This window comes from Saccopteryx bilineata, chromosome 6 (genome assembly GCF_036850765.1).
Source record: "Saccopteryx bilineata isolate mSacBil1 chromosome 6, mSacBil1_pri_phased_curated, whole genome shotgun sequence".
NCBI lineage: Eukaryota > Metazoa > Chordata > Mammalia > Chiroptera > Emballonuridae > Saccopteryx > Saccopteryx bilineata.
The window spans coordinates 18,038,270-18,110,358 of NC_089495.1; the positions used below are offsets into that span (position 1 = coordinate 18,038,270).

At 37.9% G+C, this 72,089-nt stretch overlaps 1 non-coding gene across 1 annotated transcript; it reads left to right on the plus strand.

Annotated features, from left to right (window-relative positions):
- The first annotated feature begins 22,004 nt into the window (after nucleotides 1-22,004).
- LOC136309628 (U1 spliceosomal RNA) lies at nucleotides 22,005-22,168 on the plus strand. The gene has a single exon (XR_010726321.1). It is a non-coding gene; the product is annotated as a U1 spliceosomal RNA (small nuclear RNA).
- Nucleotides 22,169-72,089: the final 49,921 nt, after the last annotated feature.

Here is a 72,089-nt window from a genome sequence, read left to right on the forward strand (position 1 = left end):
CTTATAGCCTAAGGCCTGGTTTTAAGACTAAGCCTTTTCTACCCTTTTAATAGTAAGATCTTCTTAAAACTGAGCTTTCCCCCACACCCTTGACTGTTGCATGATGTGGGGTGGTGCAGTCTCATGAGGAATCCCATTTATGCCTCAGAAGAGTGTCTTTGTATCAGAGACTTCCTTATTTGTATATTTGCTTAAAGGCTTTAATTTCTACACTATAAAGTGAGGCAGACTGGGGGCACTCTCACACAGATCCTGCCATTAGTATTGCAGTGGAGAGGCAGCCAAGATGGCGGAGTGCTGAAGGAGAAGCCAGTTTGTGCAGAAAGAAGGAGATGGGGAACAGAGGTGAATAACACTGGTGGAGCCTTTGATTCTAGGAATACTCGAATGAGTCAGTGGCTTTGGGAGCTGTAAAGCCAGTATCCACGGCCATCATCACAGTTGCCTGGCCCATGTAGGTTTGCATTGGATTCGGACAGTAGGTAAAGAAATGGCAGAGTCGGAAGATGGTGGGCCATCATCTATAATCCTAGCTTGCACCCGGCGGGCAAGTAAAAACATACACTGGGCTCCAAAACCCACTCATTCAGTGCTCACAAAGCTACTGACTTTATCCAAGTTTCCTAGAATCAAAGGTTTCTAGCTCACCAGACTTATTCACCTCTGTTCCCCATCTCCTTCCTTCTCCCTGCACAAACTCTGCACAAACTGGCTTCTCACTCAGCACTCCACCATCTTGGCTGCTTTTCCTGACCTCCTCCACGTGGCCTCTCTCTGCTCTTCTCTCTGTTCTCTCCTCTAATGCTAATTTCAGGAACTGAGAGTGCAATCTCCTAGTCTGCCCCACTTTATAGTGTAGAAACCAAAACCTTTAATCCAATATACAAAATAGGGAAGTCTCTAATACAAAGTCACTTATCTGAGGCATGATGAGATTATACCATCCCACATCAAAAAGGATGGGAAAGGCTTAGTCCTAAAACCAAGCCCCAGGTTACAAGGATCCTGCCTGCCCACAGCCCGCCCCCAACACACATTAATATCAGCTGGGCAAAAAAAAAAAAAAAAAAAAAAAATTATCAGCTGGGCGATGGGCTTCCACGTGGGCAATGCTATCTTTTATAAAGTGAGCATAAAATATTTTTTTCTGCCCAACAGGAGCCCTGAATGGAAAGGGAAGTGATTTTCCACTGTATATATTTCTTTACCGCCGGGTGCAAGCTAGGATTAAAGCTAATGGTCCACCAGTTCTTGGCTCCATTCTTTCATTACCGTCTGTCCGAATCAAATGAAACCTGCACTGGCCAGGCGGCTGTGATGGTGGCCGCAACTACTGGCTTTACAGGTACCCAATTAAAGGCAGGGGCCTCAGGGAGAGATTTTGACTAGGACCCAAAAATAATTTGGTAATGTAGCATTTATTCTCTAATCAATAGTCATACTAGTTATTCATATAAAATTATTTTTATTAATGAGACAGTACATTTATGTAAGAGTCTGTGATTTCTTTCCACATGCTTAATGGGTACTTCATATTTTTAAGAGTTTAGAAGCATAGGTTCTCACATTTAAAAATATAGGTATAAAATATGTGTAATACATATACAAAAACTGCTCACAACAATTAGGGGATTAGGGAACGTGCAGATACTTCAGCACTTTAAGCCTTTTGTATAGCACATTTTCACCAATAAAATAAAAGTTGATTTTGCATCTCATTTGTATAACCCAACAACTTTTTTTTTTTTTTTTGCGATGTGTAATTTTATGGTTTTCTTTTTTTTTTCTTAAATAATTTTATTTTTTTAATGGGGCAACATCAATAAATCAGGATACATATATTCAAAGATAACAAGTCCAGGTTATCTTGTTGTTCACTTATGTTGCATACCCATCACCCAAAGTTAGATTGTCCTCTGTTACCTTCTATCTAGTTTTCTTTGTGCCCCTCCCCCTCCCCCTTTCCCTCTCCCTTTTCCCTTCCTCTTGTAACCACCACACTCTTATCAATGTCTCTTAGTTTCACTTTTAAGTCCCACCTATGTATGGAATAATGCAGTTCCTGGTTTTTTCTGATTTACTTATTTCACTTCGTATAATGTTATCAAGATCCCACCATTTTGCTGTAAATGATCCGATGTCATCATTTCTTATGGCTGAGTAGTATTCCATAGTGTATATGTGCCACATCTTCTTTATCTAGTCATCTATTGACGGGCTTTTTGGTTGTTTCCATGTCCTGGCCACTGTGAACAATGCTGCAATGAACATGGGGCTGCATGTGTCTTTACGTATCAATGTTTCTGAGTTTTGGGGGTATATACCCAGTAGAGGGATTGCTGGGTCATAAAGTAGTTCTATTTTCAGTTTTTTGAGGAACCACCATACTTTCTTCCATAATGGTTGTACTACTTTACATTCCCACCAACAGTGTATGAGGGTTCCTTTTTCTCCATAGCCTCTCCAACATTTGCTATTACCTGTCTTGTTAATAATAGCTAATCTAACAGGTGTGAGGTGGTATCTCATTGCAGTTTTGATTTGCATTTCTCTAATAACTAAAGAAGATGAGCATCTTTTCATATATCTGTTGGCCATTTGTATTTCTTCCTGGGAGAAGTGTCTGTTCATGTCCTCTTCCCATTGTTTTTATTGGATTGTTTGTTTGTTTGTTGTTGAGTTTTATGAGTTCTTTGTATATTTTGGATATTAGGCCCTTATCTGAGCTGTTGTTTGAAAATATCATTTCCCATTTAGTTGGCTTTTTATTTTGTTATCAGTTTCTCTTGCTGAGCAAAAACTTCTTAGTCTGATGTAGTCTCATTCATTAATTTTTGCCTTCACTTCTCTTGCCTTTGGAGTCAAATTCATAAAATGCTCTTTAAAACCCAGGTCCATGAGTTGAGTACCTATGTCTTCTTCTATGTACTTAATCGTTTCAGGTCTTATGTTTAGATCTTTGATCCATTTTGAGTTAATTTTAGTACAGGGGGACAAACTGTAGTCCAGTTTCATTCTTTTGCACCCAACAACTTTTTTTGACTTGTCGTTTGCTTTTCTGATGTTCTTGCTTAATAATAAAAAAAAATCAAATGCTTCTTTTTTTTATTGCTTCATATTTATTTTGAAATATTCCCTAATTTTTGTGAGCACTATATTACATATGCATTTACAATGTATATATTATACAGAGTGGGTCAAAAAGAGGTTTACGGTTTTGTGAAACAGCTTATTCTTGTATTATTTATTACTGTATTTTTTCCATAAGAATAACTGTAAACCTAGTTTTGCCCCACCCTGAACATACATACATACATTATATATATAAATGTATAGATGCATGCATAATACATGCATATGTCTCTATATCTATACGTTTATATAGTATTTGCCATTAAGGAGTTAACTCTGTTGTGTCTATCATTTCCATAGCATTTCTCTAAGCAGCATGAAAGTAAAATTTATAAGCACTATTATCATCATTTTATGTGATAAGAACAGCACAACAAAGCAATGCTCTTCACATGAGACAAGCAGGGAACACTAATGCTTTCTGTTTTATCCAAATGCTCTTAGTTGTACAGATTCCTGAGCCCTGCTAAGTCAGCTCTTTGAGCAAACCAAGATCCTCTGAGTCCCCATCATGTCCAAAGGAAATTATGGGAGTTTCAACAAACAAAGAAATAAAAAGAAGATAAGGGGGATTTTGGTTCATTTGAAAAACAAATGAAGAAGAGATAAGAGGCTTTTAGGAGAGATAAGCTGCCCCAGTCGGGGGAGGGGACCCAAGTCAACAATGAGAGAGGGGGTGGGAATCGGTGGTCTTAATGCACAGAGGAAGCTTCTCCCTGAAAACAAATGCGAAAGATGTAAAAATCGATCATTTCAGTGGCCAGAGGGGCTCTAAGGTTAGGCTCTTTTCTGGAATCCCCGGGAAAGGCCAGAACTAACTGAGCTGATATTAGCAGGTAAGTGACAGAGTTGGAGGAGGAAGATGATTCCAGACTCCTATTTTAGGGCACATCATTATTTCAACGCTTTCGAGGTAAGCATTTAAATTATCACCAGAAATTACACACTTCAGACATTTCCGCACAATTATTTCTTCCCCATCACATAACTTAGTAAGTACTTTTTAAAAGGTGGGATATGTATTTGAGTGTGATTTTTAAAATATCAAGTTAAATCGAGTGGTAATGCTGATCACTACCACGAAAAAAATTGGTATAAAAGAATCCTCCAAGTCTTGACTGGACTTCATCCTTCCTTTTCCCAACTCAGTGTCTACTGACATTTGACTATGAAATATTGTACATACATAGATACAGAAACACTCATACTTCCCAGATCGGTTTGTTGAACGCGGACCCTTGCTCTGAGTCCTGCACTTTCATTTCCAATGGTCTGTGGGGCAGCTTGCATGAACTGTTCTGACTTCAGATTGCAGTATCCCTGAAACATCACCATCCTCCACAATCCAGTTTCCGTATCGACATCCCAAATTCTTTCAATATAAATAGCAGTGTCCTGTATCTCAGCATCATCTTTCCTTCCTACTGACCGCCGAATCATCCCAACCACAGATGCTGAGGAAATCTGTTCCTTTGTTTTCCTTTGTGACACTGTTCAAGATCATATCTCTCTTGTCACTCACACTACATCCCATCCACCTTTGTTCACAGTCACACTGCTCACCCCAGTAAGGTGACAACCTCCTGAGTTGCTTGCCTACAGACATTTCCTCTGTTTTAATCTCTTCTAGGTCATGTTAATTTTTAGAGTCTGGTAAATCTTTTAAAAATGTAAATCTTTTTAAAAAAAATTAACAATTTTGATGCTTCCTCTGTTCAGACAGCTTTAATGTCTCTCTGTTAAGTAGCAGAAGAAAGTTCAAGTTCTTAAGCCAACAATCAGAAAATTCTATGCTTGTAGTTTTCTCTCTACTTTCTGTTCTTATAATTCATACTTTTTAGATTAAAAAATACCACTTAATAATAATCTTTCCACCCTGGTTAGTTAGCTCAGTGGGTAGAGCATCAGCCCATCATGTGGATGTCCCAGGTTTACTCCCTGTTCAGGGCACACATGAGAAGTGACCATCTGACCATCTGCTTCTTTCCCCTCTCCCTTTCCCCTTTCCCCCCCCCCCCTCAGCCAGTGACTTGATTGGCTTGAGTATTGGCCCCAGGTGCTGAGGATAGCTCCATTGGTCTAAGCATTGGCCCCAGACAGGGGTTGCTGGGTGGATCCTGATCAGGACACATACAGGAGTCTGTTTCTCTATCTCCTTTCCTCTCACTTAAAAAAAAATCTTTGCTTCAGCCTTCCTTAAAAATGAGATATTTAATATTTTTTAATTTTTAAAACATTTTACTAAAATAAGATTTTATAAAAATAATTTGTATTTAAAAAATTTTAAATTCTTAAATAAGTCATACATTTTAGAGATTAAACTTTCAATAATATTTTAAATTTATCAAAGGTTGTAGAAATTTACATTACAGACTAATTTTGGTCAAAAGCATACACATGGCTATTACCATTCTGCTATTATTTTAAGTAAGTGATGTCCTTTTCATTGCCTGTCAAACACTGACCTTCAAAACGACCCAGACCACATCTGAGAATGTGCTAACCTAAGTCCTTCTTGATTCTTATTTGAAATAAAAGTCACATCTGTGTCAGAGTGTTCATTTATTACGTAATTTTACGACATTCCATAATTTGTATGATTTGACCTGTACTATTCTGTAACCTGCACCTCTCTGATCTAGGAAAGCCTCGTTGTCCTTGTGTGTACAATGGAGTAAGGGAATGAAGGCCTTGCGGAGGCTGATGAGCATGAAAAAAATAAAGCTTGATATAAAAATTATTTTATAAGAAAAAACTGACAAAATTTAATAACGCTTATGGATTGACTCTAAAAAAGGACATTTCAGATTGCTAATGAAAATTGTAGTGCCACCGCCTTGAATAATAGGGAATTATGTAGGTATTAGAGGCTGACTTAGGAAGCAAGATGAAGAATTTGGTTTCTGACTACACTGTTGACTTGATTCTTTAAAAAAGAATTTTAAAATTGATTTTAGAGAGAATGGGAGGGAAGGAGGGAGAGAGGCAGAGACAGACAGAAAGAGAGAGAGAGAGAAACATCAATCGGTTGCTCCACTCACCCATGCACTCCCAGGTTGTTTCTTGTACGTGGCGTGATAGGGCTGAACCTCGACCTTGGAGCACCTGGAGGTCGCTCTGACCAACAGAGCTAACGGCCCAGGGCTGACCTGATTCTTTGCATTTCATATTACTTTCCTGAGTTTAGTTTGTCATCGCTGTTCATGGATGATAGGAAAAATGAGTTAATAAAGCTGGAGAAGGTTACAGTTCAAACTTGGAATATTTAGTTTCACAACATAGATTCAAGGTTTAAATTTTTTTCTGTTTTATTACTTTTTTACATTATTTTAAATTATTTAAAGTTCAGTGTTGGATAAAACAAAACACCTTTAAATGAAATCTCTTAATTATTTACACCCTTGGTTATTTAAACCATTAATACTAAGAAGTGTTAGGACATAAAGTATAATTTATGCATACTTAAGTCAGTGTACAGAAAACAAAACTTTCGGAGTTTGACAACCAAGTGAAGTTTCTACAAGTATCATTTTTATTATTTTCCTTACACTAAAACACTTTTCTTTCAATAAGAAGTACCATCATTTACAAAAGTATGTCTTCCTTTTGCAAAATCTCTATTTTGAAAAAAATTTAGAAAAGTGTAATTGAAGAATAAAAGCATACATATTTAAAGTATTCAATGGAACATGTTTTGATATAAAAATGCTCATAGAATCCTCACTCACACCCAAGTTGATGAACACACCCATCACTGCCAGAGTTTCTTTGAGCCCCTTGGTAGTCTCCCCCTTTCACTTCTTTTCCTACTCTTCTATGTCCCCACTGTCTTTGAGGCAACCCTAGTATGATATATCAGTTTGCCTTTCAATTTACATACACTGAAGCAAACAATGTGTATTCTTTTTATCTGATTTCTTTCACTCAGCTTCATTATTTTGAGAGACGTTCATGTTGTAGTATGTATTGACAGTTCACTCCTTTTTATGGCTAAGTAGTATTCCATTGTATGGATATATCACTGTTGTTTATCCATTTATCTGTTGAAGGACATTTGGATTGTTTTTAGTTTTGGTTACCGTGACTAGAACTTCCATGAACATCTGTGTACAAGTTTTTGCATGAACATATGTTTTTTGTTGTTGTTGTTGTTTGTTTGTTTATTGTTTGTTTTTACAGAGACAGAGAGAGAGTCAGAGGGAGGGATAGATAGGGACAGACAGACAGGAATGGAGAGAGATGAGAAGCATCAATCATTAGTTTTTCGTTGCGACACCTTAGTTGTTCATTGATTGCTTTCTCATATGTGCTTTGACCCCCCATATAACCAAGGGGTTATAGCAGACCATATAACCAAGGGGTTATAGCAGACCGAGTAACCCCTTGCTAGAGCCAGCAACATTAGGATTAAGCTGGTGAGCTTTGCTCAAATCAGATGAGCCCGCACTCAAGCTGGTGACCTCGGGGTTTTGAACCTGGGTCCTTGGCATCCCAGTCTGACGCTCTATCCACTGAGCTACTGCCTGGTCAAGCGCATGAGCATATGTTTTTATCTCTCTTTAATAAATAATTAACTAGATGGTATGGGAGATTTATTTTTATAGAAACTCAACAGTTTCACAAAGTGCTCAATCATTTGCATTCTTACTAGCAGTGTATTAGAAGTCTTTAATTTGCTTCGATATTTTGATTTCCTATTTCAAGCCATAACCAGCCCTAGAACTTTTTAGTTTATCAAAGCTTGAAACCACTTTGCAACATTCAGTAAGGTTTGTTGAAGTAACCATTGCTCATTTTCTCAAGTATCTATAATTTGGAAAGTCTGGGAAATTTATACTAAGTTAGAATTCCATTACAATAAGTAAATTATGCACTTAGAAAATGTTAAGAAATCTTTGTTCAAAGAAAAACCAAAGAAGTACTCATCAATATCTAATGAATAGGAAAGATAATAACTAATTGGGTTTTGTACACAGATTTTTATCACATACTGTTAGCAAGTCAGGGGCTGTGCTGCTTTGGGGATCAGGATTGGAGTCTTCCTGTTCATTTACATTTTGTAAGTTTATCAGGCTTTGTTTGATCAGATAATTATAATTAGGACATTCTACTTCCAAAAGAATCTTCTCTCCTCTGCTTCAGACATTGTAAAATTATTTCAGATGAAAAATCCTTTCTTTTCCCCTCTAGTTCAGCCATGAGATACGTAAGAGTCCCATAGGCTTAGCGATAACCTCAAGTATAAATATTATATATTTGGAAGACTGTAGTTGTGGTTCTGAATTAGATAAGATTAGATTAAAGGTAGATGTACAGAGAACGTATCTAACATTCTTAGGTGTATGATCAGCATTTTGCAATTTTAATTAATTTCAAAAATTTATTCATATTTGATGACCGTCACCTCAGACTTTCAACTTCTTGGTGTTTTGCATCTAAGATAACATCCCCTCGGAATGTCAGAGTAATCCCTTTCTCCAGAACCCTCAGAGTATACCCACAGCACCAGAGCACGAGACCGGAGAGCAAGACCCCTCCTTGTTACCTTGTTCCTCGAATACCGTCACCATGTGCTGTGAATGTTGGCGACCCCGTGCCCGCCCATGTAAAGGCAGGGCCTGTCCCTCAGTTTCACTCTTGATTCAGTCTCAGCGATCTACCCACCTTGCTTTCCTCCATTTCCCTAATCTCCTGCCAATAAATTTCATGTAACCCCCCCCTTACATTTCTTCTTTCCTGTGTAATGTATAAATTAAGCTGCAAAACTGCCTTTCTTCAGAGCATTTTCTCAATCCTTTGAGATTTTGTTTCCTGGACATTGTTGTCAGTTTGGCTCAAATAAACTTATAAAAATTATCAATGTTTCTTTCGTCCACAGAAGGAAGCAGGCCTGAAGGCAAGCTTCTGGGCACTTATGTAGTGCTTTAATTCACTTTCTCCTGTTTATTTACAACGTTGGAGCCTAGATAACAGGCTTTTCTTCCATCTCAGTCTCTGCTATCACCCTGCCCGGCTTTGGTGCACGCATGGAAAGAACAGCCAGAGCAGGGGGCGGGAACCTTCTTGGCTGAGAGAGCCGTGAACGCCACGTATTTGAAAATGTAATTCCGTGAAAGCCATACAACAAACGACCCATGTACATTACACATTATCCAATAAAAATTTGGTGTTGTCCCAGAGGACAGCTGTGATTGGCTCCAGCCACCCGCAACCATGAACATGAGCGGTAGGAAATGAATGGATTGTAATACATGAGAATGTTTTATATTTTTAACGTTATTATTATTTTTATTAAAGATTTGTCTGCGAGCCAGATGCAGCCATCAAAAGAGCCACATCTGGCTCGCGAGCCACAGGTTCCCGACCCCTGAGTTACAGCATGGCTGCTCAGTTTGGGGCCCTCCTCACCTCCAGTCATAGTCTCTTCCACTGTACCTGAGCCCCCAGCTTTCGAGAACATCCCACTGACCTTAACTAGAAGGAGACATGGCTTCACCTACAAGCTCATTACTTCAAATATCCTGCTTTGTCATCACATTTAATAATAGCCAGCACAGAAGATTGAAAGCTATCAACATGGCCCCAGCTAATTGATGGCCAAATTTCTCCCGCAATTCAACCCCCTAAATAATGACTATAAAAATACTATACTGGGGAGAAAGATTGGGCAGAAAAAATCGTGAACTAACTCTGTTTATTCAGAAATGACTAAATTTAGCCAGAACTGGTTAAGTCTGTTTTTTTTTTTTCCTATGTGGAAAAATAAGAATTTGAAAGAGAAATTGTAGGAGTAAAAAAATCTTTTTTTTTTGTATAAATGAATATGTAACCTTAAAAGGTGAATGCAACATATATATGTATATGTGTGTGTGTGTGTGTGTGTGTGTGTGTGTATATATATATCAGTTATTCAGAAGGACATCAAGAGATGTCTTTTCTTTGAAAACCTGGGCAGGTGTTAAAACTTCTTGGAGCACTTGAACAGCATTAGACCTTAAAGGGGCAGAGGGCCTTGTTGTTAAATTCCAGCCTTCCTCCTATCAGTGGTGGCACATGAGTGGCAGGTGACTTGGATGCAGTGGGACAGAAAGAAATCAGCTACAGGTGGAAGGAGAGGGGTTTGGAGTCAACTTAAGGTTCAAGATTCAGGTACTAGTCCTAGTTTCACCAGCAACTGATAACAGTAAGGGAAGCCGCTGCCTGTTTCCTCGTCTGTAAAACCGAAGAAGTTGCTCTATGACGTTCTTGGACTTTAGGTGATCAGTTGTGGTTTGTAGGAGGTAATGTGTGTGGCAGCAGACATAAAAGTATCAGCTTTACTTTTCAAGAAATAATTATCATGAATGGGATTGTGTTTATTTTTTATTCTTCCTTTGGGGCTCTAAGTAGAAAAATAGAAACAGTCTAACAGCTTGCATGAATCTCCTTGACTTCTAGCCCAATGAACACCTCCAATTTAGAATAATTGAAAAAACTCCCAAGAGAAGTAATCATTAATTTACTTCAATGCCTACTCAGTGTGAGTTCTGTGAGATGATAGACAGTTGTAACATAGTGGAAACTTGGTTTCTAGCTTGTAACAATCCAGAGAGGAACGGAGTTGTTTAGCACACAGTATACATTAAACGTGGAATTCTTCCCTTATGCCCAAGCATACTTCCCATCTTCCCTGGATCCTCACTATTTGTTCTCCACCTTTCTTACTTCCTTAAGTGGTGTGCGAATATGCTTCATTCCACAAGGCATCTCTCTGACAATGCAGATGGCAAACTATGCAGAATAAATTCTGGGTATTACTGATGTTGATAACGAAGTAGCAAAGAGGAGACTCTTCTTGGTATTTTGCAGGCAAGAACCTATGTAAACCTGACCAGGCGGTGATGCAGTGGATAGAGCGTCGGACTGGGATGCCAAGGACCCAGGTTCGAGACCCCGAGGTCGCCAGCTTGAGCGCGGGCTCATCTGGTTTGAGCAAAAGCTTACCAGCTTGGACCCAAGGTCACTGGCTTGAGCAAGGGGTTACTCGGTCTGCTGAAGGCCCATGGTCAAGGCACATATGAGAAAGCAATCAATGAACAACTAGGGTGTTGCAATGCACAACAAAAAACTAATGATTGATGCTTCTCATCTCTCTTCATTCCTGTCTGTCCCTGTCTATCCACCCCCCTCTGTCTCTGTAAAAAAAAAAAAAAAAAAAAAAAAGAGAAAAGAAAGAACCTATGTAAACACACCCACTCAGGTGATAGCACACCCCACAGAGGCCACGAAGACGGACCGAAATACCCTCATCACTAGAGAAAAGAGAAACACACGAACTCCTAAGTGAAAAAAATTGGAAGTAAAAGAATGAGAGCAGCCAGGATAATAATGTTGTATGTAACTTCTCTGTGGGGACAAGGTCACTGGTGTGGGTATCATTTTTCTACCAATGTGCTCAGATGACCAATGTAAAGGGGTTAGAAGAACTTTTTGAGAGTCAGTGTTCTATTATCATTTAAAAGATTATTATTGTGATATATTATAAAAAAGACAGAAAACATGGTGTCAAGTGTTGCATGTAAATCTAGTCTCCTATACGGGGCCCTGGCTCGGTAGCTCAGTTGGTTAAGCGCCATCCTGGGACGTCAAGGGACCTGCTTTTCTTCCTTTCCTTTCACTGCCTACCCCCTCTCTCCCACCAGGTTAGGCCACCATTCGTTTTTATAATAAGCAAATGCCACTGCTTTAAGACTCTGCAAATAACTGAGGTTTAAACGGGAATATTTTAAAAGGCAATAGATACAAATGGTTCACAAAAAGATGAATCCTTGAAATATGAGCTGTTGTGCTCTTCTGAAAATTACTAATAGTTTGAAGTCGAGTGGAAATAAGAAAACTCACAAGCTCTTGGCGAAGGTCAAAAGATGAAGACTTCCACGTGGGTTCTCATTCATGAAGAAACCGCGCCGTGGAACGTGGCGTTAGTGCTGAGGCAGTCTCGGTTGTCTTGGACAACATTCATCAGCTCCTCCCGCGGGCTCCAGTCCTCCTTTGCTCGCTCACATGGGACTCGCTCTTCAGGATTAGTTTGGGGGGACTCTTCCTTTGGAATGCTTGTTTAGAGGTTAGAAGCTCCTTCCTTGAGCGGCGTGATCCACCCTGGGAGAGGCGGAGCTGCCAGGGTGCCCTTACTGACCTCTGCTGTGTTCCAGAGAGAACTCGTCTGCTTGTCACATCGATTCACAGTGAACGTACAACATGAAGTGACAGCCATTTCCCAACAGCGGCGTATGTTTTTCAGAGCTTGTTAGTTTTTCAGAAAAGCTCTCGGAAATCATGTGGCTTTTCTTGGTGTGCCCTTGCTGAACAGCTTGGCTCACCTTTTTTGTGAAGTTAAAAGTGGATGGAAAGCCATGTTTGTCTCACTGTTAGTTATTTCATGGTTCCCATTTCCTACATGCTGGTGTCAATAAAAGGCGAAATAGGCTTTTCCATCTGTCACTAGAATGGAGAAAGGTGACAATGGTGGCACCAATTATTAGAGCAGTCACTCCCCTCCCTCCCCTCAAAAAGGTGAATATTTCCCTTCGCAATTTCATGGCAGGGCAGGTTAGACATGTTTTAGATGTGAACTGACTCTGGCAGCCTGCATCTTTGCTGGCTGTTGCTGCAGCCCCCAGCAGGGCACAGCTGTTCTTGAGTGCGCCCGGCTTCAGCTGCACTGCAGGCCTGCGTTCTGCTCCTGTTGGTTCCCCACTGCACCCCTGCAGGCCTGAACCGATGAGAACGGGAGCCGGGTGATAAATACTCTTCTCTTTCACGTCTTTGGGCAGATAATCTGAGACACATTATACACAGTTGCTCAGAGTTCCCAGTTATCATTGCCAGATAATATATATGACTCCACATACATTTGAATGTCACATAAAGAACAGATATTTTTTAAAAGTGAAGTATGTCCCAAATATTGCATGGAACATACTTCTAATAAAAGAAATAATGCACTGTTTATCTGACATTCAGTTTCCGCTGAGTGTTGTGTATTTTCCTTTTCTAAATCTGGCAACCCTATTCTCGGGAGAATTGAGGCCTGATTGTCCGTAACAGTACTCATTGCAACACCATACCATTGAATTAAAGTTACTTCTCTTCCTTCCTTCCTTCCTTCCTTCCTTCCTTCCTTCCTTCCTTCCTTCCTTCCTTCCTTCCTTCCTTCCTTCTTTCTTTCTTCTTTCTCTCTCTCTCTCTCTCTTCCTCCCTCCCTCTCTCCCTTCCTTTCTTTTATTTTTCTTAAATGAGAAGCAGGGAGGCAGAGAGAAAGACTCTTGCATGAGCCCCAACAGACATCCACCTAGTAAGCCCCCCTATGGAGCAACACTCTGCCCATCTGGGGCTGTTGCTCCGTTGCTCAGCAATCGAGCTATTTTAGCACTTGAGGCAAAGCCATGGAGCCATCCTCAGTGCCTACAGCCAACTTGCTCCAACCGAGCTATAGTTGTGGGAGGGGAAGAGAGAGAGAGATATATTTATAGAGAGAAGGAACAAGGAGAGGGATGGAGAAGCAGATGGTCTTCTATGTGCCTTGACCAAGTATTGAACCTGGGACATCCACATTCTTGGCCAACACTCTACTGCTGAGCCAACCAGCCAGGGCCAACTTTTTTCTTTCTAATCCCCCTATTCCGGTTCCCTGGCCTTTCAACCTCATAGAAACTACCTCCAAGCAAACCCTCTTCTCAGGCTCTGTTTTTTTGAGGGAGAGGGAAAAAGCCAAGCTAAAATATAAGGTTAAATATGAGGCATTGTAGGCTAGAGCCCATTGGGTTATAATTATAATTATGTAGACGATAGCCCATTGGATATAATTGGGATTATAATTACTTGATATTTTTTTGTGTAATCCACATGTCATACATAGTTCTTGTTTGTTTGAAATCTTGATAAGATTGATTAAAACTGTCAGTACTCTATGGGAGCCAAGATGCCCCTTGTACTCCCAGATATATGTACTTACGAAGATGCTTATTTCTTTATAGCTGATGTAGTAGACTGGTATGAGCAGATTAGAAACAATAAGCGAGGTACAGAAGTCAGCAGGATGGAAAGCCCCAGGTGCCTGACAACGGACAATTGTAAGATGGCACCTCACCCTCAGGGTGACCTTTCCTCTGCTAGCAATCGCTGGTCATGTGGTTTCGATCCCCTGACCTTTCATATCACTGCTCCTGCGATTGGGACCCTCCCCTGACCTTACCTCTCCTAGCATGTCACTAGTCCTGTGGTCGACCCCCTGAGAGGAGAAGGAGGGGGCCTAAGCATAGCTTCACAGGATGCCCATGTAAGCCATTGCACGACCACTCTCTTAAACCTAGAGATACCATCCAGGCCTTAGCTGTTTTTCAGCTCCAGGCCCAGAAAGACAGCCAGGCCAGGTGGGGTGATGCCAGGCTGACATCAGAGCCAGCTGCAATGACTGTGAACCCCTGCCTGGCACTGCCCAATCAGTGGAGGCCATGACCCTGAGGAGACATACCCGGAAAGCTGATGATTATTCTATTGAGATCCTCCGTGGAGACCTCCAAATAAAAGCCCTCAAGACCAAGGACCCAGATGCTCCCCGCACCATGCCTTTCCCTTCTCTTCCCTCAGGGGCCTTTTCTTTGCCTTTCTTCTAAGCTCCAAGGGCCCTTCTTTTGCCTCTGGAATTTGTTTCCTGGGACCTCACAGTCTAGCTGACTCTTTTCTGTGGTTTATTTCTTCTACTTCTGTGACTTCCTTTCTTTTTCTTTTCATAATTTTTTTATTTATTGATTTTAGAGAGAGAGGAAGGGTGAAAGAGAAACATCGAACTGTTTCTGTATGTGCCCTGACCAGGGATTGAACTGGCAGCCTTTGCATCTTGAGACAATACTCTAACCAACCAAACTATCTGGCCAGGGCCAACTTCTGTGACTTTCTAATGAGACTTTTACTTTTATTTGAGTCTTGGCTCTGAATTCTTTCTTAGCCAAAACTCAAGGACCAAGGTCTAATATATGGTGCCATCCACCCAACATAGTTATCTTGTTGTAAACTCATAATTCTATGAATTGGTTCAGTTTTGGGATCATCTCACCAATCTGCACATCCTTGTTTTTCCAGCCCATTGACAATCCAGATGTGTAAAATTAGTGATTTTCTCTATCTCTAACCATGTACCAGAAGCTAACCCTAACCAAGAACTAACCTACTAAACAAGTACACTTACACAAAGAATTGATATATATGAAAACTAACAAACAAAAAAACAAACAAACAGTAAAGTTAATTGTCCATTTGAGCCAGGGCATACTAGAACAAAGCAAATAATTTCAAATAGAAATAACTCCTTTGGCTTAACCAGCACTGGACATATTTTCACTGGCTTCTTCATTCCTCTTGAGACTTCACCTTGTCTCTCTAGCTCCTCTGTCCATGCTCCCTTCCCAAGGGCATCTCAAAAGAATCCTGGCACTTAGCTCACTGCCAGGCCAGTGGTGGATGCCTGGTAGATGTTTGTTGACTCTGGATGAACACAGTGCTTTTCATGCACACAAAGTTAAATCTTACACTTATGCAATGTCTATCTTTTCTTTTCAAAGTACATAATGAAAGTGAAAAGTCACTTCTGTTTTTTCTCAAAGTTTGCATGACTGCCATAGATAGGCTATTCCTCCATTTCGTATGTAATTAAGAGAGAAACACCATGCGATGAAAAGTTACTGAATAGCAGAGAAGACATCTACTATCTATCAACTGAATATTCCTCACAGGATATAATATTCAACACATTTATTATCACAATCAAAAACACTCAGAATAAATTTAGTGGATTTAGGTTGACTTGACTTTTGGTAGAAAGATAGCTATTGAAGAGACACCAGGGATTAAGTGTAAGTGTCAATAATTGGAAAAAATGTATGGTGTTTACCGTTTGAGAGTCTTTATTTACTGGACTCTACCATTTATAAATAGCTTGTGAGGTCAAACCACTCAGTTCATAAGATGATTTTTTTTTAAGGAAAACATTCTTTAAAAGTGTAATTGTCATTTTATTCCTTCTATTTTTCTTTTGGCCTGATATTTTTAAATTTTATTTTATTTAACTTCTTCTTTTTTGGGCCTTAATTCCTGTGCCTGGCTTCAACCTGATAGGCAAATGAACAATTCTTTCTCCAGCCCTCAGCTTTATTAAGATGTAATTGGCTAGTAAAAATTCTATATATTTAAGGTATATAATGTGATAGCTTGATACGTTTTGAAATGATTATCGTAACTGAATTAATTAATACAAACATTAGTTCACCCCGTTATGAACGGGGCGAACACACAACACAGAGTACAGAGATATGTTGTAGAACTAGGTACCTGCAACCTGGATAATTATATTGACCAATGTCAACCCAATAAATTCAATTTAAAAACAGAGTGTGCCTTTGTTGGTCAAATAAGTTTGTAAAATATGATTTCTATGTTTGCTCACTTATAGTTTGCATTGGGGGCTGGGCAGTGCCAGGTATATGTGTTCTGTGAAATTGCAAATTACCTTCCTGCTTGGGAGGGGCCATTGTTTTTCTAATGTTTGCTAGAAGAGAGGTTTTCGTGCCAGAGAGTTTGGCAGAGAGAAGAAGGAGAAGGAGAAAGAAGCCATGTTTGGCAGAGAGAGAGAGAAGGTGTGCAGATGGGGAACCAGAGTTGAGGGGCTTTGTGGGGGCCTTTGAATCTAGGACGAACCGGAGAAGATTCTCCTGGTTGTGGAACCGGAGAATGTGTCAGGGCTTTGTGAGCTCAGAATGAAGAGGGAAGTGTTTTCCCTGTATGTTTGCTTGTTGGCCGGTGCAAGACTTTAAATAAAGGAACGGCCCATTATTTATTGGCTCCACTGTTTCTTTACCATCTCTCCGAATTCAATGAAAACCTGCGTGGCCACTACACAGCCGCCACAGTACCTACAGCCTTGAAGGCAGCATATTGTTGGATCTCATTCTTTTTGTTTTGTTTTTAATATACTAAGCCACACTGTGTCTCTTGACTGACAAATTTAATAATTTTATATTTAAAGTAATTATCGATAGATAAAGACTCACTGAGCCATCTTGTTAACTAGTTTCTGACTGTTTTACTTCCTTCTTAACTTTCTTCTTCTCTTCCTGTGTGATTTGTTTTGTAGTTTTCTTCTTTAATTCCTTTTTCTTTATCTTTTATGTATCTACTAAAGGATTTTTCCTTATAGTTAGCATCAGGCTTACATAAAAAATCTTATTCAATAATTTTTAATAGCAAAGCTATTGAAGGGATTTGGTTAAACAAATTTAAAGCAAGGGTATGAGAAATCTGATATAAAGGTAAGTTATTTTTAAAATTGTACCAGTAGGAACTTATTTATTACATCAATGTAAGTAATGAAATAAATAATTAACATTATAAAACAATATTAAATGTTTTAATATACGTAAGACATTGTGTTAAATAATTTACCTGCCTTCTTTCATAATACTCTTGTAGAAAAGACACTCCTATGCTTATGTTTTACATATACAGTGAATATCTGACCTATGGTTCTACAAGTGGCAAGTTGAAGAACCATGAGTCAAATCTAGCCATATTAGGTTTCAGAGTCCAAATGTCAAATTATTTGGGAAACAGAGACATGGCTGAACTCACTGGGTGGGCAGATAGGAATTGTCAGGGCTAGGTCTCATGGTGGAATAAGGAATTATTCAAATTAAAAGTCATTATAAATTTATTTTGATGTCTTTCTTTTCTTTCTATGTGTGGATGAAGTTCTTGTTTATAAAATTTGAACAAAAGTGGTCATAAATCTGATTATGTCACTGAGATACACACAGAAAGGAAAAGTCATATATTTTAATGTAATTGATGTCCTGACTCCAATTTGAAGCTTAATTCCTTCTTCAGTTCACCTATTTGGAATGTCTGTGGTTGGTTGGGTAACTGAGCTGATGAACTACAGTTGCTACTTTAATAATGATTCAATCTCAGCTTAGTTACATAAAAAAAAAAAAAAAAAAAAAAAAAAAAAAAAAAATCCCACCCTAAAACAAACCCATTCGAATGAAGGCAATTTAAGAGAAACATTATATGTTAGAAAAAGTCTTTGCATGTTATTGCTGAGATAAAGATAAAGTAACTCTTCGGCATTGTTATAATACGGGAGTCATTTTCTTTATGGTCTTTGAACTCTTACTTCTTAAATATCTTTAATGTTTGTAGGCAAGAGATAATGTTCGTAGGTAAAAGACACATAGCAGCATTCTATTTCTGACTTCTGTTATTAGTTTTTTTAAACCTAAGAGGGGAAAACTGAAGTTCTGTTTTAGAATGGCTCTTGGATATCTGTTTACCTACTTACTATAAAGATGGTCAGCTTGTATCCAATATAAACGATTTTTTATTCCCTTATCACCTCTCTTGGAGTGATTATGTTCTTTAGCAAACTGCACTTCATACCAGCTTATTTCATCAGCATTAAAACTTTGTATAGTTTGATTTTTCATATGTTTGAAGAGGGACCTTACAAAGGACCATGTATACATTTATTTTAAAATCGATAGTTGTATTTCATGTAGTAAAATCGGTTTTCAATTACACGTGTATTGTGGGCAGTGCAGTGTACACCCTGACTGTTGATTCTGTCTGGCACCAGCAGTAGGGATGTTTGACTTGGTCTTTGTTCATAACATTTTGTTGGTGATTGGGCCAAACAAATGCAACCCAAAATCAGTTAGGTATACCACCAGGGACTGAAAAGTCTTCTAACTGTTGTGAGCGAAGTTTGGAGTGACACAAATCCTGTTTGGAGAGCTTACTGTGTGGTGCTGGAGAATTAATCTTTGACTGTAAACCTTCTTCTCTTTCCTTAATCAGATAAACTGTCTGGCCTGAAACACAGGTCTTTTCTTTTCACAGACAGCTCTGTTTTCTCCCCATAAGAGTTTTTCTACAGCGTAAGGACACATTTCAGTCTAAGAGGAAATCGGCTTAGATTTGTATAATTTCATTTATCTTATAACAGTTGTGGGAAAGAGAGAAAATTGCTATAAATGGGTCAGATATTTTTTAAAATTTATTTTGAGAAAATTTGAGTTGAGAAAATAATTTGCATAATCTTTCATTGGTCAAGTAGAGCTGGACTATTTTACTTTTTAAAAGGTGTTTGTTTCACTAATTTTTCTACAGGGAATATAAACTATTAGGAATATTGTAAAATATCTTTTCACTTTATGACTATGTCTAAGTGAAGCTTAGTTACAATGGTAAAGACGTCGCTCTTAATTTACAATATGATGGTATATATATTTTATTTTACATTTTTTACTTTTTCATATCTCTCTGTATAGCTGTTTTTCACTTAAAAAGCTATTTTAATGCATTGTTATAATTTTTAATCCAATTTTTCATTAAGTGTTTTGTAATTTTATCACTGTTTCTCTCGGGTCTTCCCATTTTCTCTTTCTTCCTTTCTTCTTTAATATGTTTAAACTCTCCTGGATAATAGCTTTAAAAATAAGTGTATTTTTTTTGTGTGTGTGACAGAAACAGAGAAAGACAGAGAGGGACAGATAGGGACAGACATAAAGGAAGGGAGAGAGATGAGAAGCATCAATTCTTCGTTGAGGCACCTTAGTTGTTCATTGATTGCTTTCTTGTATGTTCCTTGACCTGGGGGCTACAGCAGACCTAGTGACTCCTTGCTCAAGCCAGTGACCTTGGGCTCAAACTGGTGAGCCTTGCTCAAACTAGATGAGCCCGCGCTCAAGCTGGGTGACCTTGGGGCTTCGAACCTGGGTCCTCTGCATCCCAGTCCGATGCTCTATCCACTGCACCACCGCCTGATCAGGCAATATAAGTGTATTTTTTATTATTGCATCTTAGGACACAGTTTTCTAACATATCTTTCCCAATAGCTTTCTTAATGGATTGGCTAATTTATTATACATTTTAACAATTTTTTGTAGCTTATGAAATATATGTTTATTATAATATTCATAAAAATGGAAGAAAATGAGGTATTCACTAATTTGGTAGACAGCTTCTGACATAAACTTCAATTATTCCTTCCTCTTAATAGTCCTAGTTTTGTGAATTCCCTCCCTTTTAGTAACAAAGTATGATAATATTAAGGGGCTGTTACTTTGTGATTAAGTAAGAAAAGATTGTGATCTCTGTCTTGCTTATAGATACTTACTCTTGTTGGCTTTGATGAAGGAAGCTACCATGTTGGAGAAGCCACGTAGAAAGGAACTGAGGGTGGTTTCTGCCAACAACTGGCAACGAACCCTCAGATCCACACTCCCTGGGGAAATGAGTCCTCACACCAGTCAGGTAAGTGAGCTTGTAGGTGGATTCTTCTCCACTCAAGCCTTTGAAGGAGACCTCAGGCTTGGTTGATAACATGACTGGAATGTCATGAGAGACACTGAAGCAGAGGGCCCAGCTAAGCTGCGCCTGGATTCCTGAATCATAGAAATGGTAAGATAATAAATGCATGTTGTTTTAAGCTGCTAAATCTTGGGATAATTTGTTACATGGCAATACATAACTGATATAATTGGTAACTATAGTATGTATTTGTATCTCTTCAAGTCATTATTCCAAGGAACAAATATATACATATTAGAAGTGGCATAATGTAAACTTAATTTTGCTTTTTAATTTGTCCCATACATATCTATGATGCTATATAATCCTAAAAAAAGTTTTAAATATATATGATTATATAAATACACCATAATTAATAAAATACTTCATGGTTAGACTTTTAGTTTATCATCAAGTTTTTAGCTGTGCAATCATCAACTACATATGTGCACTGAGGAAGAATTAAACCTGCTACCTTGGTGCACCAGGACAATGCTCAATCCACTGAGCCACCTGGCCAGGCTGATAAAAAATCATTTAAAAAACTTATGTATAGTATTTCCAAATTTCATTTTGAGCAGATGGCTCCAATTTCTTATTTTCACCAGAAATGTGTGAAAGCCATATCCTTATTATGTACTGGCCTACTCTGAAATTATAATTATTTTTCTTACTTAACAATTTGATAAATAAATTTTACCTATTTTAATTTCCATTTTGATTTCTAATAAATTTGATCAAATTTTCAGAGTTTAATAGGTATTTGGGTATTCTGTTTTTAGTGAAATTCTGGCTCATATTTTGGTTATTTTTATATTTATGGTATTTATCTTTTCCTTTATTGATTTTAAGAGTCATTCTATTTTAATAATATCGCTTTCTTTTCTTTTTTTTTACAGAGACAGAGTGAGAATCAGAGAGAGGGATAGATAGAGACAGGAACACAGAGAGATGAGAAGCATCGGTGTTTTGTTATGGCACTTTAGTTGTTCATTGATTGCTTTCTCATATGTGCCTTGACCATGAGGCTACAGCAGACCGAGTAACCCCTTGCTCAAGCCAGCGACCTTGGGTCCAAGCTGGTGAGCTTTGCTCAAACCAGATGAGCCTGTGCTCAAGCTGGCAACCTTGGGGTCTTGAACCTGGGTCCTCTGCATCCCAGTCCAACGTTCTATCCACTGCGCCACCACCTGGTCAGGCAATAATATCATTTTCTTAAGTGCTGAGTTACATAATATGAAAATAGTTTTTTGAAAATAACATATGTTGATCTTGAATTCACTAGCAAAAAAAAAAGAAATGTATTGTACTATTAAAGTCATTGTGTTTTAAAATCACATTTATTCTGACCTTGATTCTAGAGCAAAAATGGCCAAATATATTTATTTTTCTAGTAACATTTTCCTCTCTTACTTTCTGTCATGAACATTCATTATTGGCATTACACCTAATAAAAATATTAATATAAATTTATATTAAATTCGTGTAGCTTGATACTTACCTGGCAGGGGAGATACCATGATCACGAAGGTGGTTTTCCCAGGGCGAGGCTTATCCATTGCACTCCGGATGTGCTGACCCCTGCGATTTCCCCAAATGTGGGAAACTCGACTGCATAATTTGTGGTAGTGGGGGACTGCGTTCGCGCTCTCCCCTGAAAAAAATAAAATAAAATAAATAAATTCGTGTAGCTTGAGACTTGTTTGGAGGTTCTAGCAGGGGAGCGCAGCTACTCGTATACCCTTGACCGAAGAACGGTCCTCTCCTCTAGCGGGGAAGGTCGTCCTCTTCGACCGAGCGCGCAGCTTCGGGAGGGACGCACATGGAGCGGTGAGGGAGGAAGGGGACACCCGCCTAGCCAGCCAGATCAGCCGAATCAACCCTGGCGATCAATGGGGTGACAGATGTCGCAGCCAGATCGCCCTCACATCCATGGTGGGATCTTGATAACATTATATGGAGTGAAATAAGTAAATCAGAAAAAAACAAGAACTACATGATTCCATACATTGGTGGAACATAAAAACGAGACTAAGAGACATGGACAAGAGTGTGGTGGTTACCAGGGGTGGGGGGAGGGAGGACGCAGGAGGGAGGGAGGGAGAGATTTAGGGGGAGGGGGAGGGGCACAGAGAAAACTAGATAGAGGGTGACGGAGGACAATCTGACTCTGGGCGAGGGGTATGCAACATAATTTAATGACAAGATAACCTAGACATGTTTTCTTTGAATATATGTACCCTGAATTATTAATGTCATCCCATTAACATTAATAAACATTTATAAAAAAAATTCGTGTAGTATATATGGTGCCTTGTATTTATTTAAGTACTGTAATATATATTATCCCATTTGATTTTTACAATAATTCTGTCTAGGGAGGTATAGGTAGTCATAGCATCCCAATTTTATTAATGGTTTAAATGTAGCTTGGAAAAGTTTCTTAATTGAGCCAAGATTACAGAGTTTAGTAATTGGTAGAGTTGACTTCACATCCAATACTTTATTTTTCATGACTTTTCTCCTTACTCCACTTCCAGCATTATTCTAGGTACCATAAGATGTAGACAAAACGTGGTAGGAAATGAATGTTTACAATGTGCTGAATATTGTTTTATGTGCATTCACTAATTTAATGCTTAAAACAATCCTGTAAGTAATAACTTCTTAATTTTACAAAAAGAAATAGAAGTCTCAAATATAAGTTTCACATAGGATATTACTCAGCTCTTAGATTATATTTAAGACCTGTGTTCGGCTCTTCCTAAATTTGGAAACAGTTTAGCATATGGAGTGAGTGGAATCTATTAGAGAGCTGACTTCTTTTGATACTTCTCTTTCTCCATGGTCTTTGCAATTCCCTTCTCCGGACTTCTACAAGAAAACGAGGTTTCATTCTGGTTGCCACATTTACCCTGTTAACACCTAGTTTTTGGTTAAATCAGACATTGTCTATTCCAAGAAGCCTATCTGTTCTTATTCATACACTATACCAATCTCCACTGTGGCATTAATCTCATTGCATTGTATTTATCTGTTTGGGTATCTACCTATTTATTTCAATTGTGAATTTCTAGAGGTCAGGGAGGATGGCTTATGATTCATTTTGAATTCTCATTGCCTAGTACAGTGCCTGGCTCCAACTGGGTGCTCAATAAATGTTAGATGAATGAGTAAGGAAAAAGATGCAACAGAGGGATGGGGGCTGGGGGCTCATCAGCACCTTGGTGAGCACAGGAATGTGGTGCTTGGAGTATACATTGACTTCATATTGGCTTATGAGCAAGTTCCATGAGAAAGGTCAGAAGAAAATTTTCTTTTGCTTTCTCTTCCCTGCTATCGTGGGGTTTTCACTGAAGTATTGAAAATAAAGGCAAGAAGTTTAAGCTAAAACAGCAACTTAAATGAGATATTTTGAAGTAATGGCACTTCTGGGGATTCCATAGGGTTCTAAAGAACAAAGTGGGTGTATGTGGGTGACCAGTGATACATCTTTAATTTTACTGTTTTTCTTAGCTACATATAAAGTAGTTATATATTCTGAGCATGGGCATGAACATATGTACATTACATATTATATTTGTTATATTGATTAATTATAGAGTAGAGGTGTTCACATATTGAATACAAATGGTAATTCTGTGATTCTTGCACAGGTTGTACAAGTAGAAATTGGAGGCAGTGATAACTATCTGTCTATATCTCGTGTTCTATAGATAGTTTCAAAACATTTTTTTTACTGAAAAAACACGAAAGAAAAATAAAACCTGTTTCTGAAAAAAGTAAAAACTCTTAAGAACTAATTCTAAATACAACAGACAAACGACTTAAATCTATTTATTTCTTTGTTTAGGAGTTTTTCTGTGACCCATTTTAACTGCATGTCACTGAGATGAGAGTAGCATAATCACCTCCCGAGGGCGCTTGCTGATGAGAGCGGCCTCGCTTCAACTTCAAAGCACCTGGACAGATGTACACAATTAAATTAAATCAGTAATTAAAATGGAATAATCACAGTTCCAAAAAGTTAGCTATAAAGTAGTCGCTGACTGAACGTGTGCGGCGTAAAGGAGCTGAACCATGTGTTTGATTTGCTCTGTTAGAAGTTGTACCATTGGGAAGGAGAATGTGGAGAAATCCGCTGGGTGCCTGCCAGTTTCATCAAAGAGAAGCTTCTGGCAGAATGCTCTAAATCCCGAAGAACTTGGGGATTTTAAAAAACGTTATCTCTGCTGAAGAATTTCACAGATACAGAAACATGTTGATACTATTAATTAATGAGCAATGCTTTAAAAAAAAAAGAGTTTCAAAAAGATAAAACTTCTGAATGTGAATATCGATGGTCTTACTTCAAGGTCGAAGGATGTATGAAATAAATATTAATGGATGTCTCTTTCCTTCCAAAGATGCACAATATCACTCTCAAAAGAGTTAGATTAATAAATTCTAACTATTGTAATCTCTTTTATTCTTAACAGAGTCCCATACCCTAAAAAATAGGAAACATCTCTTTGACTAGTGATTTCTATTCCGCAACTGCAATTCCCCATACACACGCTCTAGCACCATCTAGCTGCATTCCAAGGTAATTCACTAGCAGCTCCGTTCTGCTGCTAGTCTGTAATTATTCCAACTTTTCATCTTTTAATTATACTGTATTATTGAAATGTTTTTGTTTTCCTTCTTTTTAAACATTGATCCTAGGGATTTTTTTAAAAAAAAAATCCCTAATTAAGTAATCTAATGTGGCAAATGGCATCTCTCCCACTCATATGAAGGGGTATTGGTGAACAATAAATTCCCGACACATTACAGAAACATTTGCTTCTATAGTAAGCACGAGGGTCTGATTAGGTTTGCATTTTTGGACGGTTGTTCCACAAAGTTACTAAAATTCTAAGGTCAGTTGCCTCTGCTCACACTTGAATTGTTATTATTTTTTATTTTTGATAGGCCAGACTAGGTTAAGGTGAGACTGTCACCTTTCTCGGCCAGGTCCCTTTGGCAGGCCTTGAGTGCCGGAGTGAGGGGGTAACGAGAGAACGCAGTGATCGCGTGTTGGTTGATGGGGTGGCGGTGCTGGTGACAAAGGCAGGATTGGAGAGGCAGGGGATGTCTTTAAAGAGGAGAGTCTTAAAAAAAAAAGAAGAGACTTGAAAAGGAGAGTGTAGAAAGAGGAGATGGAAGACACTAAATAGAGAAATCAGACGAAGGGACAGACAGGGGTCAACCTAGGGTAAAGAAAGAAGAAGAAAGGAGGTCCAACAAAGAATAAAACAATAAAGGAAGAATAAAGGAAGAAAGCCGAGACCAGGGATTCGTTTTCACCTTCACAGTTAACATTCTTATGTGATACTCCTGATTTGAAAACCAGGCTCCATAAACTGGAACCAAATCAACATTGTTGACAGTTAACTAACCCACTGACATTCACTTGCTTGATCTTAGCTTGATAGGTAGAAATTTACAGGAACTGACAATACATTTTGGAATAAGAAGTTAGAGTCTTCTATTTATTTATTTATGTTTTAATCTTCAGAGTCAGTGTACATCCATGAAAAGGAAAATAACTTAGGGAAAGCTGAGATTTAGTTTGCTAAATACTTTACATATTATCAACCTTGTCTAATAGTCAGGGATGCTGAGATGTTCATGGGTGGCCAAAAGATAGAGAGAGATATTCAGAGCTTCCTCCATGGGAATAGATGACTTTACTGTAGGAAATCACATTTCAGATCGCTTTTTATACCTCTAAGTGCATTACACAGTGGGACAACTCATCATAACAGACAGATATGTAAGGATTTTTGATGGTTCCTCATTGTAAAAGAATACAAACAGAGGAGAATCTTTTCAAATATACTTAAAAAGGAAAGTTATTTTAGAGTATTTAACCTAAATTTTCAGTGTTTCTAGATTAATATAATAATGGTTTTATTTCAAGAATGTTCACCATTTCTCATTGAATGATGTATGTCTCATAATTGTGCAAGATTTTTTTAGTTCTTAGCAACCTCCCTTTTGCATGGGCAAATTAATAACATCTTAATCGCCTTAGTGTTTATACCACATACAAAATGTGAAGAAAGCCACCTATCAGTGACACTCTGCTACTTGTCATTACTCTCTAGTATACAATGATTTCTAATTTACCATATACTTTGCCCCATCTCCAATTTCTGTTCAGGAAATATTTTATCGTGAATGCCAGTTGTACTTCCAGATGGCTTTTGCTAATTTTGTTTAGTTATGAACTGATAATTAAGATAGGAACAGTTAGTGAGTTAAAATTTAACTCTTTCCAAACATTTTTTGGAAGGAGACAGCTATCTATCTATCTATCTATCTATCTATCTATCTATCTATCTATCTATCTATCTATCATCTATCTATCTCTCTATTCGTCCGATCCATCCAACCACCCATCCATCCCTCTTACACAATGGGATAATTTATGTCTTCCATTCTACAGGAGACACAGAGGCAGGCAGGCTGTAAGGTAGGTAATACAGTGGCTCAAAGATGTCATCAAGGACTCAAGTTCTTTCAGTTTCTTTGATCTCTTCAAAGTCACCTTTACCCTTTAAGCTGATTTCTGTCATGGTCACAAAATGTGCAGCAAATTTATATAAAAAATGTCTAGAGGAAGAAAGAGGATTCTTTCTTATGTCTTTTTTTTTTTTTAATTTTAAAGAGGTGAGAAAGTTTTCCTAGCAGCAACACTCCCCCACCCCCCAACCCTGAGAGACTTCTTCTCATACTTGGTAAGAATTGAGTCACATGCTTGTCCTAAATCAATCATGGAAAGAAGAATTTACAATGATAAGTATAGACTAATTGTTCTCAACCTTGGCAACATTTTGAAAGTTAAAAAAATACTGATTCTTGGATCACAGCCTGAGAGATCTTGGGATGTAGCCTGGGACATTGAGAGTTTTAAAGGAAAGATATCTTGTTAGGAATCCTTAAAGGAAAGAAACCTTGAAGTGCCAAAGGAGTAAAAAAGGTACAATAAGAGTTAGAATACATATATTTATTATTTATTAATTCATTTATTTTTTAAGTGAGAGGAGGAGAAACAGAGAGACAGAGAGACAGACTCTCACATGCACCCTGACTGGGATCCACCCAGCAAGACCCTACTGGCGATGCTCTGCTTATCTAGGGCCATTGCTTGGCCACTGAGCTATTGTTAGCACCTGAAGTGGAGGCTCCATGGAGCCATTCTCATAGCTGGGGCCAACTTGCTCAAACCAATCGAGCCATAGCTGCGGGAGGAAAAGAGAAAGAAAGAGAGAGAAGGGAAAGGGGTCGAGAAGCAGATGGTCACTTCTCCTGTCTGCCCTGACTGGAAATCGAACCCAGGACATCCACATGCCAGGCTGACGGCTCTACCACTGAGCAAACCATCCAAGGCCAGAATGCATATATATAGATAAAACTTCTTCAGTCACCACAGTCATTTACTGGTAAAGGCAGCCTGATTCATACCCTTTGCAGAAGTTCTAGAAATTTCAGTATCACCACTTTTAAATTTCCACAGGGATTTGCCAATATGGCCTGTGCTGTAAGGTGTAGAGAACTGCATGAACATGAAATTGGTGCCTTCAGTGTTGGTCTGGTACTGTCTGACTTCCAGAGTACCATGTGGCTGTGTCTGTGAAGCCACGTGCTCTCCTGAGTGGGCTTGTGCAAGTTGAACAGGTGAGTACAGGCTGATCCAGCTACTCTCTGCTGCCCAGTCCTTTACTCTGGTGCCAGACCGCATCCCTTTGAGGTGTCTATGGGACAGCGAGGCCATCACGGAGAGTGACAACACAATCTTTCAATCATTTCTACTGTCTAGCAGAATGATGGTTTTAGACTTGTTTACAACAACTGAAAGAAGAAATTAAAAACAAAATTAAAATATGTTGCACTTTGTATAAAGTTGTTTTAGTTAGTTTTTCTTCCTATAAAACAGTTATATACACACTATTCAGCTTATGGTCCAAAGTATGGAAAATATTCTGATTTTTTTCATTTCAAAGACTCATAAAAATAAATCTATAAGAGAACAGCGTTCTCAGATTATGCCAATTCTAGCTCTGAAGGTATCCCAGGTACTCTGTCTTGAATACCTAATCAAAATCCTTAACTGTCTAGTTCTATGTATTCATGACTCCTTTTCTGATATGTTAAGAGTAACGACCCTTGAGTTAAGAAAAGTGGGCAGTTCTGACTTGCCTCAATTAGACTTGCAAGGACAGACAGTCTCCCTAGAAAAGCAGAAAAACAAGACCAGATGACAGTTTTGTTACTAATCTGGTGCTTCCTGAGAACCTTTACAATACTTTTCTCCTAGAGAGACAACCCATAATGGCTGATGATAAAATCTTCTCAACTTCTCATTATACAAACCACACTATAAACCACAAATCACACCGCAAAGGGCACTTTATTCTAATGCTTCTCCCATCATAGCTATGAACAGGCTTTGTACCCCACATTTTGCATACATAATCATATTTATTCTTGATAAGGACATTAGCAAGTGAGGCACCGTTTTGTCCTTGTTGCAGATGAGAAAATCAGAAAGCAATTTGCCCAAGGTCACACAAGTAGCAGCGGTAGATCCAGGATGAGAATGCGAGTAGGTCTAACTTGGAAACTGGTCTTCAAGTGGGTCTAGTTTGGATGCCACCACGTCACTTGACGGTGTGTGTACAGACATGAAAGATAATTTCATTAGAATAAAAATTTAAATGTGTAAATTGTGGACCCAATATAAAATGCCAATATAAAATGATTTAATATTTGAATTGTTTACTAAATATTGTTAAAAATATTTTGTGAATTATTAAAGGCATATTATTAATATAACAACTTTGGGATATTAGTATAATTATTAATATGCAACTTTGGGAATAGTAAAGATATATTATTGTTGTCAGTAAATAATAATAACAACAATGACAGAAATGAAAATTAATTGGGTACTTATTATGAACAAGGTACTATGTTAAGCACCTTATAGAAAAATGATGATAATACTAAAAATAAGAACTATACTAATCTTATTTTAAGTGAGGACATCATTACTATGAAGAGCAAACAGAAATTAAGCTGCTGTATTCCAGTACTCTTCCAGGTATTTTACATGGATATTCTTGGCCCTCAGAGGAATCATGAGGTAGGTTCCATTATTACCTCCATTTTACAGATGAGGATATAGAGGCAGGTGGAGGTCAAGAGCTTTTCTCAAGATCACTCAGTTAGTAGGTGGCAAAGCTGAAATTTGAACCCAAGTCATCATTCTAAAGTCATAGATTTCACTACCAGATGTGATGTGGTCATTTTGAAGAAATAACGTTTCTTTTTTTTTTCTTTCTTCTTTTCCAAGTGAGAGGAGGGGAGACCAAGAGACAGACTCCGGCATGCACTCTGACCAGGATCCACCCAGCACGCCTCCTACTGGGCGATGCTCTGCCCATCTGGGGCCATGCTCACGTATACATATTTGCTTCACAAAATTTGTGAGAATTAAATAAGATTCTGAAAGAAACGCCTAACATAGTTCCTAGAATGTTACAGGTATTTGGTAGGTTGTATTCATTCACACACACACACACACTCAAGAAATAATGTATCCATGTGAATATAAGTTGTCAAATTTATAGTATTTTACTGTAAAATTACTAGTGATAATCAGAATTGAATAAATTTTGTTCAGCATGAACTATTTCTCTTTGCCTCTTAAGTAATTCTTACGTGGTTTGCAATTCTTCCTTTGCTATCTATAGACTAGAGCCTAGATTTTTCTGGAAATTATGGTTTTCAAGGAAAAGAGGGAGTTCTGAGGTGAATAGGGCAGAAAGGTTAACATCAGACACAGCCTCTTTTTCAAGTTTTTTGGCCTCTTCCTCATGTAATGAAAAGCAGCAGAAGGCAGAATCTACCTCATTGGACGACTTACTCTTTTATGTGGGAAATAAATATTGTTATTACTGAACAGCCAGTGACCTGTGAATGACGGCAGTTACCTAATTGCACTCAGCGTGGGCGGCGAGTCCCTGGGAAGCAGCCCAAGGTGAAGGCAAATGATGAAATGGAACGAGAATGCTTTGTTCTCTGAGACCGCATCCTCAGGTTGAAGGAGCCTGGCCTCTTACGTTAAGTGAGGACATCGTTGAGGATGTCTGCCAGAAGATGGAGACGTTCTGGTCTCTAAGCACATCTTGCCAGAGGAAGGACAAGGGAGCACTGACTCATCTATTTAAGTGACTAGAAATGTGGCATGGTGCCCAGAAATTCAGTCACAGCCTTTGGATGCAGAGGTGAGGGTTTTATATGATATATAGATTTTTTTTTTTCTGGCATTGTAGCCTGATTTTATGGAGAACAAATTGAATCCATAAACATTTGTCCCTGAACTTAGATGTTTTTAGTTGAAGAATCAATTCACAGACAAAACCCTATGTATTTTTTTCATCTTAATAAACAGTTTACTCTGAATATGCTAGGTAACATCTAGGTTGCTAATGTTTTATTCAATTAGCTCTGTTAAAAAGCACTACTAACTTATTCTGTATAAATCTTTAACAATATATAACTTAAGCACCTCTTCTAAAAACTGTTTTTTTACAATATGAAAATTAGAAATAATTAAATTAAGTATAATCCTGGAAGTGTTCTATTAAAAAATCCTCTTTAATCATATATTAATCGCTCTGTTCATCAGAGAGGGATAATGTACTTTTTTTTTTTTGTATTTTTCTTAAGTTGGAAACGGGGGGGGGGGTAGTCAGACAGACTCCCGCATGTGCCCGACTGGGATTCACCTGGTATGCCCACTCTGCCCATCTAGGGCATGCTCTGTTGCAACCAGGGCCATTCTAGTGCCTAAGGCAGAGGCCACAGAGCCATCCTCAGTGCCCGGGCAAACTTTGCTCCAATGGAGCCTTGGCTGTGGGAGGGGAAGAGAGAGACAGAGAAGAAGGAGAAAGGGAGGGGTGGATAAGCAGATGGGCACTTCTCCTGTGTGCCCTGGCCAGGAATCGAACCCGGGACTTCCTCATGCCAGGCTGATGCTCTACCACTGAGCCAACTGGCCAGGGCCAGGGATAATGTATTTTAAGTGGCACACACTTGAAAGTATTTCACTTGTGGGGGATATTAAGATACCAAGTATAATGTTTAATGGAGGAATTTTTAAATATGCATCTTCTATGGTCCTGACAGGGTAGCTCAGTTGGTTAGAGCATCATTCTGGTATGCCAGGTTGCGGGTTTGATCCCCAGTCAGGGCACATACCAGACTCAACCAATGGATGCATAATGAGTGGAACGACAAAATTGATGTTTCTCTCTCTCTCAAATCAATCAATAAAAAAATATACTTTTTATAAATTAGAAAGTGTCTGTATTGCTTTGAAAGTAATTACACTGAATGTAGTGTTCTCTTCGATAGCTGACATCATGGGATTTTAGGCTTGTTATTACTGAGGCCTTCGCTTGGATGACTTAGTGAAACACAAGATTATAAAAATGTTAACATCAGGAAAAGAGGGGGCAGATATAAAGCTTGATTTTAGTGGCATTATCATGCCCCATTTTATCTTAAAAAGGGATAGTATGGAATCTACAAACAAGGTCTCAAAAAGGTTTTAAAATTGATTTAAAATGAAGAACGGAAATATGACTTGGTGTGGTGAACGCACAATACAGTGTACAGATGGTGTGTTATAGAAATGTGCACCTGAAACCTGTATAACTTTGTTAACCAGTGTCACCTCCATAAATTTAATAAAAAGGGAAAATATTTAAAAATAAAATAAAATGAAGAATAAGTAATCTGTCACAAAATACTGTGGCTGCGGGGTCTGTAATGACTATGTTTTCGTTGGTTAGAGATGATTGTTTTTTTAATGATGCCATAGATATTTATATATGGAGGGTGACCATGTTGTTAAAATATATATCAATTTCTCAAAAAAAAATAAAGCTTGTTTTTCTAATTAAAAAATGCTTAATTTTTCTTAAATCAAACATGGAAATTTTAGTACACTCTGATAGACAAGTATTTCCTCTGAGACATACCATGCTATTTTAAAAAATTGTGTGAACTTAAAAGTGGTCTGTAAAAACTGAATGACACCTTGGAACTGAATTATCATGCCAAACATACTTTTTTTTTAAAGAAAGAAAAAATAACTGCTTCTACCTAAATATACCATTCAGCGGATAAAAAGAAGATTGAAATGTTTATCTTTTTGTAATGCTATAGAGAGGTTTGCTGAATGAGTCTTACTTTGCAGACAAATATTCTATAATTCTACATGAATATGTTTTCCTTTTAGGTCTTATGAACTGTCAAATATTCACAGTGTGACTCCATTCTGGAATACACTCTATAGAACAAAATAACTTAGTTTATTGGGAAATGATCTTAAGGAACTATTTTTATTACAAAAGCAAGGCGAGGAAAAGCTAGATTTTGAATCTAATTCATCGATCTCATATAATGCTTTAGGACTATATTTAAAAATTATATATTTTGTAATTATGTCAGGACACTTGTTTTAAAGATTTCATCAGTTCAAACAAAGCATACTTATTCAAGCCTTTGCGACATACACTGTGAAAAAAAGAGAGAAATATGTCTGGTTTTGTGAAACTTCTATTTAAATGGAGAAAAATGTATAACATAATAGAGATGTAAATTATGTATTATGGGGAAAAGTTCTAAGTGCTATGAAAGAAGGAAAAAAAAAAGAAAACTAAGGCAGAGTACAAGAGATTGGGAGTAAAATTTTCCAGGGAAACAATTAAAATGTTCTTCTTAGGGTTGTTGCTTGTTGGTAAAATAAATAAGATACAGTAGTCCCAAATCTGGTAGTGCAAAGAGTGATAAATAATGCAAAAGAGTAACAAATCATCGTTTTCTTTCTATAGGTCTGTGCTTTTAGTCTATTTTTTTCTGTTTTATATTTTGCTTCTTTTAGATTTAATTTCTTTTGCCTTGAATTTTTTCAATTACAATTGACATTAAATATTATATTCACTTCAAGTGTACAGCATGTTAGACATTTATATAACTTACAAAATGGAAGAAATCCAAAACACTAATTTGAAAAGATATATACATCCCTATGTTTATTGCAGTGATATTTATAATAGCCAAGATATGGAAGCAACCTAAGTGTCCATTAATTGAAATTGGATAAAAAAGATGTGTTACACATATACAAAGGAATATTACTTAGCTATAAAAAAGAATGAAGTCTTACCATTTGCAACAACATGGATGGACCTAGAGCAGTGTTTTTCAACTGCTGGTCTATAGACCAGCAAAAAACACTGATCGGAGGATATTATGCTAAGTGAAATAAGTTAGATAAATTTTATTCTATTTTTAAACATTAAATCATTCTTTGCTAGAGACTCTCTATACCAGGTCCTGTAGCTAAAAATAGAAGTGGTTATAGTGTCCTTCTAAAAGAGGTTACCAGATGGTTCCCTATTTCTGCTGGGCACATTTTAGAGGTAAATGTGTGACAGATTTCATATATACATAAAAACATAGAAATAGAGATATTCATTGCATTAGTGTTTGCAGTGGTGAAAAACAAGAAACAGACAGAATCTTCATCAGTGGAAGAATGATGAATAGCTAAACTATGGCCATATTTTAAAAGTATGTAGCAGGACGTCACGGAAATGGCGCCGTGAGAAGCGCATCCGACAGCTCTCCCCTAAATCACAACAAATTTATCAACTAGAAACAGAAAAATTTATCCTCGGAGCATTCCGGAGTTCCACACAAACTGAAAGCAAAAGGACTGTTATCACTTGAATCTGAGAGACGAGGGTGTGGAGGAAGCTACCGCAGCAGCGACGCTCATTCAAGCCGCGAGGGAGTGCGGAGTGCGCCTGCGGTGAGTCAGCCCATATACTTGGGAACCGCGAGCCGCCGCGAGCGGCCAACGCGAGCCGCCACCGCGAGCCGCCGCGAGCCCCAGCGAGCCGGCACGAGCCGCCGCGCACGCGCCCAGTCCGGTTGAGCACCGCTGACGTTCCCAGCGGCCCGCACACTGCGAGTGGGGGTCGCCGGCCACCGGTGCCCGGAGTGCCCCATTCGCGCGCGTGCCTTGGGCATTCCACGCGCCCAGGGCGCCCTGCTGGCCCGCACACCCAGGGGGCTCCATTATCCTGCGCCTGGTGCGGTCCAGCCGCCAGCGGCAGGGCGAGCGGGAGAGGCTTGGGAGATTCTCTCCGTGGGCGGGGCACCTCACCCAGCCATTCAAGCTAACAATCAAGCGTTGGGGGAGGGGCGTGCGCAGGCAGCCTAAAATACCTTCGGAAGCACAGCTGCGACCCAATCACTGAAATTAGCTTAACCCATAAAATCTGCGCACCCTCGGTTCTAATTGATAAGATCTCTCTCAGTTCAGCGATCCAAGACAAGAGGCGTGATATTTTTTAGTGCCTCTCGCTAAAGGGGCGGGGGCAACTTCTGATTGATAGAGCCTCCATATTCAGGGATAAATGCTAACAAGAAGGACTTGGCAGATAATAAGGTCTATACTACACTAGTCGTAAGCAGAGACTAGTGCCTCTTCTTCCCTGCAAAAACAGGCTACAAAGTGTGGAAAGCCTGGGTTGAGAGGTCCAACTAAATGATAGGCGCTGAACAGTCACCTTGACAACAATTGACTCCCACCCCCGCCTGATTACACTGGAGGCCCTGACTCTCAGAGCCTTTCCCAAAGCCTTGCACTGAGTGGGGATAGAGTGGGGATTTCCCAGCTCTTTGAGCCTCTTACTCCCCAGGCAGAAGCAGTTGCAGCCTTATAGCTGGATCACCAGGCTGCTAATTCAGAAAGGGGGGACTAGGAGAGAGAATCCAGGAAAGCAAACTCTCTCATCGTTGGACCCTGCAAACGCCAACAAGCCTTTACTTCCAGCAAGACTAAAGCCAATTATATGACATTGCCATAGAATCCCATCAACTGCAAATCCCTACCTAAGAGTGACACAGGGGCAGAGCCTGGGGTACAGAGTCACCGACTAGGAAGAGGGAGAGAAAAGAAAAAGGAAGAAGTTAACCTCTCAAAATCAAGAAAAACCCACAGACTTTACAACTTGATCCACTAATTTTTTTTGTTGTTGTTGTTTGTTTCTTCTATCTTTTTGCCTTTATTTCCTCCACCTCGGTCCTTCTATTCTCTGCTCATCTTATGCTTCCCCTTTCTTGAACTACACTACCCATGAGTGTTGCATTTTATTTTTCTTCTTCATCCTCACCCTCCTTTAAGGTTATACTCCAAAACACTTAACTCTCACTCTCTCCTCTTTTTTTTTTTTTGTCTTGCTTTATTTTGTTTTTACTCCTCCTATTTTATTTCTTCCTTTGTTTTTCTCTTTATCTTATTTTTTCCTTTCTATTCGTTTTTTCTTTTCTCATTTTACTTTCCTCCCATATAATCCTCAATCACGAACAAATTAGTTAATTTGGGACTCAAGGCTTTTTTTTGGCTTTATTTCTCTTTTTTGCTTTTGTTTTTATTTTTTTTTCTCTTGTTTGTTTATTTTTGTGGCATTTTGGGTCCTCCCAACCCAAGGTCTCCATTGTATTTAGTCTTCGCTCCACTTAATACAACAGATTTTTACTTATTATTTTTATTTTTTCTTCTTTATTATTCTTTTTTGGTCCTTTTTTCTGATTCCCTCTTATCCCTCTCATTATATCTCTTAGTTGACCATCACTTACAAGCAAATCATCTTATGCTTGTCTAAGATTTTCTTCCTTTTTTTTTTTTTGCATTTAGTAGGTCCCTACTCCCTTTTTTTTGCCCCTTGAACTCTTCACCCCAAATCAGGCCCTCCATTATAGGCACGATATTTCCCTGAGGAGGGGAGAGGAGGGAAAGAGAAGAGAGAAAAAAAGGGGGAAATAATAAATTATTACTGTTTTTTTTTGTGGGGTGTTTTACCCTTTTTTTTTTCTTTTTACTCTTTATTAATTCTAATTAGTGCTATCAATAAGACCACCCTCAGATGCCGATAAGAAAGAGGAAATCGAATATTATGGATACAAAAGAAAGAGAGGTAACACAAATAGATGTGGAAAAATCTATGGAGAAAAGACTTAACATATTGGAAGCCTTGGAGCTAAATGACAGAGAATTTAAAATAGAAATCTTAAAAATACTCAGAGATATACAAGAAAACACAGAAAGGCAATATAGGGAGATCAGAAAACAACTCAATGAACACAAAGAATATATTACCAAGGAAATTGAAACTATAAAAACAAATCAAACAGAAATGAAAAACTCAATTCACGAGCTGAAAAACGAGGTAACAAGCTTAGCTAACAGAACAGCCCAGATTGAAGATAGGATTAGTGAAATAGAAGACAAACAACTTGAGGCACAACAGAGAGAAGAAGAAAGAGACTCAAAAATAATAAAAAATGAGAAAGCCCTACAGGAATTGTCTGACTCCATCAGAAAGAATAACATAAGAATAATAGGTATATCAGAGGGAGAAGAGAAAGAAAATGGAATGGAGAATATACTCAAACAAATAATAGACGAGAACTTTCCAAGCCTGTGGAAGGAACTAAAGCCTCAAATTCAAGAAGCAAACAGAACACCAAGTTTTCTTAACCCCAACAAACCCACTCCAAGGCACATCAAAATAAAGATGACACAAACCAATGACAAAGAAAAAATTCTCAAGGCAGCCAGGGAAAAGAAGAGTACAACATATAAAGGAAGGCCTATTAGATTATCATCAGATTTCTCAGCAGAAACTCTACAAGCTAGAAGAGAGTGGACCCCAATATTTAAAGCCCTGAAAGAGAGGAACTTTCAGCCAAGAATATTATACCCATCAAAGCTATCCTTCAAGTATGAAGGAGATATAAAAACATTCACAAATACAGAAAAGATGAGAGAATTTATCAACAGAAAGCCCCCACTCCAGGAAATACTAAGGGGGGTTTTCCAACCAGATTCAAAGAACAAAAGAAAACAACACCACAAGTAACAGCTCCACCAAGAACACAATAAAACCAAACTTAAACTGTGACAACAAAGGAAAAAAAGGGGGGAGAGGATGGAGATTAACAGTAGCAAAGGATGATGAAGTGCAGAAATACTTATAAGATAGGGTACTACAATGAATATGGTAGGTACCCTTTTCATTACTTAATGGTAACCACCCTTAAAAAAACCACCACAAAAACACTTGACTTAAAAAAGGTAGCAACAGAGGAAAGAAGTATGGAACACAAACAAACAAAAACAAATGATAGAAAAACAAAAGAGAAGAATCAAACTAGATACAAAACTAACAGAAAGCAATTTATAAAATGGCAGTAGGGAACCCACAAGTGTCAATAATTACACTAAATGTAAATGGATTAAACTTACCAATAAAAAGATACAGAGTAGCAGAATGGATTAAAAAAGAAAATCCAACTATATGCTGCCTACAAGAAACACATCTAAGCAACAAGGATAAAAACAAATTCAAAGTGAAAGGTTGGAAAACAATACTCCAAGCAAACAACACCCAAAAAAAAAGCAGGTGTAGCAATACTCATATCTAATAATGCTGACTACAAGACAGAAAAAGTACTCAGAGACAAAAATAGTCATTTCATAATGATTAAGGGGAAGTTGAATCAAGAAGACATAACAATCCTTAATATATATGCACCAAACCAAGGAGCACCAAAATATATAAGACAGCTACTTATTGACCTTAAAACAAAAACTAACAAAAATACAATCATACTTGGAGACCTCAATACACCGCTGACGGCTCTAGATCGGTCATCCAAACAGAGAATCAATAAAGATATAGTGGCCTTAAATGAAATACTAGAACACCTGGATATGATAGACATCTACAGGACACTTCATCCCAAAGTGACAGAGTATACATTTTTCTCTAGTGTACATGGAACATTCTCAAGAATTGACCATATGTTGGGCCACAAAGACAATATCAGCAAATTTAGAAAAATTGAAATTGTACCAAGCATATTTTCTGATCATAAAGCCTTGAAACTAGAATTCAACTGCAAAAAAGAGGGGGAAAAACCCACAAAAATGTGGAAACTAAACAACATACTTCTAAAAAATGAATGGGTCAAAGAAGAAATAAGCGCAGAAATCAAAAGATATATACAGACAAATGAAAATGAAAATACGACATATCAGAATCTCTGGGATGCAGCAAAAGCAGTAATAAGAGGAAAGTTCATATCACTTCAGGCCTATATGAACAAACAAGAGAGAGCCGAAGTAAACCACTTAACTTCACACCTTAAGGAACTAGAAAAAGAAGAACAAAGACAACCCAAAACCAGCCAAAGAAAGGAGATAATAAAAATCAGAGCAGAAATAAATGAAATAGAGAACAGAAAAACTATAGAAAAAATCAATAAAACAAGGAGCTGGTTCTTTGAAAAGATCAACAAAATTGACAAACCCTTGGCAAGACTCACCAAGGAAAAAAGACACAGGACTCAAATAAATAAAATCCAAAATGAAAGAGGAGAGATCACCACAGACATCATAGAAATACAAAGAATTATTGTAGAATACTATGAAAAATTATATGCCACCAAATACAACAATCTAGAAGAAATGGATAAATTCCTAGAACAATACAACCTTCCTAGACTGAGAGACTGAGTCATGAAGAAGCAGAAAGCCTAAACAGACCAATCAGCAGGGAGGAAATAGAAAAAACTATTAAAAATCTCCCCAAAAATGAAAGTCCAGGCCCAGACGGTTATACTAGTGAATTCTATCAAACATTCAAAGAAGACTTGGTTCCTATTCTACTCAAAGTCTTCCAAAAAATTGAAGAAGAAGCAATACTTCCAAACACATTTTATGAGGCCAACATAACCCTCATACCAAAACCTGGCAAGGATGGCACAAAGAAAGAAAACTACAGACCAATATCTCTAATGAATACAGATGCTAAAATACTAAACAAAATACTGGCAAACCGAATACAACAACATATTAAAAAAATAATACATCATGATCAAGTGGGATTCATCCCAGAATCTCAAGGATGGTTCAACATACGCAAAACGGTTAACGTAATACACCATATCAACAAAACAAAGAACAAAAACCACATGATCTTATCAATAGATGCAGAAAAGGCTTTTGATAAAATACAACACAATTTTATGTTTAAGACTCTCAACAAAATGGGTATAGAAGGAAAATATCTCAACATGATAAAGGCCATATATGATAAACCATCAGCCAACATCCTATTAAACGGCATAAAACTGAGGACTTTCTACCTTAAATCAGGAACAAGACAGGGTTGTCCACTCTCTCCTCTCTTATTCAACGTGGTGCTAGAAGTTCTGGCCAGAGCAATCAGACAAGACAAAGAAATAAAAGGCATCCATATCGGAAAAGAAGAAGTAAAGCTATCACTTTTTGCTGATGATATGATCCTATACATCGAAAACCCGAAGGACTCCACAAAAAGATTATTAGAAACAATAAACCAATACAGTAAGGTCGCAGGATACAAAATTAACATACAAAAGTCCATAGCCTTTCTATATGCCAACAATGAAATATTAGAAAACGAACTCAAAAAAATAATCCCCTTCACGATTGCAACAAAAAAAATAAAATACCTAGGAATAAACATAACAAAGAACGTAAAGGACCTCTATAATGAAAATTACAAAGCATTGTTAAGGGAAATCGAAAAAGATACAATGAGATGGAAAAATATTCCTTGTTCTTGGATAGGAAGAATAAATATAATCAAAATGGCCATATTACCCAAAGCAATATACAAATTTAATGCAATTCCCATCAAAATCCCTATGAGATTTTTTAAAGAAATGGAACAAAAAATCATCAGATTTATATGGAACTATAAAAAACCCCGAATAGCCAAAACAATCCTAAGGAAAAAGAATGAAGCTGGGGGCATTACAATACCTGACTTTAAACTATATTATAGGGCCACGATAATCAAAACAGCATGGTATTGGCAAAAAAATGGACACTCAGACCAATGGAACAGAATAGAAAGCCCAGAAATAAAACCACATATATATGGTCAAATAATCTTTGATAAAGGGGCCAACAACACACAATGGAGAAAAGAAAGCCTCTTCAACAAATGGTGTTGGGAAAACTGGAAAGCCACATGCAAAAGAATGAAACTCGACTACAGCCTGTCCCCGTGTACTAAAATTAATTCAAAATGGATCAAAGACCTAAATATAAGACCTGAAACAATTAAGTACATAGAAGAAGACATAGGTACTAAAATCATGGACCTGGGTTTTAAAGAACATTTTATGAACTTGACTCCAATGGCAAGAGAAGTGAAGGCAAAGATAAATGAATGGGACTACATCAGAATTAAAAGTTTTTGCTCAGCAAGAGAAACTGATATCAAAATAAACAGACAGCCAACTATATGGGAACTGATATTTTCAAACGACAGCTCAGATAAGGGCCTAATATCCAAAATTTACAAAGAACTCATAAAACTCAACAACAAACAAACAAACAATCCAATAAAAAATGGGAAGAGGACATGAACAGACACTTCTCCCAGGAAGAGATACAAATGGCCAACAGATATATGAAAAGATGCTCAGCTTCATTAGTTATTAGAGAAATGCAAATCAAAACTACAATGAGATACCACCTCACTCCTGTTAGATTAGCTATTATCAACAAGACGGTTAATAGCAAATGTTGGCGAGGCTGTGGAGAAAAAGGAACCCTCATTCACTGTTGGTGGGACTGTAAAGTAGTACAACCATTATGGAGGAAAGTATGGTGGTTCCTCAAAAAACTGCAAATAGAACTACCTTATGACCCAGCAATCCCTCTACTGGGTATATACCCCAAAACCTCAGAAACATTGATACGTGAAGACACATGTAGCCCCATGTTCATTGCAGCACTGTTCACAGTGGCCAAGACATGGAAACAACCAAAAAGCCCTTCAATAGAAGACTGGATAAAGAAGATGTGGCACATATACACTATGGAATACTACTCAGCCATAAGAAATGATGACATCAGATCATTTACAGCAAAATGGTGGGATCTTGATAACATTATAAGGAATGAAATAAGCAAATCAGAAAAAAACAAGAACTACATGATTCCATACATTGGTGGAACATAAAAATGAGACTAAGAGACATGGACAAGAGTGTGGTGGTTACCAAGGGTGGGGGGGAGGGAGGACATGGGAGGGAGGGAGAGAGTTAGGGGGAGGGGGAGGGGCACAGAGAACTAGATAGAGGGTTACGGAGGACAATCTGACTTTGGGCGAGGGGTTTGCAACATAATTTGATGACAAAATAACCTAGACATGTTTTCTTTGAATATATGGACCCTGATTTATTAATGTCATCCCATTACCATTAATAAAAATTTATTAAAAAAAAAAGTATGTAGCAGTTAAAATATTAAACTAGGGTTATGTATATTATCATGGAAAACTCTTTAAAATACATTGCTAAATTTTGAAGAAAACAAGTTTTAAGATAATATATCTAATAAGATGATAGTAAAATATCAAAGTCAAACAATTCAAACAGATCAAAACTATATATTTTGGTATGTATATATATGAGATCACTTTATTTTTCTCAACTCATCCCTCCATCTCTATAATAAAATCATATATCAACACCCCTTTTTATATGATACGTTGAAACTGTCATATACTAAATTTCTATAGTTATTTACGCCTATATATTACCTCCTATTGTCTTGCTTGGCCATAGAACTTGTCTCTATTAGTGGAATGTTAGAGGGTGTGATGTGAGCAGAAACTTTAGTGTGCTTGTGCAGTTTTACCTGCTCTCTTATGTGTCTGCTCTCTGCCATGAGGAAAATCAAGTCTTGGTAGAAGAAAGTACCGGAGGTAAAACACTTGGAATGAACTAAACTGATCTATGGCTTGAGGCAGAGTTGTCCTAGCTGCCTCATAATCCCTTTACCACTAAAGAGAAATGTGCTGACCCACTGATTTTTTGAGGTCATTTGTTATGCAGCATCATTGCAGCAATAGCTGACTAATATACAGTATGTTTGTACATGAGTGCTGAGAAAAAGATCAGAAACAATAGTCACCAGACTATAATCTTTATCTCTACTATAACCTTTATCTTTACAATTTACATGATCCAATTCTAATTGCATGTAAGGGGTTAATTATTTGCTTTCACTATTGATTTTGTTATTTTAACTTTTTAAATTTAAAATTTGAATAGGTAATAATTTTTTTTTATCTTTCAAACATCAAAACAATATTAAAAGTAGACACGGTAAAGGTCAGCTCCCAGCCTTTTCTTCACCCACCCCATTTGAGGGACCTGCAGATAACAGATTATACCAAACATACCAACAGCAAATAGATGCTCTTATTTTCCCCCTTTATCACTAATATTTTGTTCTTCATTTTGCTTTTTCCTTACATTAATATATCATAGAGATCTTTTTATTTACACCTTTTTTTTTTCATTATATGTATTATGTTGTGAATATTACATCCATTCTTCTGTTGCCTGACCAGGAGGTGGCACAGTGGATAGAGCATTGGCCTGGGATGCTGAGGACCCAAGTTCAAAAACCTGCGGTCAGCCGGTTTGAGTGCCAGCTCACTGGCTTGAATGCAGGGTCTCTGGCTTGAGTGTGGGATCATAGAAATGGCCCCTTGGTCGCTGGCTTGAAGCCCACGGTTGATGGTTTGAGCCCAGGGTCATGGGCTTGAGCAAGGGGTCACTGGCTTGGCTGTAGCTCCCCAGTCGAGGCACGTAAGAGAAAGCAATCAGTGAACAACTAAGGTGCTGCAACAAAAAACAGATGCTTCTCATCTCTCTCCCTTACTGTCTGTCTGTCTCTTTCTCTTGCTAAAAATAAAATTAAAAAACAATATTGCTGCTGTGGACATTCTTATACATATCTTTTGATACTTAGAAATAGAACTGCTGGGTTGTGTGGTATGTTCATTTTAAACTTTACTAGATACTGCAAAACAGTGTTCTGAAGTAGTTTTACCACTTTGTATTCACACCAGCAATGTATAAGATTTTCTAAATGCTCCACATTGCTGTTAATTCTTTGATTTTAGCCATTCTAAGTGGATGTTTATGGTATTTCACAGTGGTTTTATTCTCATTTCCCTTCTGCCTAATGGGAGCAGGTATCTTCTCATATGTTTATTGGACATTTGGATATCCTCTTTTTTAAATGACTGTTCCAGTTGTTAGCCAATTTATCTATAGGATTTTTTTTTCTAATTTATTTTTACGAGTTCTTTATACTTTCTGATGAGTCGTTTGTCAGTTAAATGTGTTTTAATTATATCCCATCGCATTATAGCTTGTCTATTTGCATTCTTAATGACATCTTTTGACAAATAAAAAAAAATCTTAGTTTTAAAGTGGACTGCTTAATCAATGTTTTCCAATTTAGCTACTGCTTTTCTTTATCCTGTTCACAGATTTTTCTTATCCAAAGTTCCTGAAGATAAGAATTATTCTGTTTTCTTTTAGAACTACACCGTCAAATACTATAGCAGCTAGCTATAAAGAGCTATTTAAACTTAAATTAATTAAAGTTAGATTACATTAAATTAAAAATTCAGTCTCTCCGTTTAAGTTGCCACATTTCAAGTACTCACTAGCTACCAGTGGCTTAGGGGCCAGCCTCTTGGACAGAGCAAATACAGAATATTCCTATCAGCACCGGTATTTCTATTGGATCATGCTGCTTTAGTAGCTTCAGTGATTTACTGTTTACTTTCAGATCGATAATCCATCCAGAATAAATTTTAAAATTGTGGTATAATTGATATATAGCATTACATTAGTTTCAGGTGTACAACAGCATTATTTGCTATTTGTTTATACTGCAAAATGATCACTCTAAATCTAGTTAACACCTGTCACCATACATCGTTACAAATTTTTTTCTTATGATGCGAACTTTGAAGATCTACTCTCAGGAACTTTCATGTCGGCAATACAGTATTATTAACTGTAGTCATCGTGCTGTACGTGACTTTACCATGACATTTATTTTTACAATGGGAATTCATTTTTGTGTAGTGTAGCTATAGCAGTTAGATTTTGTTGTGTAACAAACCACCCCCAAATGTAGTAGCTTAAAACAGCAACCATTTCATTTAGCTCACAATTCTGTAGCTGCTTGGGATGGCGGGGTTAGTGGGAGCCTATCTAACCCCGCCATCCCAAGCAGTCAATCACGTGGGCTCTCACCTTCCAGTACAGAGCCCAGGTTTGATCTCAGGGTGGTTTTTGGGTTTCCAGTGACAAAAGAGGGCAAATCTCAATGTGCGAGTGCTTTTCAAGTCTCTGCTTGCATCACATCTGTTAACATCTCTTTGGCTAAATAAGTCACCAGATGCAAGAGGAAGAATAATTAGACTTCACTTCTAATGTGAGGAGAGGCAAATGGGGTGTGCTTAAAAGGATGGGAGGAATTTATGGTCATTTAGTGGAAGTCACCTCAGTGACATAGGGAGGGGTCAAAGGGATTATTTCTTTTTCTATATGACTATCCAATTAACCTTGTTACATTTATTGATAAGACCATTTATTCCCCTTTAACTGTAATAATTTATGCAGTTTGAGCTGTGAATTTGAAACTCTTGAGTTCATCCCCCCCCCCAGCAGAACTATATAGAAACAATCAGTCAATGTCATTAGACTCTTTAGTTTGACTAAAATGTTCCAAAGTTAAAGCAGCAAATGCATGGTCACCCAGAACCTTGCTTTCTTTTTAATATTCGATTAGTAGGATCCACTGGCAATACTTTGATTACTTTTATTGCCACATCCTGGTATTGATGACCAGTGCCCCCTTTGTCACTGGAACAAGAGTTATTAGTGTTTTTGAATCTAAGTAGGTCAGAGAATAAATTCTAGAAGACCCAGAACCAATCCAAAAAGCCTCTCCCTAAGATGCTGTTCTTTCAGAACCACTTATGGGAGCAAAATCTGGATCCATCAAGGTTCAGACGTTCCTTTCTTCTGAATCAGATTTTCTCATTCCAGTTGAAAATATTTATGCTACCCTATTATTAGCTGACTTATTTACATTGCCTTTAAGGAGTACCAATTAGACACACCTTCTTAGATCTTATTTTGTCATATCACTTTACTTTCTCTTTGTCTATGGTGTCTAATCTCACCTAAGAAATTTAATCTTAATTCTGAGTGGGATTTGTTTTCTTTAATTCTTTCGTTGATATTGTCAATTTCTCTTTTCATTATCTTTCTGTTGTTTGGATATGCTCTTATTTTATCTAAATTTCTTCTCAGAGTTATATTTTTGCATTCTGGTTTTTCTAAAGGGCTTTAATTTTAATCAATGACCTCTTTATTTCTTTCTTTCTTGTTCCTTTTTTATATTCAGACTACTAATAAAGTCTCATTATTGTATCAAGAATCTGTACCTTACCTTAGAATTTACTGCAATAATCATCAATAATGCAATGTGTTTCTTTCCTTGCTGGAATAAACTGGTCTAGCCAGAGATGACTGGTGTGGCTTATAGTAGCTGGGAGTTACACACTCCATTTGGGTCAAATGAGATGCGCTTATGGGGCATATTTATCTATAGATAGGAGACTGGAAAGAGAGGTGATTCTCCCATCCTTTCCCTCCCCAGTGCTTTTCACGTTGTGGTTTGAAATCATCTCTGGAAAAAATACCAATATTTTCTTTAACGATAAGACATAAAATTTCATTATTAAATTATATATCTCATATTGATTCTGAAAGCATTCTTGTCAGGTCTTATTTATTTTTTAATATATTATTTATATTTTTATTTATACTTATTAATGACTTATTTAATTACATTACTTTTTACTTTTAGAAATATGTTGGGTAAAACATGTTAGGGAAGTTAAGAACACATAGAAAAGAGTTCAAAAAATCTGTCTACATTGATACCTAAATAGAATCAATGGTTATTTAAAGGACTCTGATTGTTTAGACACATTGAGACAACTTATCTTCAAGTCATTCCAACAATCCCTTTCAAAAAGCCAGCAATTCACCTAACTTAAGCATTTAATAAAAAAAAAAAAAAAAAGAAGACCTGTGTTCAGGTTGCTTTTGTCCCAGAATGGGTGGGGTGGGGGGGGAGGAGCAAACTATAGAGTAAGCTTTTAAAAACAGACAAAATGATATTTTTCTTTAGAAGGGGCAAGGAAAGTTTCATTGAAAGAAACACATCTCAGGTAAAGCTAGTTTTACTTTTATTCTTCATCTTCTTAAAACTGACTGGAGAGAGGCTCATTGTGTGCCCCACACTTTTGTTCTGGGCACCTGAGCAGGGCACAATGTATCACTTATCAGTAGAACAAAAGAGTCCTTCATCAGTCAAGCGCTGGCGAAGATGACAGCTGCAGACTCAGCCTCTCTGGGCAGCTACTTTGCTGGGACGGAACAGGAAATAGACTATTCATGTGGACTTTCATGTCTAACCCTATTTAATTTGACTCAAGTAAGATTAGCCTCTTTCAAAACATATCCATGTTTAATGGTAATCCTAGATGTTTGTTTTTTTTATGAGCAACTTGGTTCTGAAAATGTAGAAAATAGAGTACATAGGTTTTATGGCAGACACAATAACTATTTTTTATTTAGTCAGAGTCCTGCTGTATATTTTAAACACCTGATGTTTGGGAGTAATATATAATTTTATTAGAAATTACAATGTAAAAATGATAATTTTTTTCTGAATGCAAGACCAAAGAAAACCAAGATAGTTTTGTGCTGTTGATGGTGAAAATAAATATTAAAAGAAAAAATTTATTATTTTACAAAGATATAATTTTAATTATAGTTTAATTCTAAATCTTAATCTTGTTATTGAGTATGTTCTTTTCTTGTTTGTATAATTATATTTATTCCTTTAGGATTCTAAAATTATATTCATTGTCCCACTAGACTAAAAAACTAGAAAGTCATTAAAATGTAGAACTCCAAATTCTTGAGCAATTATGAAAGAAAAAACTATATCTTTGATAGCTCAAAGACTTTTTTTTTTTTTTTCATTTTTCTGAAGCTGGGAACAGGGAGAGACAGTCAGACAGACTCCCGCATGCGCGCGACCGGGATCCACCCGGCACGCCCACCAGGGGCGGTGCTCTGCCCCTCAGGGGGGGGTGCTCTGCCCATCCTGGGCGTCGCCATATTGCGACCAGAGCCACTCTAGCGCCTGAGGCAGAGTCCACAGAGCCATGCCCAGCGCCTGGGCCATCTTTGCTCCAATGGAGCCTTGGCTGCGGGAGGGGAAGAGAGAGACAGAGAGGAAAGCGCGGCGGAGGGGTGGAGAAGCAAATGGGCGCTTCTCCTATGTGCCCTGGCTGGGAATCGAACCCGGGTCCTCCGCACGCTAGGCCGACGCTCTACCGCTGAGCCAACCGGCCAGGGCTCAAAGACTTCTTAGTTGCTATGTAGTTATCCCATGTGAAAATAATTTAATACAGGATATTTCACACATAAGAAGTAGCACTGATCACATTTTCTTTCATTGTTTTCTGTGTCCTTGACTTAAATGTTTGAGTAATCATACATTACAATAGACATAATGATAGTTATGTCACCATATAATCCATGCCAAGACCAAAAACAGAATAATGTTATATTTTTGCAGTGTGATTAATTGTAGAACCTTTTTAATTTAGGATGCTCTTGAGGAATAAAAATAATCTATTAAAAAACTTAGAAAAAATGATTTTACAAACCACCTAAATTTATAGCCTGGCTTTTTGGGACAGTAAAGACATTTTGTATAGAGATTTTTTATTTAATAAAAAGAATTGTTTTTATTGTATTTTTTTCAGTAGATGCTTCTGTAGACTGTCCACAACTATCTTTTTCTCTTCTATAATATTTATGGCACTGGTTTACATACTGAGAATAGATAAAAATAAAACAAAATTATTTAAGTAGTTTGAATATAAGTGTCGTGGAATATTTGTATTACTCATTTAAATCACTGAATGATTAAAATTAATTTTATCATGGTATGATTACAAAGTTAATGTTTTGTATAGCTCTAACCTTCTATTTGGTTTTCTTTTTTTTTTTTTTCATGTGTGTCAGATCAGAAAGTTGGTTCAATATTAAGTGAGTAGTACCTAAAATTCATAATTGATAGGTTGGTTTTAGTATAATTTGGCACGTATTTCTATCTATCTATCTATCTATCTATCTATCTATCTATCTATCTATCATCTATCATCATCATCATCTATCTATCTTCTATCTATCATCCATCCATCTACCTATGTTTACCATCTATTGATCTAGATATCAAGATGTATATATCTATTTTATTTATTTATTTATTTATTTATTTATTTAAATTTAACGAGAGGAGGGGAGGTAGAGACAGACTCCTGCATGCGCTCCAACCGGGATCCACCCAGTAAGCCCACTAGGGTGCGATGCTTTGTCCATCTGGTGTTTTGCTTCCTTGGAGCCAATTTTTACCATCTGAAGTGGAGGCCAAGGAGCCATCCTCAATGCCCGGGGCCAACTCGCTGAGCCTTGGCTGCAGGAGGGAGAAGAGTGAGACAAAAAAGTGGGGTGGAAAGGTGGAGAAGCCGATGGTTGCTTTTCCTATGTGCCTTGACTGGGAACTGAACCTGGGACATTCACACGCCGGGCCAATGCCCTACTACTGAGCCAACCGGCCTGGGCCAGATGTACATATGTATATCTCTAAATACAAATAAACATATACATATATAGCCAGGTCCATATACCATAATCTTACAGAATGATCTTATAGAACTCCAAAAAGAACAATATACCTTGAGTTATTTCAAATATTCCCTTTTTCTTTACTTTTCATAAGATTCTTGTTAAGATAAAAATGTTGAAGCAGTCAAAAAGGAGTTTGAATCAAATATTAAACTTTTTTTTTTTAAGTTGAGGACTTATTTATTTACTTTGCTTTTTCTAATGTTATTTGGAGTCTATTATGGTATATTCCCTCACGGTTTGCCTGCCTGCGGTTCTTATCCCTTCTGTTTTAAAACCAGCCAATTCATTTTCTCTCTTACTTACACAGCTGGATGTAGAATTTAACCAGGAACATTTTTTAAGAACAGTCCCAACTTCTTTTGTTCTCCTCCATTCCCAGACTGTCCAACCATACGTGTACTGATCATGGAACCGTTGTAACTGCTGCATGTCTTTTTTTTTTTTTTTTTTTTTTTTTTTTTTTTCAGTTTACTATTGAAAAAACATTGACTAAACCTTGAGAAATCTTTGGGCTTTCACAGTGTTTCTTACTATCTTCACCTCATTATCACCCCTGGAGCAGTGAGTGAAATATTCGTTTTTTGAATGATGAAATATAAATGACTCCACTTGGAGGTGGGAGTATGTATTGGTACCGAGTGTTTGAATCAGTCCCCATGTCCTTATAAACTTCTGCTGAAATATTCCTCAAAGGAAGTTCCTGATCCTAAGACAAAATATTACTCTATTTAAAAATTTTTAGTTACCAGAGCCTCATTTTTTTTTTTTTTTGTATTTTTCTGAAGTTGGAAACAGGGAGGCAGTCAGACAGACTCCCGCATGTGCCTGGCCGGGATCCACCCGGCATGCCCACCAGCCGGCATGCCTACCAGAAGGCAATGCTCTGCCCATCCCGGGTGTTGCTCTGTTGCAACCAGAGCCACTCTAGCGCCTGAGGCAGAGGCCATGGAGCCATCCTCAGCACCCAGGCCAACTTTGCTCCAATGGAGCCTTGGCTGTGGGAGAGGAAGAGAGAGACAGAGAGGAAGGAGAGGGGGAGGGGTGGAGAAGCAGATGGGCACCTCTCCTGTGTGCCCTGGCCGGGAATCGAACCCGGGACTTCTGCATGCCAGGCCAACACTCTACCACTGAGCCAACCAGCCAAGGCCCAGAGGCTCATTTTTTAAAAATATTATTCTTCCAGGGAAAACAGTTTTGTAAATTGTATTGTTCGTTGTAAAAATGGAAAGTATTGATCTGTGTTAGTAAAGTAAGGCTTGAGAAAATTCGCCTCCTTTCTTACTTTCTCTTCCTCTACTATTCCTTGGGTTGTTGGTCTTCTATAGAATGCGCCTTAACATTCGCCGTTTTGAGTTTTCACTGTAGGAATGTATCAGTTTCCTTATTCTGTGCATAGCACACGCAGTAACATTCTATCTCTGCTTATCTCCTCAGCCAAAATCTTGTCAAACTCTCCTGGTTTTATATGCTGTAGGTGCATTGAATATGCTTTAACAAATATACTGCTGGTGAAAATCGTGGCCTCAGCCCCCTCCCCACTATGCTGGTTGGTTGAAAATCATGGCTTACATACTTTAGACTGTGTCATTTTATCTGCTCCCACGGCTTTAATTACAATCTCTATATCAAAAAATCCCAAACCTATTACTTATACTGACACTTATTTTTCATTTCCGTTTTCCCTTTTTATATCCAAACGCTCTTGCACTTTGAGGTGAGCCTTCCTCTCCCATCGTGTGTGCGTGTGGATGCACATCACCGTGCTTCCAAGATGAACGCTGGAAGCACCCTTTATGCTCTTCCTCATGCTTCTTGTTCCTTTGCTTGCTGATTCCCACCCCGTCTGCTTCTGCAACCAGCGTTCTCTCTTTCATTCCTCTTCTTTCTGGTCTGGACACTTTTGTTTCCCTTCTAATTGGCATTTCCCTGTTATCCTGTTTCTTCATGTTGCTATTAAAACTATTTTTCGATGATGGAACTTTTATTTTGAAGAAGCTGGTAAATTGTCAACATCTAGACCAGGGGTCTCAAACTCAACTCAGCATGTGGGCCGCAGAGCAAGATCACAGCCGTTCGGCGGGCCGCACTAGGTCTACAAAAGGCAACTGTTACGCAACACTTTTCTCACTGCAGTTGAAAACAAAAAAAAATCAGTACAACAAGCACAATCGTACATGCAGTTTACTCAGTGTCACAAAACGACCAGAAACTGTAGTTCGCATCACAACTGCTGTTAACTAAGCTAATATCTAGCTAGGATGCTAGAGAAATGAAAAATACAAGTAGGCCCCTAGGCTTACTTAATTTTATCCAAAATATTTTGAACTTCGTGGATTAGTCTGCGGGCCACACAAAATTGTTTGGCAGGCCGCATGCAGCCCACGAGCCGTGAGTTTGAGACCCCTGATCTAGACAAACAAACGTACAAACAAACAGTAACATGGCAAATAAGACCTGATACAAACTGGCCAGATCGACCTTGACAGCCTCACCTCTCTCTGCTTGCTATCACCTTGTTACTCCAGAAAACGTTAATAATATTATACACAGGGCCTGGCGCCATGTAGGCACTCCGTACATAACTGCTGGGGAATGAGAAAACACCGTTTGGGTACACTGACCATTATCAAGACAAAAATAATCTCCCTCAGAGAAGTCAAAATGTATGAGTTCTGTAGTGATGAAATGGTCTGGTCTAACTCATTGGCTCTCATGCTTAAGCATCAGAACTACCCAGTGGGCTTGGGAAACCCCAGATTGCCGGGCAGTACCCTCCAGTTTCTGATTCAGTAAGTCTGGGACGGGACCTGAGACAATGTCCCATGATGGTGATGTTTCCCATGAGCACATTTTAAGATCTACTAGTCTCGGTAACACCACTTAAATTGTGAGTAACCTGAAAGCCATTAGTATTTTTTGTTGCTGTTTTTCCTCTTTCATCTAACAAGAGCTTACCCTTGCTTATGGCACTTCTGTGCCATCTACATAATTTCCGCTTATATCTTGAAGTTATCTACACTCCTTGTAATGGTTAGGGTAACCTGTCAATTTAGCTAGGCACCCAGTGATTTGGTTAAATCCTAGTCTAACGATCTCTGTGAAGATATTTTAGGGATAAGATTAACATTGATATCAGTAAATTAGGAGTAAAGCTGAATACCCTTCCTCAAGAATAAAAGACTGAGGTTTCCTGAGGAAGAGGGGATTCTCTCCTAAAGTGGGTGGCTTTAGGGCACAAGCTGCAGTATCAGCTCTTCCCAGGGTCTCCAGCCTGTCAGGTTGCCCGGCAGAGTTCAGATTAGCAGCCCCTACAATAGTATGGACCAGTTCCCTCATTTCTCTCTTGATAGATACACATATATAGACAGGTATCTTATTGGTTCTGTTTCTTTGGGGAACTCTAACTAATACATGCCCTCTGTCCTTAATCATTGAAGGCTGCCACAAGGTTGGGAATCACCTGGCATGTGCTCTCTGTCTTTTGCCAGTGTGCATTTATCACTATTTCTGATAGATATAAGTACAAAGATAGTGAAGTGCTATTCAAGTATATAAATTATATTATTTATGTAAGTCCTAAAATTGCTAATCTTTGTTTTGACTCACCAGTTGTACTAATTTTTTATGAATTAGCTTTTTAGAAAAATATGTACTAAGCTAATAAACTAAGCAGAATGTAGAAGGGGCAATAAACTCCCCCTCGCCATTCAAGGGCTAACACGTTTTATTGGCAGGTCAAGGGTCAAGGTCAATTAGGAAGAGAGGCAAAATTAATGGTCACTACAATGATTTTGAATTTAGAAGTATCTCTCTGGTTCCCAATCTTTAAAGAAATGTAGTCTTTTTGTTGGTCTTACAAATAGATTAGACTGCAAGGAGAAACTGAGTCCCAGAAAAATAAAATAAAAAAGTAAGAAAATTGTGCCCCTATCTCAAGCTTCTTGGTTCATGGCAAGAAAATGATTTTCTTATTTTCCCTTAGTCGTAGGTACTTTGGTGGCATAATTACATTTTAGCGGAAAGAAGGGATCAGCAATAGGATAGCATTTTGTCCAGTTTCACACTAAGGAACATGATCATTTTATATATATATATTTTTTTTCTTTTTTTCTAGCTTATACCAGTAAGAATGTAAGGATTACACAAAATAATTGCATAAATGGTTACTTCCTGCCAATATAAAATGTCATTGAACACAATGGTAGGGTCTTTCTCCAAATCACTGTTGACTTTTTGGTCTGACCTATGAAGGTAAATCACATAAGCTACTTAAAATCGAAATAATAACCTTCGGAAATTAAAATGATGAAAGCTTAAAGCTGGCTTGAAGCCAAATTTTGTCTTCCTTTTGTGCCTTTGGGGCATAGTATGGTGAATTTTGGAATATTGTTCTCTTGCTTGGTGTTCAGATACATTTTTGCAATTCACTCTAATTTAGCTACTGTCAGATTTTAATAGTTGGCCATTTTTTGGTCAGGTAATAAGTTCTAAGATACGTGACACTTTAGTATCATTTTCCTGTTTATTTATAATGAGGCTGTGTAGAAGCTCAGAGCACAGCTTTCAATCAGAGAGAAGAATCGGTTTACCTTCCAAGTTCTCCTTTTATTAGTTCAGTGATCTGGGGCAAGTTAATTAGCACCTGGGTAAAAAATAATGCACCAAGTTGTAAGAATTATCTCAAATAAGATATGCGTACAAGGTGCTTGGTGTGGTACTGGTCCCTGTTGTACCATGTGAGACAGTAAACACATTTCTATTCCAATGTCTTCCAGGCGTCCCCTGCTTAACAGGCACAATACTGGGCTCCTGACCTCCACCACTATCATTTCCTGTCTCAGTTGAGAAACTGGGTTGAGGCATCTCAGTTGATGGCAATCTCACTTTTCCAACTGCTTAGGTCTCACTTATTTTTATACTTTTAGATCTACTTCTAAAATATTTAAAGAATAAAACCAGTTTTCCCCACTTCCTTCTTCCTGACACTTTGTTTCATCATCTTCCACCTGGGTGATGGCAGGAAACTCCTAACTGCTTCGCCCTGACCCACTAAAGTCTCTTGTCAATGGAACCAACACAGTGGGCTTTTAGCAATGTGTGATGGGTTGTGTCACGCCTGCTCATAAGCCTCCATTGGTTTTGCATTTCCCTCCGAGTCAACGCCAGGACTTTAATTGACTGCCCTGGCTCTCTGAGTCTTGTCCCAGGCTAAATCACCTGCGTTTGCACTCTGCGACCTTCTGTTCATCTCCTGTCCCCTCACACGTTGTCTGTAGGCTCACTCCCTCTCTCCTCTAACCTGTCCTCACAGGTCACCTTTTCAGGGAGACCGGCCTTGACCGTGGCGCTCTCAGTTCTTCTGACCCCGCTGTGCTTCTCCCTTGTGTTTGCCACCTTCCAACACATCTGATGATGTACTATTTACCATGTTTGCTACTTAGTGTGCTTATCCTGTTTATTGTCTCTCCACTAAAATATAACACCCACAATGGCAGGGATTTTTGTCTCTTTTCAAGGATGTAAATACCTAGTACCTATACAATGCCCGACACATAGCAAGTTGATGCATTATCATTTCTATATATAGTATGTTCTCACTTAACACCATCAGTAGGTTCTGCAATGAAGGAAACGGCATATAATGAAGCCCATTTTATGATATGCTAACTGATGTAAACAACAGTTAAGCTCCTGTGGCATCCCATCAACCTTATAATTAAACAATGTTGAAAGAAACAACGTTATGTGAGGACCTGCTGTGTAATCGATACCATGATGGTTCGCCATCAATTCAAAGATTTCAATTCAATGATTTATATTTCTTTTTGAATTATAACTCATCTTGTCCAAGAAATACAATGATTAAATTACATAGTCAGGATTTGAATTCAGCATTTGTGACGTCATTCCTGTTCTTCTTCCTCCATTTACTGCACTGCCCTTGGAAAGGCACAGGGAACTGGAGCAAAGAGTCCTATGATTTAATCTGTCCTTTAGGATAAGTCATATGGGGAAAGTATGTAATGATGCTGGAGAGACAAGGGGCTTTACAAATATTAAGGAGGCCTGAACGCAGTTTCTGATGTTGGTGATATAAAGGAGCAGATTGTGTGAATGACTTTTGGGGGTAGAATCTACAGGACTTGGAAACTGGGCTTGATGGGCTAGAAAGAAAGAATTTAAAAATGCCCCCCCCCTCAAATTTAAACTGGAATATTTGGACAATATAGCTGCCAGAAAAATATTAATTTTTAAGAGGATCAATGAAACAAGTTCAGTCAATGGGAAAGTTATTATTGAGATACAAGAATCTCTGTTTGGTCTGAATTATAATAACCCACTTCAACTTTTCTACATTGAAGCAGAATTAATAATGGAAACGTTCCTGTTGATTGAGATATGCTGCCAAGTAATTGGGGAAAGGGAGATGGTAATCCTTTTGGACAAGAAATTATTGTGTTCAATATCGAAATGAAAATTGGAGTAGCTAAACACACATTCTCTTTTGGGATAGGTGAACATTTTATGGGTTACTCTATTAAAGTTTTTTCTATACTGATTTATATCTACTCTGAATACAAGGGTAAGCTACTTAAATTTGGCCTGCTGGCTATTAATGCTTAGCCCAGACTGGTCGTGCTGTGATTTACCACACTTGGGAGTTGACCTCAATAAGTATTGAGCAATAAAAATCTAAATTGAATTAGGAGAAGTTAAAAGAAGGAGAAGGACTTATTTGGCTAGAAAGAACAAAGTTTTGTATTGAAATTTATGGGTGCAGTGAATAGGATTTGACCAATAAAATGTGAGTTAAAATAACCAGAGAAGCCTGACCTGTGGTGGCGCAGTGGATAAAGCGTCGACCTGGAAATGCTGAGGTCACCGGTTCGAAACTCTGGGCTTGCCCGGTCAAGGCACATATGGGAGTGGATGCTTCCAGCTCTTCCCCCCTTTCTCTCTCTCTGTCTCTCCCTCTCCTCTCTAAAATGAATAAATAAATAAAATTTAAAAAAATAACCAGAGAAGTTAAATGTAATTCTGACCTATTTGTCTTGGGCTATTGTATGAAGCTGTGTAATTAAATGAGATATTACAGATGAGCAAACTGAAGCATGCCTTCAAGAAGATGCAGTTTTAACTTATTGAGTGAACCTTTCTAATTCTTGATTAAAGAGTACTATGATAAGAATTTCATAAATTTAATTTCTAAATAAAAAAGGTAAGAAAATAGAAGAAAAGAACGTAGCAGGGTTATAAAGTAAGTCTGGAAGGGGTTTTGGATAATTTCTAGTTCAATTTCTGTAATAACCCATAAAGTAGTTACAATCAGAATAAGATCTTCTGATTTCTAAGATTGATCATATTATTCTATAATTGTCATTTAATCAGATTAAACTCCTTTTTATGGTTTCACTGTACTATGACTTAGCAATTTAACAACTCTCAGTTCTTACCTTTATTAAAATGCTTTCCCCCTCTTTACTCTCTTCAAAAACCTTGCTGTTTTTCTCCATTAGACCATGTTTATTTATTAAAGTCTTCACAGACAATTTCACATCATTCTAGTCACTTGAAACTTCCATCATCTCCATTATATCAATTTCTAATTCTAGAGAGCTATATAAGGACCTTGAAATGTTTTTGTTCTGATATTTGTTTTATTAGAATTTTTTAAAGCCAACATTTATCAAGTACTTGCCACGTGCCAAATTTATTATTATTTTTTGATAGTCTTTCAATCCTTACAATGGATCAGAGGGTAGTACTCTACAATTGGAAAAGTGAAGGCAGGGAGAGATTAGGTAATTGAACAATGATCACACAATTAACAAATGTCAGAGCTTAAGAAAATGTATATGGCATGCCTTCTGCAAGTTGTACACCTCCATGTGTGCTTCTGTGGTTATAATTACTTATTTTTCCATCTTCTTTATTAGCTTTGAAATGACCTTAGGGTAGGGCTGCACCTTTTTTTCAGTTTGCAATCTCCCAAGGTCTTTCTTCCTGTGTCCCCAAGTGTTAACTATAGTTTCGAGTACCCAGATGATGTGCTTTGCCAATAAAAATGCCTGCTTTATGAGTTCATGCAAAGCCAATAAGTGATCCAACATTTGCTAGTCAATGTCAGCAGCAGTGCAGGCCAAACCCTATAGCTTATCAGGGTTTCAGCAAAGCCCTGGTCACACTAAGCAGTGGCTGCTATTTAAACAATTCACTTGCCCCTTCTCTGCCACCACCAGCAACTTTGCCTAGCGAGCCCTGCTGTCCTGTAGCTCGCTCTTTAACAAAGATCATTTACCAGAAGTAAACCTACCTTACAATGGTCATCTTTCAAATGACTCCGAGAAAGACTCAAGGTAGCAATTATTCAACTTTATTGCCTCACTGACTAAAGAAGTTTTGCTCTAATGGGCCGCCAAGTTGTATAGAGAGAATAGACTAGTAAGAGGAGAATGCCTTGGGAGTTAGCAAGGCAAACTCCGCTCCCTGGGGCTTCAGCTAAATACCTGGCTTTCAGATTTCTGTTTCAGGTAACTCTCTGCTATTGGCAGCTGTGATTAGCTATTTGACCCCCTTTATCACCTGTTCTTGTTAACACAGAGGTTCACAGTGTTGTTTCTTGTCAAAAGAACTACTCTAAGATAGAGGAGTCTAATTGCGTATTTTGTCAGGCTGATATTAACGACCCAGAGGGAGGCAGAGCACCAAAACAAACTGTGCAGAGAGACGGTTTCAGGGCGGTGGCAACCCGTGGCGCAGAATGCCCTGGGAGGACGTGATTGGGTCCACCCAGCCAGATCTCAGATTTATTTCTTAGTGCATGTTTATGCTTTCTGTGGGCAGCAGGTGCCCGCGGTATCATTTGAACAGGGACACATCGCTATGTTTTTTATATGTATATAATCCAAGGTTGCTGTTATCAATAGATACAAGTGTATTAAGTGCATCTTAGAAGAACACTCCAAGTGGGTAAGATAATAGTTATTTGATCCTTAATGAAGACTTTTATCTCCCTTTCTATTACTCTAACTGTGTATTATATTGCATCAGGCCAATTTGACTTACAATATTGTGCAGTACAACAGCATTTAAAATCATTCCAGGAAATTTGGTCTGCCTTACATGATTTTGTACTTAGTGTGCAGGATATAGAATGAGATTTAAGGCTGTTGGAAACAAAGAACCTAGCAGGCGATTTCAAGGCTATGGGTTCTCTTTAGGTTGAAGATAAAATGGAAGAAATATGTTCCTGTGAGCTATCAGAATGAGATGCAGTGATAATTATAACCTCAACACACAAGGTCAGGAACTAGAACTAAGGAGAGGACTAATGTTGCAGTTCTAATCTTTCTTTCACAACTGAGAGCAGAAGTATGAAATGGCTTTCCAAGGGCAGTCATGCTCAAGTGGAGGCTAATGCAGTTGATCCAACTTAACAGAAAAATGAATATTATTTACTGTATAAAAACTTTATTGTACAAAGAATTTGACTGGAGGGAGATTTAGTATCAGGATTTTATTTTTTTAAGCAGCCAAGACAGAAAGAGGAACAAACAGGAAGAGAGAGAGAGATGAGAAGCATCAATTCTTCATTGCGGTACCTTAGTTGTTCATTGATTGCTTTCTCATATGTGCCTTGACTAGGGGCTACAGCAGAGCGAGTGACCCTTGCTTAAGCCAGCGACCTTGGGCTTCAAGCCAGTGACCTTTGGGCTCAAACTGGTGACCATGAGGTTATGTCTATGATCCCACACTCAAGCCAGTGACCTTGCGCTCAAGCAGGTGAGCCCGTGCTCAAGCCGGGGACTCAGGTTTCAAACCTGGGTCCTCAGCATCCCTATCGGATGCTCTATCCTCTGTGCCACTGCCTGGTCAGGCAGTGTCAGAGTTTTTAATGGCTCTATATATTCTTACTTTTCTTGGATAATCCTAACATTAGATAATTATATGCACTACACATGCTTTGTATAATAATAAAAATTACTCCAGGAATGGTTGCAAAGGGTTAACACATGGATGTTATCATTCATTTTCTTATATTTTTTTAAATGACCTACTTTTGAAGGTTCTTAACATAGGTAAATATACTAATATTTGGCTAAAATATAAAATCAGCTTATAAATTAGTACAGCTATGTGATTTTTTGTACAAGATAAAATTAATGGCCAGGTCCATTCTATGGTGGCTTTTGTAGTCCAATTTCAGGATATAAGCAAGAAATCCCTCCCCTGCCCAATAAGAAAACCTTTTAAAGTTCACAGGTAAGATAAATGAATAACCTATGTGAGATCAGAAATGGCAATATTATCCTAAAGGAAGGGAGCTATTGATGAGAGGTCCAAAAAAGTCAAAATAACATGAGATGTTAAATAAAAATATTTGCATAACATTCTGTTTATAAAAGTGTGTGTAGGTTTGATTGGGAAGAGTAAGTGATGGATTCATGCTGCCTTCGATGGGCCACGGGAAAGGGAAATGGAAATATTTGTCTTTTATTTGCTGAGGTTATAAGTGAAGTGGTGTCCAGATTTTGACATAAAAAGTAGACAATGGCCTGACCAGGTGGTGGAGCAGTGGATAGAGCATTGCACTGGGATGTGGAGGACCCAGGTTTGAGCCACGAGGTCGTCGGCTTGAGTGTGGGCTTCACCAGCTTGAGTGCGGGATCACTGGTTTGCGTGTGCGATCATTGACATGACCCCATGGTCACTTGCTTGAGCCCAAGATCGCTGCCTTGAGCAAGGGATCACTAGCTCTGCTGTAGTCCCCCGGCCAAGACACATATGAGAAAGCAATCAATGAACAACTGAGATGCTGCAACAAAGAAATGATGCTTCTCATCTCTCTCCCTTCCTGTCTGTCTGTCCCTATTTGTCCCTCTCTCTGACTCTCTCTCTGTCTTTGTAAAACAAAACAAAACAAAACAAAAAACTAGCAATGCCACTTTATTAGGCTGACATAGATCAATGGAGGTATTCTTATATGGCTGCACCATTTCATATTCCCACTGTTATGAAGATTCCTGTCAATTTTCTCAAATCCATGCTAACAGTTGGTATTGTCTGTCTTTTAGATCACTGCCAGGAGTGAAGTGAGATCTTCTGATTTTAACATGCTTTTCCCTAATGACTAATGATGCGGAGTGTCTCTTCATGTGTGTACTAGCCATTCATATACATATTTATATTTATATATGTGATTGTGTGTGTGTGTTTTGTTGTTAAAATATCTATTTAGATATTTTCGCCAATTTTCAATTGTGTTATTATTCATCTTCTAAATTACTGTGTAAGATTTTTAAAATATATTCTAGAGACAAGTCCTTTATTGGGTATAATATTTCAAACAAAACTGTGAGGATTACATGAGTAAATTTGTATAACATATTAAAAATAGTACTTGATTAATATAATAACAGTTAAGTACTATTGTTCAATTGAATGTAAGTTTTTTAAAAGCAAGTTTTATTCCTTTAATTTACTGATATGTTTTAATTTCCTAGAAACATGCCTGACATGTATTTGGTGTTCAAAATATGAGTAGGATGGATGGTGTAAGACATAAAAATGCTGGTTTTCAGTAGGGCAGATGGGGGAAATTTGCTAGACTAATAGTAGCTCATGCCAATGAACATCTCTACGGCATTCTTCACCTTCTGTGATTAGCATGTCAAAGATGCACAATCACCATAGTTACCTTTGTAATCCATAGATTTGGAACAATGTTACATATGTAAAAAGCAGAAATAGGTACATGTAGACCAGGGGTCCCCAAACTATGGCCTGCGGGCCGCATGTGGCCCCCTGACGCCATTTATCTGGCCCTCGCTGCACTTCCGGAAGGGGCACCTCTTTCATTGGTGGTCAGTGAGAGGAGCATAGTTCCCATGGAAATACTGGTCAGTTTGTTGATTTAAATTTACTTGTTCTTTATTTTAAATATTGTATTTGTTCCCATTTTGTTTTTTTACTTAAAAATAAGATATGTGCAGTGTGCATAGGGATTTGCTCATAGTTTTTTTTATGGTCTGGCCCTCTAACGGTCTGAGGGACAGTAAACTGGCCCCCTGTGTAAAAAGTTTGGGGGCCCCTGATGTAGACTATACTAAGAAACATTGATCAAGTCACAGAGAATACTGCAAAGAAAAAATAAAAACAAACCACCTTTCTCCCAGAGCAGCCACTTAAAACAGTGGTCCCCAACCCCGGGGCCACAGACCAGTACCGGTCTGTGCGCCATTTGGTATCAGTCGGCAGAGAAAGAATAAATAACTTACATTATTTCTGTTTTATTTATATTTAAGTCTGAACGATGTTTTATTTTTTAAAAATGACCAGATTCCCTCTGTTACATCCGTCTAAGACTCACTCTTGACGCTTGTCTCGGTCACGTCATACATTTATCCGTCCCACCCTAAAGGCCGGTTCGTGAAAATATTTTCTGACATTAAACCGGTCTGTGGCCCAAAAAAGGTTGGGGGTCACTGACTTGAAGAATTTGAAAATTTTAGGGAAAAACCTTGTCAGAACTTTTAGACAGTAGTGGGAATTGTGAAGAGACAGTGCAGTAATAAGAAAGAGTTGCCATGGAAATTCTCGGTTTCATCAAAATTCCTTACAAGTGTGTTAAACTTTCCATAATGATTAAGATGACTTGAGGGGAGAATCAGTTCCTAGAAATGAATGTAAATACCACAGTCAAAGACCCCCTTGGAAACTCTCATTGCTAGCCACTCTGAGCTAAATATCCAGTCAAGTCTAGATTCTATCAAATGAAGATTTTTACCTGAAAAGGAAAGAGAAATTTGATCTCTACTGGGAGTAGGTAAAGTCAACTGCTGAATGAATAGGGAAGGGACACAGTTTCAAGAAGAAAGTGAGAGTATCAAAGTTGGCTCTTTCAATATGCTTCTTGACAGATGTGCTGTCTCAGAGCTTCTGTTCTTGAGGTAGTTAAGGAAGCGAGTCTCTAACAAAGGAGGGCTCTCAGGTGCCGCCCAGGAGGGAAGACAGCATCTCTAATTGCAGCTGGTTAGTTTTAAGAGCCGTAGTTCTTGTACTTTGAACTCTTGTGGCACTCAGGGAAAAGTTTGAGAAAAACTGATATATTTATTTTCAGAACCCAAAGAGGCAGATTTCATTAAAATGTATCCAGTATATCTTTTAGTTAAGTTGAGATATAATGCTAACTATCTCGGGAGCAAGTAGCTTAAGGGTTTGGGCTGTTTTATTGCAATCTAGATAAATTATTCTTAATTTATCAGGATACTTTCTCTATTATCACAATGGATTTATTTCATTCCAAGTATGTATTATATGGATGTAAGTTTTGATTTGATTTGGAGGCAAAACGTTTCCAGGTCAGTTCTGTGACCGTGTTCCCTGCAGGCAGGAAGTGAATGACAAATATGGCTCAGGTTTTCCTAAGGGGTTCAGTATTTGCCATACTGGGTATTGATTGAATGGGAGGTGATGAATATCTTGGATTTAGTCCTCATAAAACAAAACAAAAAGAATGAGGTAAAAGCAGATAAGTTGTCAGTCAAACAAATGTTAAAAGTCATTGTTTCAACTGGAGAAAAGATAATTCGTGTATTCCCCGTCATAATGGTAAAAATAATATGTCTGAATAAGTATTTTAAATGGTGGAAGTATTTTCACATATCCTATTACATTTGATCCTTGCTGCACTGTTGTCACAATGGCAGGGCAGGCTGGGCTTCTGTAAACCCCATGTTGTAAGTGGTGAAACTGGGTGGTGTAGTAGTTTGTTAGGGCTGCCATAGCAAATGACCATAAACTTAGTAGCTTAAAATGACAAAAAATTATTATTTCACAGTTCTAGGAGCTAGAAGTCTGAAATCAGGTGGCAGCAAAGCTGCAATTCTTTGGGAGGCTCTAGGGGGGAATCCATTTCTTGCCTCTCTCAGCTTCTGGTGGCTGCCAGCATTCTTTGGCTTGTGGTCACATCCATCTCTTCTCTGCTTCTTTGGTCACAACACTTCCTCCTTTTCTGTTTGTGTCTTCTCTTGTTGTGTCTCAAGTCTCTCTACTTTTCTTTTATAAGAACAGTTGCTGCTGGATTTAGGGCCCCAACCAGATAATCCAGGATGATCTCTTCATCTTAAGAGCTTTAACTTAATTATATCTGTGAAGACCTACAATACATGCTTACTTACAAGATAAGCACCTCTGAAACGGTTTGATGTTCCTTGTATGTTAAATGGTCTCATTTTAGGGAAAACGGAGAGTGCAAAGACGAACTAACAAATATTAAAAGTGAATTTGGAACTAAAGGGTCAAGTGGTCTTGTATATGTGAAATTCATAAGGTTAAACAAAATTAAACTGACTTCTTAACTGTAGGTCTCCTGAATTCTGTCATATGTTTCAGTGCATTTTAAATTTCAAGGCAAATACAGTGTTTTTCCAAGATTTTTGTAGAAAGGAATTCCTTATTACTGAACTTCAGGGAATAGTGGGCTTCAGGATATAGTTTAAAAAACAGTGTATTTGCCACTCAACTAGCGATTTAGCTCAATTTCTATGAATGACCTGGGAGAATAGTGATATGACTAGCTGTCATTTGTGGAGTACTTACTATGCCTTAGAGACCACATTAAGTGTTTTAGGTGCATTAACTCATTTAATCTTCACAACACACCTATGCTGCAGGTTCTGTCTTAATTATTTTACAGCTGAGGAAATTGAGAAAAAGAGAAGTGAAGCACCGTTTCCAGGTTTACAGGGCTGGTAAGTTGTCGAGCCTGGCATCTAATGGAGGCGGTCTACCTGCTCACGTCTGCTGTCCTAATCACCATGTTATTCTAATATTAAAACATTCCAACAAAGCCGTTTCAGTGCAACCAAGTGATTAAATACATATGCAGATCAGAGCCCAAGACGCTGGAGAGCAGCCGCCCTGGTGACTTGGGTCTGTATTTGGCATCAGGGGAGGGAGGGAGGCTGGCTGTCCAATCAGTCCGTCATCGTTTCTATCCGTCACTCAGGGCTTGGGGCCGAAACAAAGCTAGGCTTCTGAAGGAGGGAAAGAAGTATGTTGCTCTGTTCTTAAGACTTATGTCAAAAATGTTTCAGTCCTCAGGTAATTTACTAGGGCTGGCTCTATCCCTATTTACTTCAAAGCTCCAGCGCAAATGAAAGGGATGCAAATGGTACTTGGTTTTGCGGAGAGACATCTGGACGCTTCTCTTGGATCTGGCCTCGCTGACAGGAACCGTCCTCGGACAATCACGGGGCTCTGCGCAGGTAGAAGACAGTCCTTGTCTCTTCTCCCAGGAGAAAATTCCGGGTGGTTTTCTTAAATATTATTCCCCATCGGATTCTCTGTGGTGTTCTTAGAGTTTTTCCCTGCACAGTTCACTCCGCCTGCCGTTGCTCGACATTTATTTCAGGAAGGAAGGCTAAATCGTTTAACAACGAAGAAGAGATGATGAGGCAGAACAAGGCCACAGGCCATATGTCATGGGATAGCCCCAAGCTCACAGGGTTCAATCAGTTATTGTCAGTCAAGTGCTCCGTACAGTCCCTGCCACCTGTAAGTGCTGGCCAGCTAATTAAATAAAAATAAAACTGAGGGAGAACTTGCCTTCTGTGCGTCAGTCCTAGAGGCTTCTGAGAAAACCCGAAAGGGTCTTTGTCATGTGTTAACCACTTCTAACATTTTAAGAGGTGGGGGTTTGACACCACCTCTTAAACAATAGCTTGGGTCCTCACAGGAGGAAGAGGTTCATGGTGTTTCCAAGGAGCTTCCAAAATTTAGGGAGACATTATTATTGTTCATTTTCAAACAAGGAAATTGAGTTTTAAAGAAATTAAGTTTCTTGCCCAAGGTCAGGCAGAGTGAGATTCAAACACTTAGCTCTCTGACGCCCATGCTAGGCTGTCCCCACAGTACCCCTCAAGACCAACGGGCATGGCCACCAAATACTCTCATTAGGGTAAGTAGTTGTTCATGTATTTATTTTTACTTTTTTGATTTTATGAATTCTGTTCCTCAAGAGGCAATAATTCTTGTTGCAAGATTTAAATTGCTGTGGTTTCTTTTGCTTGAACTGATGTTTTCCACACAGATTGCTAAATGGATTGGGAACTGGAAGAACTTGTGTATTTTGGGAGGATGAAAACTTATTCATACCTTTTTTAAAAAAATTGATGTAAAATAATTTAAAAATCTGGCAAGCATTTTTTTTTGAAAGCAGACTTTTATGTGAGGGGTTATCCTGGGCTTGGGGAATGTAAAAATCAGGAAGACCTGAATCTTGTAATGAGTTTACAATCTAGTGTGCACATAACCTAATCATGTAACTCTTTTAGTTCTCGGAGGCAGTAAATAATATAAAAGAAAGCAGAAACTATTTATTATTCTACCTCTAAGCGGCCATGTTCAACCAAGAATGAATCTTTTATAAAAAAAGTTATATGTATGAATATAAATATACATCAGTAAATGTAAGTAAATACATGTGTATTTTTAGTCACTTCTCTTTTACAATATGTCAAAGTCTGATCATCTCAAGAAAAAAAGACTAGGCCATATTATATTAGATGTAAGATCAAAAGGCTAATAAAAAGACAAAATAAATCTGATCAAACCCCAAAGTACTTTACTATGATAGTAACTACTAGCTACAATTTGTGGAATAGATATCTGGGTCAGATACCATATGTTTTCATAGAAAATCTCATTTGTTTACTTATTATGGGGTACTTTCCCACTTAATTAACAACCCAATTATATCTTCCACGTGGTATCCATGACTAACTAACCCAAGCACCAGGTTCCGTTAAATACTAGGCTTCACTAAACAGTATTCATGAAACACTTTCCCAGCATAAGTATCTCTCTGTATCCCTTTCCCTTTATCTCCTGACAATACGTGTTGGACATTTGTTATTAACTGTGGCATGTGTCTCATGATATTTTCTTAAGTCTTCTATTTTAGGGAGCCAGAGGTGAAACATTGTCAAAATCTCACATTTGGCTTCTAGTCGGAAAAAACTCCAGATCTTCCGAGCATGCTATATACATTCTAATTTTATAGTTGGTATGATTGAAATTCGCTTTATTTAGTGACTGATACATTTATTTTAGTGAAAGTAGTATTAGGAATGCTATCATGTGGTTTAAGGGGGAAATGGTGACACTATTTACCATTAAATAACACCTATTTCTGGTGAAAGAGCAACAACACTCTTTTGCAAACATAGCATTACCTAAAGGATTTCAGTAATGTTATTCAATTTGCTTCCCCAGAGGATTGGGACCAGCTTGTAGGTGCTGACGAGCTCCAGTCCTCAAGCCCCCACTTCAGGCAGGAACAAAGCCAGGTTGGAAGAGGGGAGACAAGCTGCAGGGAAGGAGGCGTGAGCAGAGAAAAATTACAGTTATACTGTCCCTGCCAGCTCATTGTTTCCTTGCACACAAGTCCAAACTTCAGACCGTCCCTAAATAGACCATGCACTTGCTTCTGTAACTTGTTAAATCAAAATCACTGAGTGAGAAAAAACAATAGCAGAGGTCTGAGTGCCATTTAGCTATCATCACAGAGTTTGACTGGAAGGGATTTGTGTTTAGGGAGCATCTTAATTCTGATTCTGATACCTAATCAAGTTTGAGAATCAAAGCTAGAGACCTGCAGTTCTCTATCTCTGTTAGAATCAACAAGGGATTTAAAAAAATAATTACTCAGACATTTTATTGAGTGGGGGCATCAGAATTTTTATAAGTTTCCTTAGATATTTCTAATGTGCAACTAAGGTTAAGAATAATTACTTTTCAAATTGTACATATTATGAGAAGATTATGTCTAGAGGCTTTTAACCTCAATGTGCTTCAGAATAACCCAGTGAAGAACAGTATTACAGTAATAAGAATCACCTATTACTTAATTTTATATATTTTCTCAAGTGTTCTTTGCTTTCCCCACTACTTCCTAAAACAGATCCCCCCAATTCAGTTCTTTGAATCTATTTTTTTGCTTTAGCATGATGGATAACTTTTATTTTGAGCAATCCTGAGAGCCTGCACCTTATTCTTCAAGATAAGTGGATAAGCGATGAGTGCCTTTGTAGTTTTAAGAAACTACATTCAGGATGAGTGTGTGGAACACCCGGTGTCTTTTGTGTCTGCTATTTTTCACTGAGGGCAAATGGATCTGCCTCACCCTGAGACCCCAGTCAGGCAAGTTTGCCTTCCCCTTTCCCATCCCCAAGACAAATTGAGAATGCTGAAACCTCTCACTCACAACAAAACCGTGATAAAGCAGGTAACAAGACCTCACATTAATCAGGCCTTTCAAAGAAGAGGCCCCAACCTGCACCCTTTGTCTAGCCTGCTGGTAGGTTGGTTTTCCTAGCATTCTTTAGTTCCGCAGCGCATTCTCCTTGGAAATGTTTCACTTTTCAGACAGCCTCTGTGTTGATCAAAAAACCCAGAGAGCCACTACAGAAATCTGAACTTCTAATGATCTTCTTTTATATTTTCTTACAATGGACAATGGTTCTCTCAAACTAAGGGCATCAGTACACAAAGACAGGCAACAATGCAAAGAGATGGAGGCTGGGGGAGGAGCAGCCACCATCCCAACCTGTGGTGTATCGTCTTGGTGGAAAAAAAAAAAATCCTGTTTTCTGTAGCCAGATTGTTGCTGTCTCATGTTGAAAATATTCAAGACTTCTGCAAACCGAGGCTGAGATGAGAACAGATAAGAAGAGATGAATAATTTTCTTCTCAGGGAGAAACACCGCTGTCACTTACATGGTAATCTTATGTTTTTCAAGTCCCTTTCAACCCAAACACAACAATAGAAAACTAGCTCACTAATAATTAGTTTAAGTTTCCTCAAGCGTGTTTGACCTTGGCCAGGCTAAACGAAGCAAGCTGCCGGTTCATGTACACAATTGTGTTGAATCAACCGCCCTCTACTGATCAATCAAAATATTACAACTGGTACAAGATTCACCGGATGACTGCAATGAGACAGGAAAGATATATTGGGCAGTTTGATTTGTAAGTATGTTTTTCAAAATATCATTGTATAAGAAAATTGTAAATGACATGTGTATTATATTTCCATAACCAGAATTAAATATAAATCAATTTTTATGAGTTAATTGGTACTAATAATTTACAAGTTGCCAAATTTTTCAGAAAAATTGAAATAACTTCATCTTTGTTCTCAAGATTTTTATAAAAAATCTGCATTTTAATAATGAGTTATTATTATCAAGCAAACCTTTTTTGTAGTGAGTAGGTAGTAAATCTTTTATGTTTTGCTGGTTTTTATGCCTCTTCTACCTTCCTCAACTTCGTCATGAAGAAGCGTTCACAGACAATAAGTGAATGAATGGGGGTGGCTCTGTGTTCTAATAAAACTTTATTTACAGAAAACAAACTTTGGACCAGATATGGTCTTGAAAACACTGCACCTGAAATTCTGTTGAGCCATGAAAGAATGTAAACAACCCTAGTATTGCATTCTTTAAAAAAAGAGTTACTCCAGGAAGGTGACTATAATTTTTGTTTAAAGGTTGTTATCACTTCCAAACATTTTGAAACTTTTTTTTTGGATGAATTTCCAGACTGAACCGGTGAACTTCACTAAAAATAATGAAAATTTAGAACTGGCATGTTCTCAGAGGTCATTTAGTATATTTCTCTCATTTATAGTAGAATCATTAATCAAAACTTTCCAACAAAGAAAAGCTAAGGATCATGCATATATAGTCAACTGACATTTAACAGAGAGTGAAGAATACTTAATGGGGAAAAGACAGTTTCTTCTATAAATGATTTTAGGAACATTGGATAGCCACATACAAAAAATGAAAATGGACCCCTAATTTACACTACTCACAAAAATTAATTTGAAATGGATTAAGGACTTACACATAAGACCTGTAAAACTCCTAGAAGAAAGAAAAGGCTCCTTGACATTGGTCTTGCCAACTGTTTTTTTAAAATTAATTTTAATGCGGTGACATGAATCAATCAGAGTACATAGGTTCAGAGACAACATTTCCAGGTTATTTTGACATTTGATTATGTTGCATAACCATCACCCAAAGTCATATAGTCTTCTGTCACCTTTCCCCTCACCCCTTCCTTCCCCTCCCCACACCCAGTAACCACCACAATCTTGTCCATGTCCCTGCCAACAATTTTTTTGATATGATACCAAAAGCACAAGCAACAAAAGCAAAATGAACAAGTGGGACTGTAGCAAACTCAAATCTTTCTCCACATCAAAGTAAACAATAGCAAAATTAAAAGGCAACCTAATAGAATGGGAGAAAATATTTGGAAACCATGTATCTGCTAAGAAATTAATATCCAAAATATATAAGAATCTTGTGCACCTCAATGGCAAAAACCTAACAATCTAATTAAAAATTGGTAGAGGACTTGAATAGACACTTTCTCAAAGAAGACACACAAATGGTCAGGAAGAACATGAAGAGGTGCTCAACTTCAGTGATCATCAGGGACGTGCAAATCAGAACCCTAATGAGATACTAGCTCACACCTGTTGGAATTGCTGGTATCAGAACAAGAGATTACAAATGGTGGTAAGTGTGTGGAGAAAAGGAAACCATGTGTACTTTTGGTGAAGATATAATTTGGTACAGTCATTATGGAAAACAGAATGGTGTTTTTTTTCAGAAAATTAAAAATAGAACTACCCTATGATCCAGCAATCTCACTTTTGAATATATATCTGAAGGAAATAAACTCACTACATTAGAGATATATCTATACTCTCATGTTCCTGCTGCATTATTCACAATTGCAAAGGCATGGGAACAACCTAAGTGTTTATGATTGATAAATGGATTTAAAATTTATATGTCACTCATATATGTAATATATTTATATATCATATATATCTCCAGTGGAATATTATTTAGCCACTTAAAAAAATCCTGTGACAATATGGATAGACTTTTGGACCTTGAAGGCATTATGCTAAGTGGAATAAATCTGACAGAGAAAGACAAATACTACAGGATCTCACTTATATGTGAAATATAAAAACATTGAATTAATGGAAATGGAGATGGAATGATGGTTGCCAGGGGTGAGGAAATAGAGAAATAGAGAAAATGGAGAGGTGCTGCTTAAATGATATAAACCTTTAGCTTTAAATTGAAGAAGTTTGGGTTTTTATTTTTTACTTTTTAAAAATGTTTTTTTGGGCTGTTTCCAGATCATGGCTATTGTAAACAATGCTGCCATAAACATGGGGATGCATTTCTTCTTTTGAATCAGTGATTTGGTGTTCTTAGAATATATTCTTAAAAGTGGGATGGCTGGGTCCAAAGGCAGTTCCATTTTTAATTTTTGAGGAATCTCCATACTGTTTTCCACAGTGGCTGCACCAGTCTGCATTCCCACCAGCAGTGCAGGAGGGTTCCCTTTTCTCCACATCCTTGCCAGCACCTATACTGTGTTGTTTTGTTAATGAGCGCCATTCTGACTGGTGTGAGGTGGTATCTCATTGAGATTTTAATTTGCATTTCTCTAATGATTAGTGATGTTGAACATTTTTTTATCTGTATATTGGCCATCTATGTCCTCTTTGGAGAAGTGTCTATTCATTTCTTTTGCCCATTTTTTGATTGGATTGTTTATCTTCCTGGTGTTGAGCTTTACAAGTTCTTTATAAATTTTGGTTATTAACCCCTTATCGGATGTATTGTTGAATATGTTCTACCATTGTGTGGTTTGTCTTTTTATTTTGTTCATATTGTCTTTAGCTGTGCAAAAGCTTTTTTGTTAGATATAGTCTCATCTGTTCATCCTATCCTTTATTTCACTTGCCTGTGGAGATAAATCAGCAAATATATTGCTGCGAGAGATGTCAGAGAGCTTACTGCTTATGTTTTCTTCTAAAATGCTTATGGTATCATGACAAGTGGATTAAAAAGCTGTGGTACATATAAACAATGGAATACTATGGGGCCATGAAAAAGAAGGAAATCTTACCTTTTGTGACAACATGGGTGGATCTGGAAACTATTATGTTAAGTGAAATAAGCCAAGCAGAGAAAGAAAAATATCATATGAACTCACTCCTTTGAGGAATCTAATGAACAATGTGAACTGAGGAACAGAATAGAGGCAGAGGTGGGGTCACAGGGAGCAGAGGGACAGCTGTCAGAGGGAAAGGGGATGAGAGGATGGGATCAGAGAAGGGAAAGAGATTGGTGAAATTACAATATATACATAACAGTGTAATAGAGAGCAGAAGAGCAAATCTTTGAGGGAAGGAGGGGGACAAGGGGGATGTTGAGGGGAACACAGAGTGGGGGGATGTATTCAGTGGAACACTTGAATCTATGTAAACACAATAAATTAAAATCAATAAAGTATACAATTCAAAAAAATGTTTTTATTTTATTGATTTTAGGGACAGGAAGGGAGAGAGCAAGAGAGAGTCAGGAACATTGATCTGTTCCTGCATGTGCCCTGAATGGGGACTGAACTGGCAACCTCTCTGTTTCTGGATGATGCTCTAACCAAACAAGTTATCTGGCCAGGGCCATTCTGGGAGTCTTATGTACAGCCTAGTGACTATTTAACAATGCTTACTGTATACTTGAAAGTTGCTATGAGAATCAACCTTTTCTAACCATATCAAAAACAAGAAAATGGTAATTATCTGAGGTGAAGGATGTATTAACTAACCTTATTATGGTAAACAAATTGCAATACATACGTATTGT